The sequence below is a fragment of the Petaurus breviceps genome, unplaced genomic scaffold, assembly GCF_028583685.1.
Source record: "Petaurus breviceps papuanus isolate PSGF00001 unplaced genomic scaffold, PetGlider_PUasm1.0 90847, whole genome shotgun sequence".
Classification (NCBI taxonomy): domain Eukaryota; kingdom Metazoa; phylum Chordata; class Mammalia; order Diprotodontia; family Petauridae; genus Petaurus; species Petaurus breviceps.
The window spans coordinates 23,475,071-23,547,159 of NW_027187360.1; the positions used below are offsets into that span (position 1 = coordinate 23,475,071).

The following is a 72,089-nucleotide window of genomic DNA, read 5'->3' on the forward strand; positions in this document are numbered from 1 at the left end:
CTTGCTGCTACAACACATGTGGCTAATGCAAAACAATAACAGAGTAGATATATTGTAAAAGACTGACTACATTTCCCTCCCACCCGTTCTATTCTCTACTTTGATCCTGTCCCTTTTCAAAAGTGGGTGCTTCCAACTTCCCTCACCCCCAGCCTGCTCTCCCTTCCATCATCCCCCTCTCATCACCTTCCCCCCCCATTCTCCTGGAGGGTGAGATCCCCTATTTAGTGTGTATTTCCCTCCCTCCTCAAGCCAGATTCAATAGGAATAAGGTTGACCCATTCCCTTCTGCCCTCCTATTCTTCCCCTCCATTGCAACCATTTTCCCCTGCCTCTTCTGTATGAGATAGTTTGCCCCAATCTGTCTCTCCCCATCTCCTCTCATTATATTCTTCTCTCACCTCTCAATTTCACCTTTTAAGTATCATCCCTTCCTGTTAAATTGGTCCTGTGCCCTCTATCTATGTACACCTGTAAACGTATATACACACATTCACATATGTATTCATATGCCCGCATACCCTCATATAAAGACATATATATTTCTAATCCCTTCAACTACTGAGAAAAGTTTCATAAGTTACAATTATTGTTTTTCCATGTAGGAATGTTAATAGTTCAACTTTGATAAGTTCCTTATGATTTCTTTTCCCTGTTTACCTTCTCATGCTTCTCTTGCTTCTTGTATCTGAATGTCAAATTTTCTATTCAACTCTGGTTTTTTCAGCAAGAATGCCTGAAAGTCCTGTATTCCACTGAATGACCATATTTTCCCCTGAAACATGATACTCAGTTTTGCTGGGTAGGTGACTCTTGGTCTTAATCCCAGCTCCCTTGACCTCCAGAATATCACATTCCAAGCCCTTCGATCCCTCAGTGTAGAAGCTGCCAGATCCTGGGTTATCCTGATTGTGTTTCCACAATATTCAAATTGTTTCTTCCTGGCTGCTTGTAATATTCTCTCCTTAATCTGGGAATTCTGGAACCTGGCTATAATATTCCTAGGAGTTTTCTTTTTGGGATCTTTTTCAGGAGGTGATTGGTGGATTCTTTCAACCTCTATTTTGCCCTCTTGTTCGAAAATATCAGGGCATTTTCTTTGAGAACTTCCTGGAGGATGCTTTCTAGGTTCTTACTTTGGTCATGGCTTTCAGGTAGCCCAGTAATTTTTAAATTATCTCTCCTGGATCTATTTTCCAGGTCAGTGGTTTTTCCCATGAGATATTTCACATTGCCTTCTATTCTTTCATTTGTTTGGATCTGTTTGACAGCATCTTGATTTCTCATAAAGTCATTAGCTTCCATTTGCTCCAATCTAATTCTGAAGCAATGATTCTCCTCATTGAGCTTTTGAGATTCTTTTTCCATCTGGCAATTCGACTTTTTAAGGCATTCTTCTCCTCGTTGCCTTTTTGAGCCTCCTTTGCGATTTGAGTCAGTCTGTTTTTTAAGGTATTATTTTCTTCAGTCAGGCTGTTGACTCTCATTTCATAATTTTCTTGTATTGTTCTCATTTCTCTTCCCAATTTTTCCTCCACTTCTCTTTATCTGCTTCTTAAGGTCCTCTATGGCCTGTAACCAGCTTGTATTTTCCTTTGAAGCTTTTGGTGCAGGAGTACTGACTTCACTGTTTTCCTCCTGTTTCATGCCTTGCTCCTTCTTATCCCCAAAATAGGAGTGTAATGTTGGAATCTTCTGTCTGATTTGTTTCCTCTGCCTGCTCATTTTGCCACTCAATTATTTGACTTTTGGGCTTTTTGCCACAGTAGGACTCTGCCACCAGACAGGGGAGTTTTCGTCCCAAATGCTGGGGTTTTCTCAGCTGCTGGAGCTATTAGATGGGTGCCCTCTCTGAGGTCTCCACATGCTCTGGCAAGCTGGACACACACCCCAGGACCTCCACCCTAGACTGCAATCCAGATCCAAGCAGGTTAAAGCAAGAGCGATTACCCCTCAGACTGGTGCTTGGTCCCCCTTCACTCTGCAGGCCAAGAGCTGAAGCCGCCATGTGGTGATGGCTGGCTGTGCTGGCATCTCAGAGGCTTCTCGCCCTGGGGGTAAAAGTCATGCACTCCCACTTACTGGTCCCAAAGTCCAGACTGCACTGGGCTCTCACCTTGTCCTTCGCATCTATGTATTGATAAATCTGGAAACGGCCACAGCTGCTGCTGATCTGGAGTCCCTCTGGCTGGCGGCTGGTCAGGCCCGCCCTGGGGCTAAAGCCTCGGCAGGGTGCTGGCCTCGGCTCCCAGAGTGCTGCGCTGGCTGATTCCTGCCGGCCTGCCAGGCTGTCCTCAGCGGGAGGCTAGCTTCTCTGTGTCATTATGTGGGTTCTGCAGCTCCAAAGTTTGTTTAGAGTCCCCTTTTTACATGGATTGGGAAGGGTGGAAGCCGGAGCCGCGGAAGGTCTTGCTTCTACCCGCCATCTTGGCTCCGCCCCCCCTTCCAGAGGTCTCCTTTCATGCTTTTCTACAACTTATTAGCAATTCTATTGCCTCCTTTTTCTGTTTTTCAACCTTATGAGTTAGCATGAATTATTTTCTCTTATTACAGCATTGTTATAGTCATTCACAAAATTTATCCCTTTCATGCCCCCCTTTGAGACTATTAGTAGCCTTATAACTTTCTAACAATTCCCAAAGCAGTATCAGTCTGAGTGGAAATAATATGAAGCTTATGGAAGAGATAACAGGTCCATAACATGCACAGAACTATTTATATAAGCAAAATTATTTGCTTGTTTTATAAATTACAAAATAGAGTGAATAAAGAAATTCCATATAGTAGTAGCTTTAATAGTACCAAGTCCTTTGACAGTATCCATGATCTGTTCCTTCAGGTATTTGATAAATGCTTTCTGTGAATCTCTCAAGCATCTCTGCACATCCTTGTCTGACATTTCCCAGCTGACTGTCCCCAGGAGGGACCCAACTCCTAACAAGATGTCCCTCAGTTTCCCCTTTGACCATAATCTATGTTTCAGGTCACTTGTGGAGATTCTCATAACTCAAAACCTGCTAATGATAAGACTTAATATAATTGAGTAAAAATCTGACAAAATTCAATCAGATTGACCTAAAAATAATTAGTTAATGTGATAAAAGTTCAGTTTGGAACTAACCTTATAAACAACAGAGCTATAAGAAGAACATCAAAGTAGTCTACCTAATTAGGTCCCTTATACTTGTATTCCATCATACTACTTCAAAGGTACTGGAGCATTACAACAACAATATTCATCATATTTTTAAAAAATTATACTTTTACTTGTTATGGTTAGAGAGATTGTCTATGAAAGGAAAGAAGGACATGATGGTAACGTCAAACCTATTCTTTCAGGTCTAAGCCTAAGAGTGACTTAACATAGGTGTAACAGGATAAAGTACACTTAGTTTTGTTTTATTTCAGATTTGTCATAGCTAACTTTTTGGAACAGCCAATCATGTAGCAAAGTTCCACACATTATTCACAGGATATCATAGCCAGGCTCATGATTAACATATGGGAAACATTCCTGTTCAAAAAGGGACTAACATAATGGGGAAATTGAATCACAAGGATCCTTCCATTGCCTAATCTTCCCATGCACAGATATACATCTATAGCAGTGCTTGGATCGAAATCCCTTTGAGTAACTTGAGGCATTTTCCTTGAATGGTAGATTATTGACAATGATAACTCAGACAACCATACCTGAATTCAAAACTCAGCACAACATCAAATTACAATCATAAGAGATTCTACCTCAAATAGCAAGTTATGCTAACCATAATTTCGAACTAGGTACAATTATTATTTCTCATTTTGTTGCAATAACAGTTAATAAAAAATTTTCCCAGCCTTTCCAAAACAACAACATTTTTCTTTTTTCTTGTCTAATTTAAACTTGCCCTGGTGTAAAAATCAGTCATTGGGGGCGGCTAGGTGGCGCAGTGAATAAAGCACTGGCCCCAGAGTCAGGAGGACCCAAGTTCAGTTCTGGCCTCAGACACTTAACACCCACACAAAAAAACTAGCTGTGTAACCTTGGGCAAGTTACTTAACCCCAACTGCCCTCCAAAAAGCAAAAAAAAAAAAAATCAGTCATTAGGTGCGGCTAGGTGGTGCAGTGAATAGAGTACAGGCCCTGGAGTCAAGAGGTCTTGAGTTCAAATTTGGTCTCAGACACTTGATACTTACTAGCCGTTTGACTTTGGGCAAGTCACTTAATCCCAATTGCCCTGCCCTCCCCCTCCAAAAAAAAATCAGCCATTAGAAATTTAGAAAACAGGGCAGCCTGGTAGCACAGTGAGTAAGATCACCGGCCCCAAAGTTGGGATGACCTGGGATGAAATCTGGGCTCAGACACTTAGCACCCACCCAGAAACACCTGGCCATGTAACCTTGAGCAAGTCACTTAACCCCAATTGCTTAAAAAAAAAAAAAGAAAATAAAAAAACAATCACATGCTGGAATTCCACAAAGATAGTGAATACAGAGGTGGGGAGGAACACTGGCTATTTACTAGAAGTCTCCAGATGAACAGATATCCATTTCTTAAGGTATTATATATTAATTTCCTTAGGCAAAAGTAAGTCTTTGGGGCAGCTAGGTGGCAAAGTGAACAGAGCACTGGCCCTGGAGTCAGGAGGACCTGAGTTCAAATCCAGCCTCAGACACTGGGCAAGTCACTTAACCCCAATTGCCCTGCCTTCCCCCCTCCAAAAAAAAAAGTAAGTCTTTAAGACAGGTGTGTTTTGAGACTATGTTGGCTTAAGATATTACTTAAATATATACTATTCTTGGCATTATTCATTTTCGTGATCACAAATCATTGTATAAAGTACTTTTATACTGTTAGCACATTTGCAAGTCCTCCCTTCCTCACCCCTGACTATTAATGTTTGTGATGGAAAGGGGGATCTCCCAGTTTCTCAGTAAACCAATTAATAATTTTAGAATTTCACAACATTTAGCAAGTTCTTTCACAGGAATGATAAGATTTTTATCACCTTGTCCAGGTAGAAGATCCCAAAGAACCTGGCAAATTCACAGATAAAGAGATTTCACAAGATTTTTTTTTACTTTTCTCACACAGTAATTATTATTTATCTTTTTTAAGCAAAATGTATCCAATTAAATAATTGATAGTTACATATGCATATATGTGTGTATATGTATATATATAAAACCTACATACATGTTACATAACAAAAACCTCTAATAACTTGACAATTTCACAACATCCATATCAAAAGAGTAGTTAATTTTCTAATGATATAATCGAATCATCTTCTTAACAGCATTTCTTATACAATGGTTTCCCAAAATTTAAAATACAAGAAAATCTAGAAACATAATAATAAAAAATGAAACAAAACTTATTGCCAATCAAATGATATTAATTCAGATGAATGCATTTTTAAATTATCTTATGTGGAAAATCACTTCATTCATCTTATCCATTTTAGCATTCTGTACTGATTACATTCAAGGTAAGTATAGAGTAATTTTGATCTAATTATACTTTTAACAAAACTTATTTTTGCATTTTACATTGCTTTAATAAGCATATTTGTTTAATAAACAACAAACATTGCCTCAATGCCAAATATCAATAATACTTTCCATTTAGGGCTGATTTACATATAAAGGGTCACACATCACAGTTATCCTAATTGGAGAACACACGTCTCTTAAAATGAGACTAGAATAAATTCAATAACATTTGGATCTATATTTACAAATGGTATCATACTGAATCTCAATTTTCCCAATGACCATTTACTGCTAGCACTTCAAATTATAGGGCCTGCTACTTTCAGTTAGTCTGCTGCCAAAGATTTTAAGTGTCAGTCTCTGTATTCTCTCCACCTTTTAGGGTCCATTGGAATTTTCTGAAACATGGAAATTGTAAAAATAACCTCTATTAGATTCCTCATATAAGGACTAAAATTAAATCAAACCCTTTTGGTGGTCCTTCAAGGACAGAATTTTGCTATCATCAAATAATTCCATTTTCAAATTTATCACTACAATTTCCATTTAGTAAAAATTGTGATAGAATACCATAAATTTCAAATTGCTAACAGGCAATTCAAAAGTTTCTCATATCTTTCTCATCTCAATGAGATAAAAAACCTTCCTCAGGTCTCTCTTTCCAATACTCCAAACCCTTTGCTTTTAAACCCTCTCTCTATCTACACTATCAGTGCAGACTACAACTTTCTATTAATTTTCTTCTCACCCCTACTTGCTTAAACCTTCTCTCTTCCTTTCTTTTTTAAGTTTCCTTCCAGTAGATTTTTATTAAAGCTATTCAAAACAGCACCTTTCTTATTTTCTTTTCATATTCTGATCCTTCACTACCCTCACTTTCTTCTTCTTCTTTTTTGCTTTTTGGAAGGGGGGAAGGCAGGGCAATTGGGGTTAAGTGACTTGCCCAAGGTCACAGGGCTAGTAAGTGTTAAGTGTCTGAGGTCAGATTTAAACTCAGATCCTCCTGACTCCAGGGCTTGTGCTCTATTCACTGTGCCACCTAGCCACCCCTACACTCTTTTTCAAGAACATCCAGAGGTCTCCTGTCATGCAATCCTACAAGTTATTAGCAGTTCTATTGCCTCCTTTTTCTGTTTCGCAACTTTGGGATTTGGTATGGATTATGTTTTCTTATTATGGCATTCTTTTATAATTGTTCACAAAATTTAATCCTTCATTCCTAATTATATTATTAAAGAGTTTTTTTCTTCTTCAGTTTTATTGTTCTTGCCTCATCACTTTTGAGTGGAAGAGTACAGAATCATAGAATCTCAAAACTGGAAGGGACTTCAACAGTCATATAGTTCATCCTATACATGAAGAAAAAAATCCATTCTACAATATACCTGACGACAGAATGAATGAATGAAAAAGAATTAATTAAGTACTTACTATGTGCCAGATGCTCTGCTGTTGGCAATAAAATATTAAAAAGCAAAATAGTCTCTGACTTCAAGGTGATTACATTACAATAAGACAATACAATACACATAGAAGGAAGAGTGTTGTGGTCAGAGGGCAATTGATTGACATGTTCTTTCTAGGAATAGTAGTTTTAATTTGATTACTGTTCTCAGAGTTGGAAAGAGGTGAAGGCAGAGGAAGAGTGTGGCAGGAAGACTGCCATGAAACAATATGGTGGATCTGTGTCTAGGATATATGGGGTGAATAATTACTAACCATGAGACTACGGTTCCAGAGTGAGTACAGGACTACTAGATTGGGGTGGGGGGGGGTGTTTGGGCCTGGGGGAGGCTGTATCACAGGAACAGGATGACATGAAGATTGTCAGGGAGTAAGGTGGTAGAAATCCCAGTCTTTCCAATAGGATGTTTTCAGAAAAACTGGGGAATATTTACATGGAGGGATGCAAAGCAAAATGAGCAGAACCAGAAGAACATTGTAAACATTAACAACAATATTGTATGATGATCAACTGTGAATGACTTAGCTTTTTTCAGCAATGCAATGATCTAAGACATTCTGAAGGACTTAGGATAAAAAAATTGACCTGCAGAGAAAGAACTGATGGAGTCTGAATGCAAAATAAAAACAGACTTTTTAAAAACTTTATTTTTCTAGGAGCTTTTTGTATGTGTTTTATTTTTCCCACGACATGGCTAATAAAGAAATGACTTCATATGTATAATTTATATCAAATTGCTTGCCTTCTCAAGGGGAGAGGGTAGGAGGGAAGGGGAGAATTTGGAACTCAAAACTTTAAAAAATGAATGTTAAGAATTGTTTTTCCATGTAATTGGAAAAAAATAAAAATTTTCCCCCCAAAAAAACAAACAAAAAGACATTCAAGTTTTTGCTTGAAGACCTTCAGTAAGGCTGAATGCCCCATTCCCTGAGGCAGTTCATTCCACTTTTAGATAACTGATTATTTTAAAGAAATATATCTTATTTGTTTCAATCAGCCAAAATCTACCTCTAACCTTCCTATCTCACACCTCAATTGAGATCACAAGAAAAGCTAACATATTAAATCAAAACTTTCCACATTGGCCATGTCCCCCCCAAAAAATGTCTCATTCTGTACTCTGAGTCCTTTTCCTTTAGGAGGTATGTAGCATATTGCATCATCAGACTTCTAGAGTTGCTTTTGGTCATCAAAATTATGTAAGAGTTAAATAAATCATATTCTATCATGTTTATAAACCATAACTCATTAAACAATTCTCCAATTTATAGGCACCTCCTTAGATTCCCATTTTTAACAATTAAAAAAAACCCCGATAAACATTATTATCCATCATTAGGGCTTAGATAACTCTGATTGCTAAGAAGTTTTTCATTATATAGTGTCAAAATTTGTTTCTGCAACTTCCACTCATGGTTCCTTGTTCTGCCCTTTGAGACGAAAGAGAAAAACTGTAATCTATCTTGAGGGTGTGATAGCCTTTCAAATAAAGCTAATTTTCATTTCCCCACTAAGTGATCATTTCTCCAGGCTAAATGTCCCCACTTCTTTCAACTAATCTCTACATAATATAAACTTGAAACTTTTCACTGGCTGCCTTCCTCTCTGGACACTCTCTAGTTTATTGCTGTAGTGTCTAAAATGTCATGTCTAGAACTGAAAACCATACTCCAGATGGAGTCTAACCAAGAATTGAAGAATACAGAAGGACCTCCATAACCCTGTAATTTGTGTCTCACATAATTTGTCCCAAGATAGTTTTAGCTTTTTTGGCTTCCACATCACATCATTGACTCATATTGAGCTTGCAGCCCACTAAGTTTTTCCAAAAGATGCCTCATTTTTCTAAATCTGTAGATCCTTTTTTTGGGCAAAGTGTTATCTAACCCTGCCTCCCCAATCTTGCACTTGTGAAGGTAGTTTTTTTTTTTAACCAAGATTATCAAATAATTAATTTAATTTTATTAAATTTGTTAAATTTTAGCAACACCAGCTATGTCTTCCCATTCTACTCTATGAGCATTAATATACTATTGTAGATTGTGAGTAATGTGAGTGTGTGCATAAACTGCTGAGATCAGGAATCTTCTGGCTAAAAATGCATACACACTAATATTATCAAACTTTTTAGCTTCTTTGTGTAATCTTTCATAATTTCTCCCCATAGCTCTTTGTACCTTCTCTGTTGTTTTGTCTGGACTCTCAAACCATACTCAGAGTGATGGGGATGGAGTCTCAAAACCAATTTCTTATCATTTGTGTTCTAATAGAAATGTAACCAAATGTATATAATGTATGTATAACATATGATGCATATGTATAATATACTAAAAAGCATCACTGAAAGATCTTTACATCAGGCAGCTAGGGGGCACAGTGAGTGGAGCACCTGCTCTGAAGTCAGGAGGACCTGAGTTCAAATCTGATGTCAGACACTTAACACAAAAACTAGCCGTGTGACCTTGGGCAAGTCACTTAACCCCAATTGCCCTCCAAAAAGAAAAAAAAAAAGATCTTTACATCAAAGATACAGTGCTTGCATATGAAGACAATACTAAACACTATCACAAGAGAGCAGACATCTGGAGAAGGGACCAAGAAACACAATTTCAATTTCTCTCTTTCCCCCCTCTTTCCCTCTCTCTCTGTCTACCCCTCTTTTTCTTTCTCCTTCTTCCCCCTCTCCTTTCTTCTTTCCCTTCCCCCTCCTCTCCCTTAAAAGTTTCTCTGAGGGTTAATGCACCAAGGAAAAAGCACAAAGGCACATTCATGTCAGAGAAGCCTCTCTTCACCTGTATCTTTCACCCCAAGAAAAATTTACACTGACAAAAAAAGCCAAATTAACAGTACAGGTCTTGTAGTAACTTTTCTTTCCTCTTCAACCATGATTACCACCAGTAATGCTGTAGTATATTACATAGGGATTGTCTTCCAGTTGAGGAGACCTGGCTTCAAGTTTCACTTCTGACATATACTATGTATGTTTGCAAGGATCACTTAAATTAACAGTGCCCTAGGCCACTTCTTAGGACTATAAATTGTAGAACAATGATATATCTGCATTGATAGAAGAAGTGTCCTCACTGGGAATTCCCTCCGCTATTGACATCAAAGGCCTCAGTGAGGAAAAAAAAATGCTGCCTCAGCACTTACTGTATTAAAACTGCTTACCTATTTGCATCTTTGTGCTGTTCACCACTTAAGTACTAAAACAGTAAACTCCTCTGTTTTGCCACTATTATTGACCACACTGCTGATATTGCTAACACCTACACAACTTATCTTTTTATTTTATTTGCTTGTGACTTTCTCAATCTCTCCACCTAAATTGTGTGCTCTTTTAAAGGAAGACCAATGTATAATGATTTTATTTCTTCTCCTCCACCCCTTCCAGTATAGGGCTGGGAACAGTGGCTGAATAGTTGCTCATTAATTATTTGCTGAATCAAACTGAACATAGGTTTTACTGTACCCATGTAATCAAATGGTTTTGGGGAAAACAGAATGAATAATTATGACTCAAAATTATATAATCTTTTAAGCATTACTATGTGCTATTCTCATACCAACCCTGCAAAGTAGGTAGTATATGTTAACATCACTTTACAGATGGGGAAACTAAGGTTCAAATATGCAAAATGAGTTGTCCAAAGTCACACAAGTCGTTGACATCAGAGCCAGGGTTCAGACCAAGTCTCTCGATGCTCGATATAGTACTCTTTCCACCACACCACATTGCTATTTGTGAAAGATGAAACAATGACATGTTCATTCATTCATGTTTCCCCCCTCTGGTTATAGATGCCAAATGATAGGACAGAAATCTCCTTAGTACTAAGACAAACTCAGGTGAAGCCATTTCTGAAGGTCTGGGGTGGGTTCCACACAGTGGCAGCAGTGTCCTGGCTCTGTTTCTATAAGAAAAAACATGCTGCCCCGTCCATGGGTAGTCAGCAGACAGCTTAGTATAGTGGAAAGAATGTGGGCTTGAAGTCAGGAAACATGGATTTAGATAATGGTCCTACTATCACAACAGCTTTCACATCTCTTCCCTTCTCTCTCCTCACATGGCCACCATGCTGGTTCGGGCCCTCATCATCTCTCATCTCATATATACACACATACATATATTTTATATTTATGACATAAATTATGTATATTATATACACATACACATGTTTGATATCTGTGGGGATTATGGATTAGAAGCTGAGTGACAGAGAAACCAATGAGGAAGCTATTGTAATATTCCAGGTAAGAGATAATAGACTGAACCAGCATAGTTTGTATTTCATATTATCTATTATATATATTATATTACAACAATTCATCTTATATATCACTTTGATGTCTTTTGGAGAATGGTTAGGAGGGATGTGTGTGTGTATGTATTCCTATAATGCAGGTCTGATAATACTCCTTCTTTGTTCAATAAGCTCCAGTGACTCTGTATTACCTATAGGATCAAATATAAAATCCTATAACCCTTTCACAACCTGGCTCCAGCTTGCCTTTCTAGCCTTATTACACATTATTACCCTTCACAGACTATGCAGTCTAAGTTAAACTCTCTTTGCTGCTTCTCACATGAAATATTCAATTATCATTCTCCATACCTTTGAAAAAACTGCAACACAATCTCCCCCATGACTGAAATGCCTTCCCTCCTCATTTATTCTTCTTACGATCTTCTCTCAAGACACAAATCATGTCATCTGGAACACAAGGTTTTTCCCAGCTGCTTGTACGTAATACATGTTTTTCAACTCTTATTAAATGCAAATATTTTGTGGGCAGGGACAATCTCATTTTTGTCTTTAACCCCAGTGCCTAGTTTAGTGCTTGGCACATAGTAATGACTTAATTGTTTTATTGATTGATTGAAATGATATTCAAATAAACATATGAAAATCTTTCTGGACTCCAAATTCCTCATCTGTATAATGGGAAAAATAACCCCTATCCTATCTAAGGCTGATTCCACCTCAAGTTTTCCTGCTTCGGGGTCCTGCGCTTTCTCCACTGCGCCACCTAGTGGCCTCCCCCCACGTACCCTTCCCTTGACCCCGTGACGAGAAATTGACTCAGCTGTCCTCCAATGTCCCTTTGACCTCACGTTCCCTTTAGAGATATCAGGATAAGGAGAAGTGGAAGCGTAAAGGGGCGGGGGTGGAAGAGGAGGGAGGGAAAAGGGAGGGAGAAAGGGTTGGAGAAGCCTCCCTTTTCCATGGCAACTGCGTGGCGTGCGTAGAGGGGCGTGACGGGACCACGTCCTGGGACCCGACTGGGTAAACGCGGAAGTACCCCCGTGCCCGCACCCATCCACCCTTCCTTCTACCCTCTCTCCTCCCCTTCCTCCTCTTCCTCCCCTTCCTCCTCTCCCTTCCCTTCCTCCTCTCCCTTCCCTTCCTCCCCTTCTTCCTCTCCTTTCCCTTCCTTTTCCTCCCCCTCTTCCCCCCTTCCTCTTTTCCCTCCCTCTCTCCCGCCCTCCCGGCCAGAGCCTACCCACAATGCCTTGCAAACTGCAACGTAGCCGGAAGATGGCGGCTGCGGTGTAGATGTGAGGACAGCGGCTACTTAGGCTCTTCCAGCGACTCCTCGCCTCCTAGAATCCCGGCGGCGTTGGAGGCTCCGACCCCCCTGCCCCAGCCCTCAGCGCGGCCGAGCCCTCCTACCGCTTTAGGTATCTCCAGGTAACCTCAGCGCGACCCTGAGCACCCCCTCCCGGGCTCCAGCCCTGGACCCCCTCCCCCGCGCCGTCCGTAAGTCCTCGAGCGCGGGCCTCGCCTCGGATCGGCCGGGCCTGCCCTAGAGGGCCTTCTCGCTCGGTCGGAACCAGCATTTCCGCCCGGAGCTGGGTCTGGTTTTCCCCAGGCCAGGACCCTCCTCACCCTCCATCTCTCCATTCGCTTGTGGTGTCCCTGTGTTTGGGGCATCTTTTCCTTTCCCCTCCTCCCCCACAAGAGGCCAACTCCTTCCTTTTTCCTGAAATCTCTCGCCCCAAGATCCTTCCCCACCCTTGTTGTCCCAGACACCCCTCACCCCGACTTCGGGTGTTCAGGCCACCGACTGTTCCCTTCTTGCACCCGCATCTCTTCCTGCTTCAGTCCTTGGACTCTCCACTCCCAACCTCCCTACCTTCCCCCACTCTCCCACCCCCACATCCACACTCCCGCCTAGTCTAGTTGTAGTGGGCAGAGTGTTAAATTTGGAGTCATTCGACCCCAAGCTAAAATTTCAAAGTAGTCACTTGCTAGCTGTGTAAACCCGGGTCAAGTCACTTAACGATTTTGAGCCTCAGTTTCTTCAGCTGTAAAATGGTAGGGAAGAGTAGCGTTTATCTACCCACCTGTTTTTATAAATGTCAACTGTTAAAATTATTAGGACTCCCTCTAGCTTCTCAGGGTTCCTGCTTCCCCCTTCTGGGCTTTAGCAGTATAGCTAGTTTTGGTTTTTCTTCCAAGCTCTTCTTGTAGGCCAGATTGGACACGTCGCCTCCCCAGCCCTTCTTCCGAAAGGTACTTCTTTTTTTGTTGTTGACTCATGTCTGATGCCTTGTGGCCCATTTGGGGTTTTCTTGGTAAAGATACAGGAGTGGTTTGCCATCTTCTTTTTCGGCTTCTTTTACCGATGAAGAAACCCAGGCAAAGACTTGCCCAGGGTCACACAGTTGGTGAGTGTCTGAGGCCTGATTTGAACTCGGGTTTTCCTGACTTAAGGCCCAGTACTCTATCCCTTTGGGCACCTAGCTTTCCCTACTTCCTTTTCATTCATCCTCTGTCCCATTTTTCTTACACCCTTTCAGGCTCTTGGAACCTTCTTCTGGGCACTGAATTCACTAAGCACCAAAGTCCTTTATTATAGTGGAACAAAAATGGGACTTCTTTGGCTTGATGTTAATGCAAAGACAACTTTTCATTGGTATACTTTGTCCCTTATGAAGAGATTAATATAAGCAGTTTTAGGAATGTCTAATTAAACAATTGAACCGAATCCCAACTTTCCTTTGTGTTTTCTTTTAGATTTTATTTCATTGTTTTCTTTGGTGAAGGGTTAAAACAGAAAACTGTCAAGTAGAGTCTTCCCAGATAACTGCTTTTTGTGCTTTGTTTTCGTGGTGAAACATCTTTCCCTCAAACGTCAATAAACATTTATTAAACATCTATGTGCCATGCTCTTTGCTAAGCACTCTGGATACAAATACTAAAAAAACAACAAGTCTCCCCCTCAAGGAGTTTAATAATCTAATGAGAGTAGACAAAATACAAGACAAGACTGAAAAGAAGAAATAGAAGCTACCTTAGGCATGGGCATGGTGGAAAAGTCAGAAGTGCAACCAGGTAATTAATGACATGTTCTGAGCTGAGCTCTCAACCTTAAATAGAGATTTGTAGTTTATGGTCCCACCCTCTAATCAGAGGCCTAGAGTAATGATGAGGTAGAGTGCAAGCCTGAGTAGATCTTACAAGATGATGAGGAATAAGGAGCTTTCTGGGTCACAGTGGAATAATAGAGAGGTTTGTCTTTCAGAAGCATAAAATAATCTGTCCATTTTGCACAGCCCCCTACCCCTACTCTGTGGGTTATACTAAAACTTCATTTATTTTAACATATCTTTGACCTTAAGAATGTAGACTAGATGATATAGTAAAGCCTTTTAGTTTGCTTTATTCCCAGTTTCTGTAACTGCCACCATCAGAAGTTTATGTCCTAGATGCCTAGACATGACATACTGTTTGTATAAGTGACTCATACTAACCCGGAACATTAAATTTATCTGTTTGGATGCAGGTGTTTTGATTTTTTTCTGTCTATGAACCAAAACATTTCCAAGTTGTACAAAAGTGTTTAATCTACTTAGTAAAAGTACCATAGATTTATATTCCAATGTGGATTAAAAACGAAATTAATTTTGTCTGAAATTTTTTTCATCCTATATTCTCTGGGGGTTTCTACCCCACAATCTAAACATTTACTCTGTAGTAGAAAAGAACTTTGGACTGGGAGACAGGGCTTTTAGTCTCAGCTCTTCGAGTTCACATGGGATTACAGGCTTCAGCTTTCTCAGCAATAAAATGAAGAGATTGTATTAGATGAAGTCTGAGGTCCCTTCCAACTATAAAAAGTCTATGGTTAATAATTTTTTCCTTTGGAAACTCAGAAGTGCTAGTTCTTAGTTTTAGTACATTTCATTCAGGAAGGAGGCTTAGTCATTAAAAAAAAAGTCACATAAAGGGTCACCTTTTAATCACCTTTTTCAGTTTCCTTACTTAAAAGGAATATTATAATTATTTTTACATAGGATTGAAAATGACCAAATCTCTCATTGAGGTTTTGATTTTTTTTCTTCTGTACTTTTATCCAAACTAGGCACTATTTGTTTGGCTTATTGTTACTTTAAGTAGGTACTATAAAGTAATTATATTTAATTTATATATTTAAATAATTTATTTAAATATTTGTATAATTTAATAATTATATAGAATTATAACTTACTGTAAAGTAAGTAATTTTTACTGAATTTTACTTTCTCATTCTGTGCCCTCCACATGAAGGCATTAGATAAATGATAACTAATTGAATGATTCGTGATAATTGATCTGGGTAGTATTGCTCTTTATTAAGGGAAAGACACAAATGGTTCTTGTCTTCATGGAATTGACAGTACAGATGCAAACTATAATCACTCTTTTAGAACTAAGAGGCAAAAAATGAAGAAATTTTTTGGGGTGGGGTTTAAGAGGGAGGGATGGATGGAGAACAGATCTGAACTTGGAAAAAACAGACCTAGTGGCTGAAAATCAAGGGATGGGTATTAATACATGTTAAACTTAATACATTCTCAAATTTGGAAAAATTTTTTGGCATAGTAAATTGTTTTATCTTGAGCAAATAGTCTTATGGTAATCCAGGTGAGCTTAGAAATAAAATTGAATAGTTAAGATTATCTCCAATTTTTAAACTGTTTTACTGTAAAGTTATAGTCAATGTTTATAGGAAAGCTAATTTTTTTTTTAGTAATCTTTTGTCAACCACTGGAGGAGGATTAGTAGTATCATAGTACACATTATGGAATAATGCTCAGTAGTAAGACTTTACATTTGAATGATGCTTTATAGTTCTTGAGCCATTGTATCTAGAGTTAAGTTTGATCTATGAGAAGCTCTCAAGGTGGACTTGGCAGCTGTTGTAAAGATTTTACAGATTAGTAAAGAGGTACTCAGATTAATTGATTTGCCCAAGATTTCACAGCTAACTTTTGGCAAAATTGTAATGACAGCCTAGGTTTTCTGACCCATGCTAGTGCTAGTTCTCCTGAACCATAATCAAAAAGAACATGTGCTGAAACAGAATTATTAATTTTCAAACCATTTCACAAAAAATGAGACACTCTTTATTTAAGCTTTATATTACTTTACATTGATTGGTCTCTTTGGTGCTGAAATAAAAGGAAAAACCAATTTAGATTGCATTCTTTTAAGTCTAGCAGTTCTGTAGAGAAATAAATAACTTTTCCTTTCAGCAGTAGTAATGTTGCTGCAGCTTCCTACCTATTTCTTTATGAATTATGTTGTCAGGGATGTGGTGAGACATCAACACTTGACCTTGCATTGCTTTCCTGCTATAATGCTATCTGTCATAGTTGCAGTTCATAGGGAGGGGGGGAAAAGGTGGCCCCAATGGGAGATGTATGTATAAATTCTTATAGTAACAGCAGTGACAAGATGGGTAAATCCAGTAATTTAGAAAAAATGCCTCTCCCCCCCAAGCAGTACAAATTTTATGTCTACTTTCACCAGAAAGATACAAAAGAGAAAAGTGAGGAAGCTGCTCTCTAGTTAAATTTCTTATGATAGCAAACACCTGATATATGCCAAGCCTCTCTGTATTATTTGTACATGTTAATATGTATTATGTTATACTCCAACGCATCTACAGTTTTTATCAGTGTGGATACTCCTTCCACTGTGCAATGTATTCTTTCTACACTTGTGCAATTTTTGGTGATGCCTTTCTTTAAATACTTCATAGAGTATCTACTCTATGCACTGGAGGCCATCTTCTGGTTCTTTTATATTTTGGGTATGGACTACTAAATTGAGCTGTTCATTGTCTCCAAATCTTGTCACGTGGCCAAATTGCCTCTATTTTATATAAGTCTTTGATATCATGTCTTACTCACAACTTGCCATTAGTAAGATACTATGACATATTTATATCCATCTTTTTAAAAGTTTTTAAGTAAAGAAAGAAATAGTGTGGTTCATTGGAAAAACCACTGAACTTAGGGGTCATGGGACCTGAGTTAAAAGACTGACTTTGCCCTTACTACCTGTTTGACCTTGGGCAAGTCATTTAATCCTGCTGGTCCTACCTGTTTGACCTTGGGCAAGTCATTTGATCCTGCTGGTCCCTAGCTGAGCTTTATTTGTTAAATGATAGGGTTGACCTGATCGGCCTTTAAGTTTCCTTCATTTTTTGAGTTTTGGGAGGGAAGATTGGTGGCAGTAGTAGGTGTTACTTTCTTAGTACATGTAACAGTTTTGTGATTTTTGTAATATCTTACCTTTACTTTGAGGGGAGAAGAAAGAGATATTAACTTCCAGATTTGTAAGAAGCAACAGATTTAAATTTTTCCTTTCATTTAAAAAAGTTAACTGAACTTTAGGGTCCACCCAGGTGGGAAATTTGATTCAATATCATTTTTGTGGGTAACTAAAAAAGACCACAATTTAAGAACTTTTTCTTTAATTATAAAGAATGTGATGTTTTGGAAATAAGGTACAATTCCCAATGGACATAATAAGTCAAAATGGGAAAATGTGTTACAAAAATTAAATTCCATTCATTGGCCATAGGATTCTCCTCTAGTGTGAGACTATTCAAACTGCACCCTCTTTCTCAGACTTAGTTCATTTTACTTAAGAAATGTTTCCAAGGTCCCAGGCTACAGGTTAGTAAAATTGTATTTTAGCAAGGCTGTTGCCTATAGCAATTCTATTCTAATCCTTATTGGAATTGAAGACTTCTAAAATTGTAGTTTACTATTGTTTAGAGCATTTGATATAACCATTTTTTTTCCTGTGTTTCAGTTGAGTTATATTCTTAAAAAATTAAATACACATTCTTCCTTCCTTTTCCCAGAATCATGGCAAGTCCAAGAACAAGAAAAGTTCTTAAAGAAGTCAGAGCACAAGATGAAAACAATGTAAGGATTTATGTCTCATTTGAAGGTTTAATTAGTTGTAATGAATCATTTTAAAGATCCAGTGTAGACAGCTCTTTCTTGTAATACTGTTTTCATTTTCATTAGCATAACTTCTATAAGTTAAGGCATGTAATTATGTGCATAGTAGTTAAAAATGTAACTATAAAGTAGTAATCTCATTTCTGGTGGTCAGTAAATGTTGCTTCATTTGAGAACTTCCAACTTCAAATGAGAAGTCTGTACTCCTACTATCACCATGTTTATTATATAGCATTTATTTAAGGAATATTTTAATTTGAATTCACTTTAGTTTCTATATGTTGCCATTCCTATGCATCCAGATTTCTCAGAAGGGAGATGTACTGTCCTTTACTACCATCTGTCTCTTTCAACTTTGTCTATGACACCTCACATTCTGATTTTCACTGGGATCACTTCATGGAAACCACATTCTCTTTATTTTCCACTGACCTTTTCTTAACCTAACTCAAGGACCTCTTTTCCATACTAATCCTGCTAGTTCTGCCTGCTGTGTTTAAACTAATTGACCCAGTATCCTGACACTGAGTCTTGAGTTGCTTCTTTATTTTGTTCTCATACTTCTTTAGCCATCCTTTCTGGAATCTCTCATGTCATCTCCATCTTTCTTTTACTCATTGGTTCTAAAGGACCTTTATGTGTCCTGTTCTTCCTCTTTGTGCATTGCTTTCTGTTTGCAGAGGCTATTATGAGTTGTTTTTTATACTTTTTTTTGCAGGTCTGTTTTGAGTGTGGTGCATTCAATCCCCAGTGGGTGAGTGTGACATATGGGATTTGGATCTGCCTGGAATGCTCAGGGAAACATCGAGGCCTAGGAGTTCACCTCAGGTCAGTTACCCATTGAAAAATTAAACCAGAGCATTGCACACAGCGTTATGGGGCCGGATAAAATGAATTGAAGGAACTTTTAGATAATGAGTATGTGTTCATTCCTAGCTTTGTGCGCTCTGTTACCATGGACAAATGGAAAGACATAGAGCTTGAGAAGATGAAGGCTGGGGGAAATGCCAGATTTCGAGAATTCCTGGAATCCCAAGAAGATTATGATCCTTGTTGGTCAATGCAGGAGAAATACAACAGCAAAGCTGCAGCTCTCTTTAGGGACAAGGTAAGCTTAAGTGTCAACTTCTATATGGTTAGAGGAGTATAAATTGTAATGTAGTCTTTTTAGGAAATGAGGCTTGTACTTTCTCTAGTACTTATACAGTAAACATTTTGCAAATCAATCATGTTTGTAGAAAAATTGAATTAATTTCTGGCAAAGCCTTCAGAGGCTAACAGCAGGGTACTGTAAATCACTGTGGATGTGGCCATCATTAGGTCAGAGTTTTCCCCATTCAAAAGACTGCCTGATGGTGCTAAAGAGTAATGACTCTGTTGATTTTGATTATAGGGTAAACAAATAACCTTTGATAAACAGAGTGACAGAAGCTGTGCTTTCTTCCCTACCTCTAGTGCAGGGGAGGGAGTTGAAGAAGGAGGGAGCAGAACATTGAGTTTTATACAGTAATTGAACATGAAAGCCTCATGTCCATCTTGAGAAAAATATTCTCCTCAGAGGGGAGTGAGGCACATTGCATGATGGGATAGGTAAGTGGATTCCCAGGAGTTTATGTATAGAACTGAAATGATTAATTTTGAGCTCTCTGAAATTCTATTCAATTGCAATCAAAATTGAGACAGATTTAAAATATGAAAAATGTACATATAAACTTGACTTAAGGTACAACTAGACATTAACTGCCATACGAAGAAGTTGACCATAAAGGGAATTTTGTTGTTGCTTTATTTTGGGGTTTTTTGGGGAGCAAGGTTTTGACTTGGAGTGCTGTGGATTTGTATAGGTATGCCTTGAATAAAACAAGTAAATCAAGAATCCATGATCTCTAAGTTTTTATTTGACTTCATGTTTTCTTATTCTGTCATTTACTTCTCTCTAGGTAGCTACATTAGCTGAAGGAAAAGAATGGTCACTCGAAACATCTTCTGCTCAAAATTGGACTCCACCTCAGCCTAAAATGGCTCTATCCTCAGCTCACCGGTATACAACTTTTAAATGCAGACTCATTTGTTTTAGTACTGAAATTCTGCTGTAGGTCTCATTTGCCATTTTCTTTCTGTTACAGTTTCAGCTCCAGTATAGAATTCTGTTAATACTTAAATTTTAATACTAGTTTTGATAAACATAAATGGTTTTTTAAAATCATTGATTTGTTTTAAAAGTTGTTGTTCTCATGCTTAAAACTCTCTGCATTTATACTTTCTTGCCAGGATTAAACTTTTTTACTTTTGAGTTGTTTCTATCTGAAGGTTTTCTGATGGACTATTTTTTAAAAAAAAATTTGTCCCCCTTTATTCCCTCCATTTTCCAGCTAATTGCTATTACTTGGCCCTGCTGTGTAACTGGTGGTCCCAGTAGCAGTTGCTATTTTGTTTACATTGTGTTGGAATGGGTCACTTTACTTGCTTTCATCTTTTCCTCAAACTTTATTCCAAACAATTTAAATTATTTTGGCCTTACTCTCCAGAGCAAATCATACCTGAAGTGACAGGCATGATACAAAGCCACTTCTATTATATTAGCTAACATTTTGGTCTTCCTAGTTGGACCTGTTTTTTTCTCTGTTGTATTCTTTGTATCTCCATTTAAGTGCTTCTCTAATGTCATTTCATAATATGGAGGTGATCCTGAGTTCTGAAAGGCTATTTGAGTGGAGCATAACTTCTGACAGGCTCTTCCTAACTATAGAGCTTTGAATACAGGCATAATTCCAGATTGTATATTTCTTGTCCAAGGGCTTGCCCCGTTTAGCATGGGGAGGCTCGGTATCAGAAGGTTGATTCTGATAATTCTAAAAATTGAAAGCATTGAATTTTTCCAGCATAGCCTTTCATGGAGACAATTTGCTAAGGCTTAGGGAAGGTTGTGATCTATGGAAGTGGAGGGAGTATCTACACTAGTTTTATCACAGATCCTTGAAGTGTTCAAAGAGAACTAAGTATGGGTTTTTTTTGTTTTGTTTTGCTTTTTGGAGAGGGCTTGGTAGGGCAATTGGGGTTAAGTGATTTGCCCAAGATCACACGGCTAGTAAGTGTTAAGTGTCTGAGGGTGGATTTGATCTCGGGTCCTCCTGACTCCACAGTCATTGCTCTATTCACTATGCCACCTAGCTGCCCCTAAGTATGTTTTTTCTACTAAGATTTGATTCTGTTAACCTTTAATCCTTGATTTTCAGTACTTCTGGCCAGTCCCAAAATACAGCTGCATCTTCAGACAAAGCTTTTGAAGATTGGTTGAATGATGATATCAACTCATATCAAGGGTGAGGCCTTATGAATAATACATAGTTATCTAATTATCACCCTAGAGCTTTCTTCATATGAGTGTTAGAAATATACTGCTTTTTGTATATTTTGAACAGAGATACTTTATCCTTTGTAGAGTTCAAAAAATTTAAGCCTGTTACGCTGGTTTTGGTTATGAACAGAATACTGTTTTGATATATTTTGAAATTAGTTTCCAACGTAGTGGTTGCTTTGTTCAGATGGCTTTAATTCTTCTTCTAGCGGACTTAGTGGCTTGCAAGTGGATTTTAGTAGACCATATCCTATTAAGTTAAATTAGTATTTAGAACTTTGGTTCTTTCAATTCTTGCACATAGAGGGTTCTGAAGGCTAGTAGAAATCTTTCATAAAGTTCTTTTCATAATAAATAACCAAGAAAAAAAGAAGTTATTCTTTGTATCCTACTAGAGAAGTAGTGTTCTCCATTTGACACCGGATAGCAAGAGATTGAGTACTAGTTTCTTTGGTGGTGGTAATATACAGGCCAGGGTGCATTGACTGAAAAATGTTTGGAAAACTCAAACAGTGTTTTTTGTTCACCCTTCTGTTTCTAATAAAATAGTTTTTTCGGCACTACCAGATTCTTTTTTTAAGACATGTAATTATGTGATGGACTGAGAGGTGATAGTATTTGCTTCTTGTAGAAAAGATTTGTTCTATTAATTTGTTTATGTTTAATGGTTTTTAGAGGCCAAGAGAATCGCTATGTTGGGTTTGGTAACACAGTACCCCCTCAGAAAAAAGAGGATGATTTCCTTAATAATGCCATGTCATCACTGTATTCGGTAAGGAAATTTTCTACTAGAGCTTATGTTCTGACTTGTTTTGGAGACTTGTAATAATGATTCTTTCCATATGTAGAATAAAATAAAGGAGCTCAAGCACCAAGAATTTCAAGGTAGAAAAGGTCTGTTTCAGTGCTGTACTGAATCAATCAAAAGTCATTGTACCAAGAGTAATTCTTGTATTTAGATTCATTCATCTTTACCATCAAAGGAATTTGACTGGGGCAGCTATGTGACACAGTGAATAGAGCACTGGCCTGAGGCAGGAGGCCCTGAGTTCAACTCTGGCCTCAGACACTTGATACTTACTAGCTATGTGATGTTGGGCAAGTTACTTAACCTCAGTTGCCTTGCCTTCCTCCTTCAAAAAAAAAAATTGACTTAATGAAACTTAAAATATATAGTTCAACAAAAAGAAGATTTTTGTGGTTGGCACTTCAAAACATTGCTTTTTTACAAAAATAAATGTTTTAAAATTTATATGGTACCTTTTTTCTAAAACTACAAGGTGCCTCTGAAATGAAAATGTTGACATTTTTATTTTTCTATATTGAGAATATCTAATAAAGACCTCATAGAAAGCTATACTTGAACTGTAAGACTGAAAACAGACTGCATTGTTTCCCCGATATTGACACGTTTACTGATTGTAGAAGAGATAGAAATTTCATTTCTGTGGAGAAGTGTGCTAATGGAAGGTTGTAGTTATTCTGAGATTAATCATTATATGTTATCCTGCACAAAAGTTTTATTCTAGTGTCTAATTATAAGGTCAAGGCATTGCCAATAGCACATAAACTTTGATTGGCTCCACCAAGCAGCATGTTGCCAGTAGATGAGCCATTAGGCATTGAAGTTTTTTGACCATGGCTACCTATGAGAAGCAGCTATGTGGAGAGTTAAGTATGTAGTGGATAGAGAACTGGCGTTCATATCCCACCACTGAAATATCTATATCTCTATTCCTATATATCTGTCTGTCTGTTTGTCTATCTGTCTGTCTGTCTGTCTGTCTGTCTATGTATCTATCTATCTGTCTGTCTGTCTATCATCTATCCATCATAGCTGTGTGACCCTGGGGAAGTCACTTCATCTCTCAGTGGCCTAGGCAACTCAAAGACTATAAGTTGTAGAACAATTGCTGATCTACTTTGATAAACGTTTTCTTTACTGGGAAGCTCCCTATCCTGATACAATCATAGGCAGCAAAAATGTGAGTGAATTATTGAAAACTCCTGAAATAATGTATATTCTGTAAATACAGACTTATCAATATAAGTTCTTACTGCTATTACCATTCAGTATTATTTAGTAATAATTTAGTAACCATATAACTCAGAAATGCAGAGTAAATCTTGCAGTACTTAAAAATGCACATTGACAAGACTCTCCCCATCAACTCCAAAATGGAAATGTTTTCTAAGATTCTTGTTCTCCAAGTAAATTTTTATTGTTTAAATGCCTCATCTCATATCTGCTTAACTTTAGCTTTACCTTAAATTTGGAACCATAGAGAGAAATGAAGAAAGGAGATAATTACAGTTGTTCCCATTTGGTTGTTTCTGGACCTTCTCTAAGGAAGTAGAGAAATAAGATTTCTGACAAAAGCATGTTTGTGTGGTCATTAAAGAAACTGTCCTCTAGATTGTATTTTTTTTTTTACTGTCTGGATTTTTTTAATAACAGTGTTTAATACTGCTTTTCATATTTAAAGAACCTTGATTCTCTATCCCTTTGGAATGGAATAAGATGTCTTAGGGCCAGGACATTTTAAGATTTTAAACAGCTCAAACATATATTGGCTTAAAATTCTTACCAACAAAAGTCTTACAACTTTGAAGAAAGGGTAATAGTCTACTTACCCCTATGATTTTCTGTTTGTTTTTTGTTGTTGTTTTCTCTTTGGAAAGTTGTACATACTGCAAACTACAAAAACTACATTGAATCATAAAGTCTCAGAGTTGGAAGGAACTTCAAAGATCCTCTAATCTAATCTATACCCAAACAGGAATGCTGTCTATCTTTCTGGCAAGTGGATATCCAGCTTTTGCATGGGTACATCAAGTGTTAAGAAACTTTCCCTCCCAAAGCTGCCCATTCCACCTTGAGAATTCATCTTTACCATTTTTACCACTTCATGCTAGGATGTTTTTTTTTTTTCTCATTTTCAGTCAAGATCTGCCATTATTCGGTTTCCACCCACTGCTCCTTTCTTTAACCTCTGGTGCCAAGCACATCAAATCCAAACCTTTTCATGCTGTCATTCCCACCCTAGGGTCTTGTCTTCTTCAGGCTAATCATCTCTAGCTTTATTTAGTGATCTTCAAATAACATGAATTTTTCCTTATCATGTCACCATCCTAATATCACTGCTACTTGTCAGTATGCTTCCCAAAATATGGTATATAGAACTGAAGATAGTCTTACCTGGGCAGCATACAACAGGATCATCACTTTCCCCTTCCTTCCTTCCTTCCTTTTTCTGGAAGTGCAGCCACTACTGATTGGCCAGTCCTGATTTAGAACACCATGGGACCTTTAACCTGGTCCACCCATCCTTAAGCAATTTTGCTCCCCAAGCCTCACCATATTACTATAGAACTTAGTAGAAATATCTGATTGGCTTGACTGACTGTGGTGCAGAACTTAATTTGATCTACCAGAATCTTTAATAGCAGGGACAGCAGTACAAATGTGTACTACAATACTTGGGCACTTCCTTCATTCTGAATACTGTTTTGCTTTATTTATTTATTCTTAATAGTATTTTTTTCCAATTACATGTAAAGATAGTTTTAAACATTCATTTTTGTAAGATTTTGAATTCCAAATTTTTCTTCCTTCCCTCCCCAAGACAGCAAGCAATCTGATATATAGGTTATACATGTACAATCATGTTAAACATATTTCCACATTAGTCATGTTGTGAAGGAAGAATCAGAACAAAAAGGAAAAAGGGGAAAAATAGTATACTTTGCTCTGCATTTAGACTTCATAGTTCTTTCTGTGGGTGTTGGTTGCATAGAATTGTCTTGAATCATGTTACTGAGAAGAGCTAAGTCTATCATAGTTGGTCATTGCACATTGTTGCTATTAGTGTGTACAGTGTTCTGGTTCTGCTCACTTCACTCATCAGTTCATGTAAGCCTTTCCAAGTTTTTTGGAAATCTGCCTGTTCATCATTTCTTATGGAACAATAGTATTCCATTACATTCATATACCACAACTTGTTCAGCCATTCCCCAGTTGATGGGCATCCCCTCAATTTATAATTCTTTGCTACCACAAAAAAAAAGCTGCTATAAATATTTTTGTACAAATAGGTCCTTGTTCCTTTTTTATGATCTTTCTGGGATATAGACCTAGTAGTGTTACTGCTGGATATGGGTATGCAGTTTTATAGCCCTTTGGTCATAGTTCCAAATTGCTCTTCAGAATGGTTAGATCAATTCACAACTCCACCAGCAATGCATTAGTGTTCCAATTTTCCCACATGTTCTCCAACATTTATCATTTTCCTTTTCTGTCATATTAGCCAATCTGATAGGTGTGAGATGATACTTCTGAGTTTGAACACTGTTTTGTTAAGGTAACCTAAGATTAAATATTCTTTTTTTGGTTGAATGTCATATTGTTGACTCTTTTTTGCTATTTTTTTGGAGGGGGGAAAGCAGGGCAATTGGGGTTAAGTGACTGGCCCAAGGTCACAAGGCTAGTAAGTGTTAAGTGTCTGAGGCCAGATTTGAACTCAGGTCGTCCTGACTCCAGGGCAAGTGCTCTATTCACTGCGAAACCTGGCCACCCCAATTGTTGACTCTTTAACAAAAAAAAAAAAAAGCCCAAAGCTTTACATTTTGTTTCACTAAGATGTTTCTAAACACCCCACCAACATATGTGGTACATTTCTCCAAAACAGTTACGCAAAACCACCAATAGTATAGTTGTATTTGAAAGTAGAACTTCACTGTTTTCCTGTTAGCAGAAAGTAAAGGCATGTATATATATATGCCTTCACTTTGATTTTATGGTATCATCATTATGTATTATATTTGACTGAATTTTCATAGTCTTGCCTATGAGGTGAGTAGAGTAAAATGCCTAAGTCTTTTTCACATTGTGGTTTTTCTAATTATTCATCCTTTATCCTATTATTTGATTTTTTTTTAGGTACCCAAGCGTAGGACTTCAAATTAATCTTAATAGGTTCATTGTCTTAGGTTCAGCACATTATGTTAGTTTATCAGGATCTTTCTTTGTATCAATAAACATATTTTGTCAGTGATCTCTTATTGATTTAGTAAACTGACACCTTTCATGTAAATAAAGTTCTTTACCTAGATTCACAGGACAGATTCTGTAAGCATTTATCTAATTTGTCAGGATGTGCCCATTTTGTAGAAGAGAGGGGCATCATCTCCATTGTTATTGTATAAGATAGGAAGTTTTATAAAATTATTCAAAGTTGCCTATTTCCTCATGCCTTTTAACTGTAGGCTCAGGCTCTGTTGAAGTGATTGTGATAACCTCGTTGAGAGATTGTGAAAAAGTTGACCAGACTCAGAATGCTAATTTTTTTCTACTTTTTATGAGCTTTCTCTAGGCCAGAGACTTATTTTCCTTTCTAAGTCTAAAACTTGGTTTATCCCTACTCTTTGTTAGAAATTATGTTTACTTCTTAGATCCTTCTAATTCTTGTCCTGACCCAGTGAATCATGCAGTTATACTTCACTGTGATCACCTAATGAACACATTTTTTAGTTCCTACTGTGTACAAGATACTATAATACATGCAGCAAGGCATGTGAAGGTCTCAAAGATTCATCACCACTCTTAAGAACCTTGAATTCAGTTCAACTTTTTTTTTTTTAAGTAACTTGCTCAAGTTTACACGGCCAGTTATTTCTGGGTGTGGTGCTGAGTGTCTGAACCCAGATTTGATCCCAGGTCATTCTGACACTGGGGTGGTGCTCTTACTCTATGAGCCACCTGGCCGCCCCCTCAGTTCAACTTTTTACAGAGAACTCCATAACAAAATAGTACGTAGTCACAAATAATTGGCTTGGATAATAAGTTTTATAGGACTTCAGAGGAGGAAGAATTCTTTTGCTGCTGTACTTTTGAAAAGTTGTCATTTTGAAACTGAAAGCAAAAGCAGATGGTAAAAATACATTGTAACCAATGAAATAATCAAATTTTATCATGTGGGGTATATAATTGAATACTGTAAACATGCAATGCTAATGTTACAGTTCTGTTTAGTTGCTTTTACAATTTTTTAACAGTTCTGTTTAGTTGCTTTTACAATTTTTTAAAAATATGAGTAAAAGGAGATTCTTGGTATATTTGAGTAATTGCAATAGTAATTTTCTGTTATTTCTTTCAGGGCTGGAGTAGTTTTACAACTGGAGCAAGCAAGTTTGCTTCAGCAGCTAAAGAAGGTGTAAGTAAACAACCACCAAACTATTTTAAAGCTAGTTTATGTAGAGCTCATTTAACTCCTTTTAGAACAAGGGTGAAAAGAATAGCTTGAGTCCATGTCCTGAGATGGCGTTGTGAGTTGTTTTTTACTTAATCACAGATACTCAAAACTTTTATTATCAAATGAGGATTTTATTTCCTTCAGTAAAGAGAATAAAAAACATTTAAGATTAACTGTGCTTATACAGTAGAATATACTGAGAACTTGGTATAATTCTCAAAGTTTGACTTGTAGTACATCAGCTCCAACTCTTGCTGTGCATTAAAACTAAAATTAATAAGAATATGATTTGCAAAAAAACATTTTTCTCACACCCCTGTAAGGTAGGTATGAAAGTTAATACAGTTTGTGAAATAACTAATTTTCCCTCAAGTTCTTTTTTATCAGATGTTATATTGGGGATTCCTTTTGGGTATAGGGTGGACTAGATGGTTCCTTCCAAATCTCAAGATTCTCTGATTTTGTGATGATAGGTTTATATTTGAAAGGAGCCTTTGAGATCATCTGTTCCAGCCCAGTTAGGCAGCTAGTTAGCTTTGTAGTTAGAGTGCTCAGCCTGGGGGCAGGAAGGCGTGAGTTCAAATCCAGTCTCAGACACTTAATAGCTGTATAAGTCACTTAACCTGTCTGCCTCAGTTTCCTCAACTGTAAAATGGGAAAATATCAGGACCCAGCTCCCAGGATTGTTATGAAGTTCAAACAAAAAAAAATTGGGGGGGGAGAGGGGGCGGGGTGTCAAGGAATTGGGGTTAAGTGACTTACCCAAAGTCACAGTTAGTAAGTATGTCACGTTGTCTGAGGCTGGATTTGACCTCAGGTCCTCCTGACTCCAGGGCCAGTGCTGTATTCACTGTGCCACCTAGCTGTCCCCAAAATCATATTTCTAAAGCTTTCATCATAGTTATCTGGCACATAGTAGGTGCGGTATACACATGCTGATTCCCTTTCCTTTTCCTTCCAATCCCCTCATTTTATAGTTGATAAAACTAAGTCCTAAGAAAAGGCTAAATGATTTTCCCAAGGTCACACAGATAGTAAATGTTTAGCTTCAGTCTAATTTATTACTTATATAAATGGCCTGTAAGGGAACATAATAGTATTCACATACCTAAGATGTTCAAAATTTTTTTTAAAAGATGGTATAGGTATGAGACATAGTAGTCTAAACTGCAATGTGTGTATAACCTGAAATTGTAGGATTTTGTTATTGCAGTATATAGAAGTTATTAAAAGAATGAGACAAGCCTGAATGGTTGTTTTGATTGAAAAACAATGTAATAGGATTAAAAAAATAGGATTAAAAATATGACTGTATTTATTCCAGTTTCAACTTTTATCCTATTCCATGTAATAAAGTAAATATTAATGTTTGTTTTGGTATAAATGTGGGGAAGAAAAAGTCAAATCCTAAAACCTCAAAAATGAAAAAGGACTGAAAAAGACTTCTCCAAACTGTACTGTAGTAGTAATTGTCTCTAAATTGGCTCAGCAAGTGGCCTATCCATCTTCTAACTGCCTGCCAAAGCAACCCATTATATTATTGGATAGTTTTCATAGTTATGAAGTTTTCTTTTATATCAACCTCTACAGTTTCTTAAATCTACCTCTATAATTTCTTCCCATTTCTTCTATTTTTTTCCTTTGAGGCCAAGCAGAATAATTTAAATTCTTCTTCTTTATCATAGCCCTTAAAATAGTTGGGAGTTCAAATACTTCTTAAGTCTTTCTTCTCCATGCTAAATATCCTTCCTTGGAGGTCCCCCTCTACAGGCATTGCAGTTCATCAGTATCCTTTTTATAATGTGGTCAGTAGAACTGGACACAATATTCCAGTCATAGTCCAAGATAAATCCTTACTAATTGATTGAGTAGTCCTTTGACACCGGAAAAACAAATCTCTTGACACCTATCTACATAGTCTGTTGAAAGAAATTTCCGTATTGATTATATTAAAACATGCATGTCTCTGCATTTTTAAGTTCATCACTTCTCTCTGAGGAGATTAACGGCATGTTTCATCTTCATTCTTTTGGTGTTATAGTGGTCTTTCAAAATTGTTTAGTCTTTCAAATTTGTTTTTCCCTATACTACTGTTAGCATTTTAGAAATTGTTGTAGTTTTGCTCATTTTATTCTACATTAGTTCATGAAAGTCTTCCTAGTTTTCTCTGAAACTGTCTTCTTCAGCATCTCTTTTTTTTTTTTAACAAGTATCAAATGACTTTAATGGTTACTGCTTTGTAGTACAGATTGATATCTGGTACTAGAAGACTGCCTTCCCACATTTTCTCATGTGATCATTTTTCAGTATTTTCTTTTAAATTCTTTACCTTTTGTTCCTTTATGAATTTGATTTTTTTTCCTAGTTTTTCGGGAGTTTGGTACCAAATAAGTTAATTGATTTAGCTAGTTTTGTCATTTTTGTTATATTGGCTTGACCACCCAGGAACAGTTAATGTTTCTAGAGTTATTTAGGTCTGTTTTCATTTCTTCAAAGAGTGTTTTGTAGTTGGATTCACATAATCCATGGGTGAATCTTAGAAGCTATACTCACAAGTATTTTTTTTTTTTTTTGCTTTTTGGAGGGGGGAAGGTAGGGCAGTTGGGGTTAAATGACTTGCCCAAGGTCACTTCGCTAGTTTTTGTGTTAAGTGTCTGAGGTCGGATTTGAACTCAGGTCCTCCTGACTCCAGGACCAGTGCTCTATTCACTTTGCCACCTAGCCGCCCCCACTCACAAGTATTTTTTTTTTTATCTTCTGTAGTTATTTTGAATGGAATTTCTCTTTCTAGCTCTTCTTGCTGGGTTTTGTTGGTTATAGCTGGGGATGTTTGTTATTCATGTGGATTTATCCCATACCTTGCAACTTTGTTTAGTTGGCTATCTAGCTTCTCTAAATATACTATCATATCTTCTGTAAAAAAGTGACTAATTTTGTTTTTTCTCTGCCAGTGCTTATTCTCTCAGTTATTCTTATTTCCTCAAATTCCTTTTCTAGTCTATTTCTTTGGTTAGCATTTATCTCTTTAAAAAAAATTTATTTTTAGTTCTCAACATTAATTTCCACAAGATTTTGAGTTACAAATTTTTCTCCCCATCTTTCCCTTACCCCCCACCCCAAAATAGCAAGCTTACTGAATAGCCCTTCTCCCAATCTCTTCTCTCTTATAGATCCTCCCCCATCACCCCCTTAATTTTCTAATATTTCTATACCACAGTGCCTGTATATCTTATTTCCCAGTTGCATGTAAAAAGCAAATTTTTTTTAACATTTGTTTTTAAAACTTTTGAATTCCAGATTTTTTCCTTCTTCCCTCCTCACCTGCTCTCACTTAGCAGATAAGGCATTCAATATAGGTGGTACGTGTAGTTACCCAAATCATTTCCATAGCAGTTATATTGTGAAAGACTAATTATATTTCCCTCCATCCTATCCTGCCCCCCACTTTATTCTATTTTCTTCTTTGACCCTGTCCTTTTTCAAAAATGTTTGCTTCTAATTACCCTCTCCCCCAATCTGTCCTCCCTTCTATCTTACCCCCTCTTATCCCTTACTCCGTCCGCTATTTTCTTGTAGGGTAAGATAGCCAATTGAGTGTGTGTGTTATTCCCTCCTTAAGTCAGATTCAATGAGAATCAGATTGTCCCATTCCCTTTCACCTTCCTGCTCTTCCCCTCCTTTGTGACAGTTTTCTCTTGCCTGTTTTATATGAGATAATTTACCCTAATCTGTTTCTCCCTTTCTCCTCCCAATAAATTCATCTCTCACCTCTTAATTTTATTTTTTAGATATCATCCCTTCATATTCAACTCATCTTGTGCCCTCTATGTATACATGAACATACATATGCCCACACTCACATACATATTTATATACACATACACTCTCCTATACATACATATATGTATGTATACATATATACATACACATATGTATGTATACATATATATACATACACATATATATTCCCTTCAACTATCCTCATACTGAGTAAAGTCTTGTGAGTTACAATTATTGTTTTTCCATGTAGGAATGTGAATAGTTGAATTTTAGTAAGTTCCTTATGATTTCTTTTCCCTGTTTACCTTCTCATGCTTCTCTTGCTTCTAGTATTTGAAAGTCAAATTTTCTGTTCAGCTCTGGTTTTTTCTCAAGAATGCTTGAAAATTATCTATTTCATTGAATGACCATATTTTCCCCTGTAGCATTATACTCAGTTTTGCTGGGTAGGTGATTCTTGGTTTTGGTCCTAGCTCCTTTGACCTCCAGAATATCGTATTCCAAGCCCTTCAATTCCTCACTGTAGAAGCTGCTTGATCATGATTGTGTTTCCACAATATTCAAATTCTTTCTTCCTGACTGCTTGCAGTATTTTCTCCTTGACCTGGGAACTCTGGAATTTGACTATAATATTCCTAGGAGTTTTCTTTTTGGGATCTTTTTCAAGGGGTGATGAGTGAATTCTTTCAATTTCTATTTTGCTCTCTGGTTCTAGAATAGTAGGGCAATTTTGCTTGATAATTTCTTGAAAGATAGTGTCTAGGCTCTTTTTTTGATCATGGCTTTCAGGTAGTCCAATAATTTTTAAATTCTCTCTCCTGGATCTATTTTCCAGGTCAGTGGTTTTTCCAATGAGATATTTAACATTAACCTTATGTTTTTTCATTTGTTTGGATCTGTTTTATAGTATCTTGATTTCTCATAAAGTCATTAGCTTCCAATTGCTCTAGTCTAATTTTGAAGGGACTTATTCTCTCAGTGAGTTTTAAAAATTCCTTTTCCATCTGGCAAATTTGGCTTTTTAAGGCATTCTTCTCCTCATTGCCTTTTTGGGGCCTCTTTTGCCATTTGAGTTAGTCTGTTTTTTAAGGTGTTAAGGTTTCTTCAGTGTATTTTTGGGTCTCCTTTGGTAGGTTGTTGACTCTCTTTTCATGATTTTTTTGCATCATTCTAATTTCTCTTCCCAATTTTTCCTCTACTTACTTGATTTTCAAAATTCTACTTGAGCTCCTCCATGGCCTGTAAGCAGTTCATATTTTTCTTGGAAGCTTTTGGTTTAGGAGTTCTGACTTCGTTGTCTTCCTCCTATTTCATGCTTTGATCCTTTTTGTCCCCCCAAAAGGATTCTATGGTCTGTTTGTGCTTCCTCTGCTTGCTCATATTTGGAGAGAGCTTTCTCCCAAGTCACTGGGGTTTTTGCAGCTGCTGGAGCTATTAGGAGGGCGCCCTCTCTACAGCTCCCACAATCTCTGGCTCACTGGCCACACACCCCAGTACACCCAAGATAGCGATCCAAATCCAAGTAGGTTAAAGCAAAAGAGATAACCCTCTGAATGGTCGCTTGGTCCCCCTATGTCTGCAGGCTAGAAGCTCCTGAGGCAGCCATGCTGAGGCAGCTTCAGAGCTGGCGGGCCTCCACTGCTTCACGCCCTGGGGCATGGCCCAGACTGTACTCTTCTGTTCCCCCCTCCCCCCCGCACCTTCCAATAGAGTTCTGCATTGACCTTTTACTTTGTCTTTGGCATTTATGGGTTGAGAAGTCTGGAAGCTGCCACAGCTGCTGTTGATTCACTTTCCTGAAGTCTGCTCTGGCCTCTGCATTTTGGGGCCGCCCTGGGGCTGGAACCACACAGCTCAAGCTGGGCTCCCAGCTCAGTATGATAGACCCTTCTTGTCTACCTGTTGGGCTGCCTTCAGCAGGAGATTTGTTTCTCTCTGTCTCTTTGTGGGTTTTGTAGCTCTAAAGTTTGTTTAGAGTAATTTTTTTACACGTATTGGAAGTGATTAGAGCGGGAGCTCATGCCAAGTTTGTGCCTTTACTCTGCCATCTTGGCTCTGCCCCTTTGGTTAGCATTTCTAATATATTAGTAGTGATACTTGGTTTTATTGAAAAAGGTTTGTAACTTTTCTCAATTATACATAATATCTGTTCTTGATCTATTTAGATAAAAACTACTATGTAAGGAAGGTCCATTCTTCTAATTTCTAGAATTTTTAATAGGATTAAATGTTGGATTTTGTCAAAAACCGTTTTCAGCATCTATTGCTATCATATGGTTTTTATCATTTATATTATCAACATGGTTTATGTATTTATTGTCTTCATTATGCTGAACCAATCCTACATTTCTGGTCAAGTCAGCACTTATTTATTAAGTGCCTGTTAGCTAGGTACTGTGCTAAACACTTGTTTTTTGTCCTTCTTTGTGGAAGAGGACCAATGACATCAGGAGAGTGATGTCTTGACTTACATGTGAATTGGATTTAAATGAGGCAGGACTGTATCAAGGCCTCAGCCTTACTCTCTCCTTCAGAGCCATCTGTCCTGTGGCAAGATATAGATAAGGACAGCTGGAGATAACCCCTGGCCTTTTTAAGCTAAGGCCTTTTCCTTGGTGTCAGTTTGTCTGCGGCAACACCCATTCAGTGATTGAACGCTAGGTAAGAATTGAGACAAAAAATAGCCAAAAGATTTTGTTTGGGAGGGGTAGACACTTGGTTTTTGGCCAGAATTGAAACAATTGCTATTAACATTCACTCTGAGCCATCAAACTCAAACTGTGAATAAGGGAGGCTTGCACAGGGCCCTGTTATTGGCCCATTAGTGAGAGCCAGAGTGATTTGGGTTTAAAGGCCAGGTACTGTGCTAAGTAGAGGAAATACTAAAAAAACTGTCCTTGCTATCAATGGGCTCACAGTCTAATTGTATAAATTCAACTTGGTCGTAATATATAATATTTTTAATATGTTGTTGCCTCCTTACTAACATTTTGTTTAAAACTTTTGCCTCAGTGGTCTACATACAGTGGTCTATAGTTTCTTTCTCTACTTTGTCTTTCTAGCTTAGGTATCAAGGCCATATTTGTATCATAGAAAAAGTTTGGAAGGGTGCTTTCTTCCCTTATTAATGCCAAGAGTATGTGTAGTATTGGAATTTATTGTTCTTTGTTTGAAATTATGAATCTATTTGGTACTGGAATTTTGTTTAAGATTAAATTATAATTTTCTAAGGTGAGTTCTGATGTATCTGTTCATTTGGGGAATATGCCAATTTTCAAAACAATTCAAAGGAGTCTGAAATGTCCCTTTCAGGATGAACAGTTAAGGAATGATTATGCCAGATCTGATCATCTTTTGTCAGTCATTCTTCTTGACCTCTCAACTGCATTTGGCACTGTTTACCACTCTCTCATCTCTGGGTTTTTGTCATACTACTCTTTCTTGGTTTTCTGACTACTAGTCTCATTGATTGCTTCTTTTCACTCATCTTTATTAGTTCATTTTCCATATCATGATCCTTAATTTATTGGTTTTCTCTATAGCTTTGTCCTGAGAAACTTGCTCTCTGGAGCTCTCATTCCCGTGTGTGTGTGTGTCTGTCTGTCTGTGTGTGTCTGTGTGTTTGTGTGTGTGTGTGTGTACACACATATATGAGATATAAAATATATGTACACAATTATCATTTATGCATATGACTGTCAAATCCACAGATCCAGCCATAGTCTCTCCCTCAGTCCTGCAGTACCATCAAACATTACAAACTAGATTTCCCAGAGACATTTCAATTCAACATGTCCAACACATAACTCATTCCACTGAACCCATTCTTCTTCTCACAGTCACCACCATTCTTCCAATCTCCTAAATTTGTCACTTTGGCATTTTCCTTGACTTCTCATTCTCCCTAATCCTACCTATGTAGTTATTTCCAAGTCTTGCCTTCTGCCTCCTCAGCTTCTCTAGTAATTCCTCCCTAGTGAGTCCTCTCTGTTTACTCAGTTCTGATCTTACGTTAGGCCCTCATCATCTCTTGCCTAGAATTTCAGTGTGACTCTTAATTGGTCTCCCTGCCTTAGGTCTTAATCCAGTCACCCTTCACACAGTTGCCAAAATAATTTTCCTTAAATACCGATCAGATCATGTCATTCTCTTACTTAGTAAATATCATTGTCTCATTATTGCTTCTGGAATAAAATGCAAGCTTCACTGTTTAACTGTTTAAACTCTTCATAACCTGATCTCAACCTGTCTTTCTAATCCCATTGTATAGTAATCCCCCTCCTACTCTCTGCAATCCAGTCAGGTCTGCATTATCTGTGCTTCTCAAACTATATTTACTGTTTATGGGACAAGTAAGCCAAACCACCTGAAGCAGGCAGGCACCTAAGAAGAAAGAGACAGGAGAAAGCATGTTCTAGTCAGGTCATTCTAAACATAGTTCAGGATCCAGAACTGAAGAGCCTTGGAAATAATAATGCTAGCAAGACTACCAGCCCTGCTGTCAGTCTGGCCCCAGTAATCATATCTGCACAGTGCCTGGAAGATAGTATGTACATAATGTTTGTTGTTTGATTAGTTGATGAGGTAGCTTTGCTACAAACAAAGGAACTCCCCTTACTTTTCACTCTTTCTTCTGCTGATTCTATTGTTTCACGTGTGGGATGTTGTCAGGTGTTAAGGTTGGTACTGATACCCGGATACCCTATTTATAATTCTGGCTATTCAATAATAGGAATTTTTAAAACCTCTGAAAATAGAATTCCCCATTTCCCTCTTTGTTATTATCTCAGTGGTTGCTAGATGTTATGTCTGTTCTGTAAGGGAAGGATGGCAACTCCGGTTTCTTTAGTGTATCCATTAACACCTAAATGAGTCTTCTGCATATAGGTCCTTGGCATATGTTCCTTGACTAACTGCTGAATCAAATGTATTACAGAAATAGTAATTTCCTGTTAAATTTTTATTGTTAAATGTCAGTTTTCTAATAGCCTTTCAGTAGACTTGTTCAGAGAGCAGCTCTAGGAAGTAGTATCAAAATGACTTGGAGCAATGCTTCTGAAACTAATTTGGCTCCAGAACAATTTGGGGAGTTGATGGAACATAGATTTTTACAGGGGACCTTGAGGTACAGAATACTTCTAGGATGAAATAACATCTGGAAAAAGCAGTGAACAGAATAATGAAAGTGTATCAATTTCATACTGAAAAGAACCTGCCAGATATATTTTGATGAGTAATTGCATATTTGAATCGAGTTTTTTGTTGAAAATTTACTCTTTGTTGAATTTTCTCATGGAACTTCCATTCATATCACACAGAACAAAGTTTTGTAGACTAATGTATGGGAAATGTTGATTTAGAGATCCCTAAAATAGGACTGCTGCTGGAGTTGGCAGATCTTAATTTTAGGTTGTGACACTATTTCGAAACTGAAATTTTAATAGCTAAACTTTAAAATGAAATCCTTTTGATATATGTGTTGCTTGATTAATGAAAGTCTTGTATTTTTTTTTTACAGGCTACAAAATTTGGATCCCAAGCAAGTCAAAAGGTAGTGAAATAATAGATTTTGCATCTTAATTATACAATTTGTATAATTTTCTGGTGCTTTCCTAATTCTTTTAAAGTAACATTCAGTGGATTAAAATGGGTATGTCAGACCCCATCGTTATTTATAATAGCTGTTGCCACTCTCTTTTCAGACTTAGTTTGTTCACAACCTCACTAGTCCTACTTCAGAGTTTAGTTTAATAAATCTCATTTTGGAGACCATTCTCCAGAATAGGTGATTACACCTCCCTTTTGCTCCCTAGTAAACACAGTAATTGATAGACTGAAATTTCAGTGTAAAACTGAATAATTAATAAACCTTATTCACAAGTGATTGAAATAAAATTATCTTAAGAGATAAATATTTATAGCTATTTAAAAATCTTTTTCAAAATAAAAGGCACATCATAGTTTACAAGGATATAGAACATCAGAAAGTCTGCTCTTTAAATATCCTATAATTTTATGAAGTTGTTCTAGAAGCAAGTATGTTTAAAAAAAAAAACTGCATGTGCTTAGGGCATTGCATGAACTAAATTAACCCTCCATGGAGCAAAATGGAAGAATTTTAGGACGACTCTTATAGAATTCAACTTTGTCTGTAAAGGTGCAACAGTGCACACTCTTATAGTTTAGTTAAAACATATGGACAGTCAAGCTAATTATGCCTGGTTCTGATTGAGATACTGCACAGAGCACTTAAAAATTCAAACACAAAAAAACCAGTCTCAAGTTATACAGTTGAAGTGTTTCCAGGAATAAAACTGCCTCTTTTTGTAAGGAAAACAGATTTTAAGGGAGAAATTGTGCCCTAACACAGATTTAGGTTTACCATGGATTTTTAATCTCAGAGTCAGTTCTGTCCCATTTATTTTCATTGAATGATCTCAAATTCTTGAGATCAAAAAATTAAAGAGTTTGATTAAGACAATTTGCATTCATCACCAGTAGTATTGTTTTACATTAAAACTTCAGAATGGGCCATCAAAAATGACAAAATTCTGTTCTGCTTGAGTGTGTGGCAGGTATGGGACCCAAAATTTGGTCAGATATTTGCCTCCTAGTTTGAATGAGGTAAATACTGCCTTCATAGACCAGAACTCCCCTTATACTTATGGAAAAATGCCACAAGTTAAGATTTCCCATTTACGAAACACATTTTATAAAGTGTTCTATTAGCAAGAGTGTATATATAGAGAATATTGTTTCCTTACAACACTCTCAATCTGAATTTTGGCATACCTGGCAGTTGAATTTCACTTATTAACCATAACTAGAAGTGTTTAGTTTCAACAGCCATATTTAATTGCTGGTAAAAATATATCTTTCACAATTTCATATCCATTGAAGGAAGTTTACCTTGTCAATAGATGGTGTAAATAGAAATGAATTTTAACACTTAACCTAACCTGCTTGTGAAGTGCTTCCAGTTTTTGCTAAATGCTGCTTCTACTTTCCTTGCTCTTTCTCTTTTTCTTCTCTGCCCCCTTTCTTGGGTCAAGTTTTGGGGCTACAAGCAGCAACCAGAACCGGTAAAGCCCTCACATACATTCTTGTGCATGGGCCCTCACCAGTATTTGTACTGAATATATGCTTATTGCTGTTGGGCTGTGGACTGCCTTTCATTAGCTTTTTTTTTTTTTTTTTTTACAATTTTTGTTCATTGTCTTTAATGCTGTTGTGTGCATAATTTTGTGTGTCTTAGCCCAAGTAAAGTAATTTTGAACTATCATGCTGCTTGTACAAGTAACCTGCCCTCATGAGTGAATGATAAATCTGAATTTGTGGCAGTGGTAGCTGTGTGATCTGTGGAGTGACAGCTCACAGCTGTGCCATTTGGTGGTAAAACTTTTACTTGGGACATTTTCGAGATACATACTTTCACTAGTACCTAGGTGACCTGTTGTAAACAAGCTAACCTCAGTTTTTTTGTGTGACAAGACTTTTTCAGAACTTAGTTACTGAGTTATGGTTTAATTAAATAGTTTGATTGGTGCTTATGTCATAGAATCAGAAGATTTGGAAACTCAGATTAGAAAGATGAAATTACTTACCCAAGATTACACAGGTATTAAACAGCAGAGCTAGAATTTGAACCTAGGTTCTCTAACCTCAAATCCAGTGCTTTTTCCATTAGATTTGGATTGATGGACTCAGTGTTTTTAAAGCTCCCATATTTTGAATTTAATCCCCAAATAATTATTAAAAAAAAAAACTACGTATCAACTTGTATAGCCGTTGAATAAAAGACAAGACTTTTTTTATACAAATACTTTCTAAGAGGCCTTTTTATAATGATTGAATAATTCCTGGCTACTATCATTTATCAGTTCTGCCTTTTGTAGTACTAGACTCCTGGTGAGCATCTCTTCCCTTCTTCGGTGGTTTCTTAGTTTATACTAAAAGGTGTATACTATATGTGTATGTATACATATATATATATAAACAAAATGTATATATACATTTTGTTTCTCTCTCATTACTGGTGATGTTTAGTTCTAAAGTTTGCTTTGTTTGAACTGCCTAAAATTAGTCTATCTTAAATCATCTTTGTTCTGAAGGCCAATTTGAGGGCCTTACAAGCAGTTCAGTTGAGAAGAAAAATTAAGGGCAGGATGGAGAATTCAGATACTTAAGTTGTTGCTTTTTATAGGCATGAGTAAGTCTGTACTTTTCATAAGACTTACCTTTTGCTCCTTTTTTATCTGTTTTATTTCAAGCCAACTGTATTTAAGTGATAACACTATTTGTATGGGGCATACAATTTATGTGGCTTTTGGTTTTCTTACCCAGTGAAAGGCACAAAATAGAAAGTATAATATTTGGGGTGGCTAGGTGGCGCAGTGAATAGAACATCGGCCCTGGAGTCAGGAGCACCTGAGTTCAAATCTGGCCTCAGACACATAACACAAAAAAACTAGCCATTTGACCTTGGGCAAGTCACTTAACCCCAATTGCCCTACCTTTTCCCTTCCAAAAAGTAAAAAAAAAACAGAAAAAAAAGTACAAAATTTATTTCCTCCCACAGTATTTTCATATTCTTACAGAAAAAAAGAATTAAGTTATAAAACATTATTGATGTCCTTCTACATGGGTATAGTTTCTGTTATTGCCTAGTAACAAGGAATTTGAAACTGTTATTAGATGCTCTTGTCTGCATCAGGAAGCCATGCTGCCATGTTGAAGAAGGACTGTATTTCTTGGATGGGAAGTAAGACCTGTGGGTGATGATAATCAAGATAATTGACAGGAAAGGTTAGCAGCGGAATATAGTTCAGAATTACAAGATTGCCTTGAATGGGTGCAGATGTTAAATGTCTGTGTAAGTCTTTGCGTATCTGTGCATGTATATATCTCTTTAGCTTGAATGTTTAGCCAGAAAGGCTGTCTTTATATAAGGGCTTAGGGGTGGAGGTTATGCTTGCTTCCCAGTTAATTCATATGTACCTTTTTTAAGCTTTTGAAGGCAAGAGAACTAATTGGGGTTTTTGCCTTACAATATTTTTTCAGAGTGTTTTGGCATACTCTTAGCTGCTTAGCTACCCATCCATTGCTTTTGTAATGCTGTGCTTGAGTCTTTTCTATGTTGTTGATTTCCTGCATACCAGCTTCTTGAAGGCAGTGAATGTTGGCTGTATTTATATAAATGAAAATATAACTGACTTCTTTTCATTTGTTTGCTTTATTTTAAATAGGCGTCAGAGTTAGGTCACAGTTTAAATGAAAATGTTCTCAAACCTGCACAGGAAAAGGTAACTTTGGCAACCAGTAAATGACGTAGACAATCATTGTTCTATAGGAAAATAATTTTTTTGATCCTGCTTTCACAAGTAGCTAGTTACATACTAGCTAGATATATTTAAATGTATCATTTCTGCTTTGGACCAGTTAAGTGTTCATTTCCATTAAATGCTTGTAAGCATCAAAGAAGGTTTGTGTGGCAAAAATGTCTGTGGCAACGGTGTTTCCATTTTCATTTTGTATTGGCTTTAAATCTTCTGATGCAAGCTTTCATTTCCCTTTACTTATACCTGATAATATCAGGATTACTATTGCAGTCAAAGATAAATGAAAATGCAGAATTTAACCTATGAATAGCATTTCTTTAAGTAATTGTACAAATCAGTAGTATTTCCTGCCAGCTCTGTGTTGGAGATTGTTAATTGAGACAACAAAGCAAGCTGTAGTGATGGGTTTTGCAGATCGTTTAAATCAGGAGTCAGCAATCATTATTCTAGCCTTGAGTACCTACCACCAGTAAGACTCAGCAGTGTTTAGAGACTGAATACTTTCTATATACCTACTGGGAAAGCAAGGGAGAATAGGAAAGGGAAAAGAAAAAATAAAAGAAAATGAAGAGAAAAAGATAGGTACATAGTATGATGGTGATGGAGAGAAAGCTGTGGGCAATTGCTGGCATTCCTTTGTTCATAAGAGCCTAGATTTAAAGACAGAAGGTTCCTTAGGATCCATCCAATCCAATGCCATCATTTTATAGATTAGTGCTTCTTAAACTTTTTCCACTCAAAACGTCTTTTCACCTAAGACATTTTTACTCGACACTGGGTACACAGGCATATAAAATAGGTATACAAATCACACATTTACTAATGATAAATCATAAAGAAATTTATTTTATTTTTGGAGGTGGGGAAAGGCAAGGTAATTTGGGGTTAAATGACTTGCCCAAGGTCACACAGCTAGTAAGTGTGTCAAGTATCTGAGGCCAAATTTGAACTTAGGCCCTCCTGACTCCAGGGCCAGTGCTGTATTCACTGTGCCACCTAGCTGCCCCAAGAAATTTATCTTAAAACAGTTCTTTGGTATACATAAAATTTTACCATTTATTAAAGACGAAAGCAAATTTATTTGCACACTAATGTAAAAACAGTTCATAAGATACAATAGTCTTGAATTTGAGCTGAGGTGTTTCTGGCAGCATTTATTGGTGTGGTATGACAACATGTGCAGTGCAAGGTGTGCATGTTATGTATTCAGAACCAAAGCTACAGTAAAGTCACACAATGCTACATGTGCAAATGCTACCAGAAACACCTCAAATTCTTTACGCATTTGATTTTGAATTAATTTTTGGTCACTATGTGTTCAGAAGCCTTTTATTGTTGCCAGATATTTTGTGATCCCCACATTCAGTTACATGACCCCACATGGAGATCACAATTCACAGTTTAAGAAGCACCGTTAAATATAGATGACAAACTTGGTTCAGAGCAATTAAAATGACTTGCCTTTGATCCTGTAGGTGGTATCAGTCAAGAAGCAAGATTGGAATCTAATTCTTCCTGATTCCACATTCAGTACCTTATCCATGATACTAGTTACTCTATTGTGATTCTGTCCTCATCATAGGTGACTTCTGCCTTAAAAAAATAGTTTAAAATTGAGACAGTACCCTGCACAGAGATGAATTATTTCTCATATACCAATGAAAGTAAGAACAAAATAACCCAGGCAGAGATCAAACCATTCATCTGTAGACTACCCTTTTTCTTGGGGAGGGAACAGTTACAAAAAACATTTGAGGGAACAAAAACTCCCTTAAAGATCACCAAGTTCTCTTCTCAGTTAGTTCTTTTCCTCTGTGACAGGAACTATATGTGACTTTCTGCAAGAAAGAATAGATTTAAAGAATTAGGAACAAGATTTTCATGCCAAAATTGAAAAATTTAGCTGTGGTATATTTCATTAATGCAAAAATCAGATTTCTTAGTGCAATACTGAATAAGAAAATTGAAAGGTAATTAAGAGGTGTTTCCTTCTTCCCCCTTTCAGCTTATGAAGCAATCTTCTAAAATAACAGTAATAAAATTTGGGGAGTTTGTCCATACTTTTTAATTGTTTTTTAATTTGGTCTCTTCCTTTTTCAAGGTTAGAGGGAAGCATTTTTTGCCATTGTGTTTCATAACTAATTGCTGACATTTTGATTTACATAGGTGAAAGAGGGAAAGATTTTTGATGATGTTTCCAGTGGGGTATCTCATTTGGCCACCAAGGTAGGGAGTGGTCTTGCCTGTCAATAGACAGGCACAAATGTTAAGCCAGTCTCCATATCCTGTTTTGTACTGTTAAAGACTTAAAGCAATTTAAGCATTTTTTTTCTCCTGAAAGAAAGCAATAATGTCACTTTTTGCTACTCATTTTGACTATTTAATTCCTCCTCTGCTAATTCAGGAGGGGCAACATTGATGCCGTGACATCTGCTTCATGCCAGTAAGGTGTTATTTGTCAAGGCACAAGGTGGGCTATCCAGTGTACTTGAGGAATATGGAGACAGCTTAAACTAAATATGTAGACTTTTAAAGGTTATTAACATCTATTGCCTCTTTTCTTCCTGTTCTTATCTTGCTGCCATTGATTGGTTATGTGGTAAGTGTTCTAACTATCCATTTGGGATGTATCTTGCAGGGTTTTACTAAAGTACCTGTCACTTTGGATAACTTTAAGTTCAAAAGAGTAAATTATTAACTTAAAATCAATATTGAGGATGTGTGTACATTGTCCTGTTTCCCAGCAAAAGATCTTCTCTCTCCTGGGGAATATCCTGGTTTTTGAACAGTTTGCTGTTTTAAAGGAAGCACATGGCATTTGCAAATGTTTATTAGCAAAGGCTAACCATTGAATGATTGATATCAAATATTGCCATAATTATTTGGAAGTTTTGACTGTTTTCATTTTACTAAAGTAAACTTTAGTGAATAGACTTTCAAGTTACAAATAAATTCTTAATGTTAGTAGCTAAAATCAACTACCATTTTATTTTCTTTCTTTTTTCTTTTTTTTTTTTTTTTTTGCTTTTTGGAGGGGGGAAGGTAGGGTAGTTGGGGTTAAGTGACTTGCCCAAGGTCACACAGTTTTGTGTTAAGTGTCTGAGGCCAGATTTGAATTCAGGTGCTCCTGACTCCAGGGCTGGTGCTCTATTCACCAGGCCACCTAGCTGCCCCATTCTTTTTTTTTTTTAATTAAATTTTATGTTTATTTTTTAGTTTGCATCATTCATTTCCACAAGATTTTGAGTTACAAATTTTCTCCCTGTCTTTCCCCTCCCTACCCACCACCCCAAAACAGCAATCCCACTGTGTACCCCTTCCCCCAGTCTGCTTTCTCCTATATCCTTCTCCATCCCCCCTCTGACTTTCTAGTAGGGCAGGATGGTTCTCTGTACCCCAGTGCCTGTAGATCTTATTTCCCAGTTGCATGTAAAATATATATATTTTAAACATTTGATTTTAAAACTTTGAATTCCAGATTCTTTCCCTTCATCTCTTGTCACCCACCCTTACTGGGAAGATAGGCAGTTCAATATAGGTTGTACATGTGTAGCTACACAAAACATTTCCATAGTGGATATTTGAAAGATTAACTGTATTTCCCTCCATCCTATCCCACCCCCCACTTGTTCTATTCTCTACTTTGACCCTGTCCCTTGTCAAAAATGTGTGCTTCTAACTTCCCTCCCTCCCCAACCTGTCCTCCCCTCTATCATCCCTCCTCTCATCCCCTTCCTCCCTCCTCTCCTGTAGGGTGAGATACCCTATTTAGTGTGTATGTAATTCCCTCCCTAAGCCAAATTCATTGAGAATAAGGTTGACCCATTCCCTTTTGACTCCCTGTTCTTCCCTTCCATTGTAACAGTTTTCCCTTACCTCTTCTATATGAGATAATTAACCCCATTCTGTCTCTCCCCATCTCCTCTCATATTTTCCCTCACCTCTCGATTTCACCTTTTAAGTGTCATCCCTTCCTATTCAGTTGGTCCTGTGTCCTCTGTCTATGTATACCTGTACACATATATATACACACTCACATATGTATTCATATACCCATATACCCTCCTATGTAGACATATATATGTGTGTATACATATATATACATTTATATTCCCTTCAACTTTCCTCATACTGAGAAAAGTTTTATAAGTTACAGTTATCGTTTTTCCATGTAGGAATGTAAACAGTTCGACTTTGATAAGTTCCTTATGATTTCTTTTTCCTGTTTACCTTCTCCTCTTGTATCTGAATGTCAGATTTTCTATTCAACTATGTTTTTTTTCATCAAGAATGCTTGAAAGTCCTCTATTTCATTGAATGACCATATTTTCCCCTGAAATATGATACTCAGTTTTGCTGGGTAGGTGATTCTTGGTTTTAATCCCAGTTCCCTTGACCTCTGGAATATCATATTCCAAGCCCTTCAGTCCCTCAATGTAGAAGCTGCCAGGTCCTGTGTTATCCTGATGTTTTTCCACAATATTCAAATTGTTTCTTCTTGGCTGATTATAATATTTTCTCCTTGATCTGGGAACTACAGAACCTGGCTATAATATTCCTAGGAGTTTTCTTTTTAGGATCTTTTTCAGGAGGCAGTCTGTGGATTCTTTCAACCTCTATTTAGCCCTTTAGTTCTAAAACATCAGGGCAATTTTCCTTGAGAATTTCTTGAAGGATGATTTCTGGGTTCTTCTTTTGATCATGGCTTTCAGGTAGTCCAGTAATTTTAAAATTATCTCTCCTAGATCTACTTTCCAGGTCAGTGGTTTTTCCAGTGAGATATTTCACATTGCCTTCTATTTTTTCATTTGTTTGGATCTGTTTAATAGTATCTTGATTTCTCATAAAGTCACTAGCTTCCAATTGCTCCAATCTAATTCTGAAGGAATGATTCTCTTCATTGAGCTTTTGAGATTCTTTTTCCATCTGGCAAATTCGGCTTTTTAAGGCATTCTTCTCCTCATTGGCTTTTTGAGCCTCTTTTGCCATTTCAGTTAGTCTATTTTCTAAGGTGTTATTTTCTTCAGTCAGGTTGTTGACTCTCTTTTCATGATTTTCTTGCATCATTCTCTTTCTCTTCCCAATTTTTCCTCCACTTCTCTTATTTGGTCTTCAAAATCCTTCTTAAGCTCCTCTATGGCCTGTAATCAGTTCATATTTTTCTTGGAAGCTTTTGGTGCAGGAGTTCTGACTTTGTTGTCTTTCTCCTGTTCCATGCTTTGATCCTTTTTGTCTCCAAAAAAGGAATCCAGAGTTGGATTGCTGTGCTTGCTTTGCGTCCTTTGTTTGTTCATATTGCCATTCATTTACTTGACTTTTGAGCTTTTTGCCACAGTAGAACTCTGCTTCCAGAGAGGAGAGCTTTGTCCCAAATTGCTAGGGTTTTCACAGCTGCCAGAGCTATTAGTTGGCTGTCCTTTCCGAAGCCTCCACATGCTCTGGCTCACTGGTCACCCACCCCAGGACCTCTATCCTATACAGCAATCCAAATCCAAGCAGGTTAAAGCAAGAATGATTACCCCTCAGAATGGTTGCTTGGATCTGTAGGCCAGGAGCTCTTAAGCAGCCATGTGGTGGCAGCTGCCGTGCCTCAGCTGCTTCTCCCTCTGAGGCCAGACCACACTCCTAGACTCCCTTTTCCCAAAGTCTCCATTGACTTCTTTCTTTGTCTTTGGCATTTATGGGTTGATAATTCTGGAAACCACCAGAGCTGCTGGTGATCCACTCTCCAAGTCCCTGTAGCCAAGGCTGGTTGGGTTGCCCTGAGGCTAAAACTGCGGGCTCATGTGGGTCTGTGGTGGACCCTATCTGTCCACCTGCTGAGCTGTCTTCAGCAGATTTGTTTCTCTCTGTCACTTTGTGGATTCTGTAGCCCTAAAGTTTGTTTAGAGTCATTTTTTATAGATATTTGAGGTGGTTATGGGGGGAGCTCACAGAGTTTTCCTGCTTCTATACTGCCATCTTGGCTCTACCCTCCCTCCCCCCCCATTTATTTTCATTCTTAAGCTAGTAACTCTGACTTCCTAATAGACTAATTTTTAATTATTTTTCCTTTGCATCCTCTATTGTATTTTGCTTTACAATTTACCTGTTCTGTTTTTTGTAGTGGTTAGTGGTGCAATGCATATAGTATTGACCCTGGAATCAGGGAGACCTGAGTTCAAATGTGACCTCAGATGTTTCCTAGCTGTGAGACTCTGGGCAGATCATCTGCCTGCCAGGGTTATCATGAGGTTCAAATTAGATGATAATGGTAACAATTGTAAAGCACTTAGCCAGACACATAGTAGCTGCTATGTAAATACTTAGTTCCTTTCTTGGAATTGAATTAGTTGCCAGCTTTCTCCTACATTTCACTACTGTGGAATTAAAAGAGTGATTTTTAAGAAAGATTTTTGCAGTAAGGTATTGCAGTTTATCTAGAATAATTGTGAGCTACTTTGCTTAATTCAGTAAAACCCCTTCACAGTTAGGGGCCATTTCTCATATATCTTTTTCAACCTTTGTAGTGCCCAGCATAGGACCTTGCACATGGTAGGCACCCAATAAAAGTTCCTTAAATATAACTGAATTTATTTAGCTGGGAATTGCCCTACATGCCTTTTATGAGTTATCAGTTTCCAGAGAAGGAGAACACAAAATATGCTTATCACTAAAACTGATACCACAAAATATGTTCTTCATGTGATTCAAAAGACATCAGGACATAAAATGAGCAACATTTTCATTGTACTATAGTACAAAAGAAATATTGGTTTTTCGAACTTTTGATCATCTCAAATTCTAGATAAAAGGGAGTTTACTTTGTAGGTGTGCTACTTTTAAAGAGAATTTGTATTGTGCCTGTATCTTTTAAAACAGCTGAGTAAATTTCACATTAAGTTAGTGTTACAGATTATTTGACTAAATTTCAAACTTTGGAAGATTTTTGGTTTTAGTGTGTCATCTGTATGTGAAATTTCAAGGGTAGAATCTACCCTTAATCCCCAGTACAATTCTCTAACAACCATAGTAAATCCTAGGTAATGATATTGATTAATGTTAGGGACAATGTAAAAAGTGTTCAAAAGTAAAAAATATGTATCTGAAATATATTTTGTACATTATTCTATTTGCTGTTTTTTGTTTAGAGTTTGATTTTTTCCTGATTATTAAACATTATTGCATTAACTGAAATCTGAATTCATTTGGGAGGAGTTGAGGCATGACAAAGTCTGTCGTTTCTTCCAGGTTCAGGGGGTTGGCAGTAAAGGATGGAGAGATGTCACTACCTTCTTTTCAGGAAAAACAGATGAACCCTCAGAGAGGTATGCCTCTCTTCTGCCTTTTTATTTTCCTTGTTAATTTTGTCCTTCACAGAGGTAATTTCTGGAGAATAATAAGACTGTCTCCTCTTTTAAAGGCCTCTAATATTTCTCTAGCACAAAGGTGACTCTGGATTCTTGAAAGGCAGTATCAGTGGAGTATAAGCTCTGGCAGTTCCTAGTAAACTGGGAAGGCTTCAAGCAGGATGTGTCTATTGTCTGAAGATCATTCTAGCTAAGTGCAGAGAGGCTTCTCACCAGGAGATTGGCTCCCAGGTGGTGATTTTTTGTTTTTAGCCACAGAAGCTCATGAGGATCAAATATCTACTAAGGTGTGGAAGGGCTAAGATTTATTTCAGTTACAGTGACACCTATAATGAGGTTACGAATGTTTAATAATTTAACGTATAGTCCACAAATATATTTTACAGAATCTCAGATTTAGATTTGGAAAAGACTTCAGTGACCATCTAATTTAAGCCAAACACAAAAGGAAGCCTCATTAATATACCCAATAAGTAGTCATTCAGCCTCTGCTTGAAGATGTACAAGGAGAGGAATATGTTTACTATTTGATTTCTAGTGTTCTTTATGTTTTGTTTTGTTTTGCCTTTTAGAGGGCAGTTGGGGTTAAGTAATTTGTCCAAGGTTACACGGCTAGTTTTTTGTATGTGGGTGTTAAGTGTCTGAGGCTGGAACCAAACTCAGGTCCTCCTGACTCCAGGGCCGGCGCTTTACTCGCTGCGCCACCTAGCCGCCCCAGTTCTTTGTGTTTTGCCTCTTTCTCTTTTATGTAGTCAGTCAATCAATAAGCAGTGCCAGACTGGCACCCACACAGGGATGGCTAGGTGGAGCAGTGAATAGAGTACCAGCCCTGGAGTCAGGAGGACCTGAGTTCAAATGCAGCCTCAGACACTTAACACAAAAACTAACCTTGTGACCTTGGGCAAGTCACTTAACCCCAATTGCCCTACCTTCCCCCCTCCAAAAAAAAAATAATAGGGACAGCTAGGTGGCGCCTGGAGTCAGGAGGACCTGAGTTCAAAACTGACCTCAGACACTTAACACTTAATAGCTGTGTGACCTTGGGCAAGTCATTTAACCCCAATTGCCCTGTCTTCCCCCCTCCAAAAAAAATAAAAAAACAAAACAAAAAAAAAGTGTGCCAGGCACTAGGGATACAAAGAAAGGTAAAAGACAATCTGTAAACAACAGAGTGGTCAAGACAGATTCCAAAGTTAAAAAAAAAGTTTCAGGGCATAGAATAACCGAGGGCCTCTGCGTCTTGATTGAGTACCTTCACAAGAATTCAGAGAACTGTTTATGCACATGTACTAGAATTTTTTTAGGCCTTGTAGCTGGAATACCCAGCTTTTTCCTTTTTTTTTTTTTTTTGTCTTTTGCCTTTAACATTTCAAAAACATACTGAAATAAGTCAGAAATTTCAAATGTAGAAGTATGATCCAGACTGATGATTGCTGAGAATCCAAAGCAGGAGGTAATACTAATGGTCAGATTGCTGTTGTCTGAACAAGATTTCCCTTTGTAAATTGTATGGAATGTTAAGTTCACTTTCTTCAAAAATTTTTTGTGTACATTTTTTAAAAACAGTTTATCTGTAGCAGAAATGGGCAAACAAATGATCAACTTCAGAGCACCTCACACTACATAAGAATTTGATTCAAACTTTTTCTCTGTTTGTTTTGGACAGAAGAAAGGCATCCATACAAAATTGAACAACTTTGCCTATGTATTCTAACCTGAGTTTGTTCTCTTTATACAGAATTCAAGACTTGATGGAAGAGATCTCTCAAGTCATTTCTAGTTCTTTTCTTCTAAAATGACAACATTGAAGGTTGAAGGTCTTGATTTTAGTTTCAACCCAATATGTATTTTTTAATTTTTCTTTCAAAATATGAACTGTCACTTAACCATAATTTTTTTAACTAAAAGACTTAATACAGCCAGAATATTTGTTTGTAGAGGTATTCAATAGTAAATGAAGTTTAGAACAGTGACCACAGTACTGAAAGATCTTGAAATGGCTTCTAAATTTTTTTTAAAGATTGAAAAATATATTTAGTGTTATAGCCTGTTCTTTGAAAATTGATGATCACCATATGGCATACATAATTTTCAATTAACTAGAGCATTCTTTTTCCCAACCATTCTGGATAAACAGGAATTTAACATGCCCTCTCTTAGTGAAGGTATTTTCTTTGCAGGTCATAATAATTAGGTAACACCTAATAATTATGTGAAATGCTGATGTGTTTAAGTTGCTAATTTTCAAAAAATGGTATTTAGGCTTTTTTCCCTCCCTCTTTCTCTTTAAAAGACCACCTGAGGGAGATAGTTACCAGAACAGTGGAGGAGGACACTACCAGAACAGTGCTATAGATCAGAATTTCTGGGAAACTTTTGGAAACTCGGATCTCCCCAAGACCCATAAATCACCTAGCAGTGACAGCTGGACATATGCAGACAATTCCACAGAGAAGAAGAGCTCAGATAGCTGGGATATCTGGGGCTCAGGAACTGTCTCCAACAACAAAAACAGTAATAACAGCGACAGCTGGGAGAACTGGGAAACCAGTTGGGAAAGTGCTGGCGGAGAGGGCAAAACTACCAAGGCCCTGAAGAAGGCAACCAAAGCAGCAGCATCCTCCGACGAAGGGTGGGACAACCAGAACTGGTAGACACAGCCTTGGCCGCTGGTGGAGAGAAGTCCCCCAATGGTTATAGATCATCTTGTGCTTAGTCTTCATTTCTCCCAATGTCTCTTTTACCTGAGACAAAATAACCCAAGAAGCAAAGTGAGATTCTCTTAGGTGATTCGGCATGGCCATTGCTCTCCAGTCATCAAAGCTCATTGTGGGCACCTGAGCTTTCCTGGGCCACCATTTGAAGCCAGATGACTTCCTTCAGGTGTCCTGCCCCAGAAACTTCCAGTCCAAGTGCAAGCACTTTCTTGTGGCCCCGTACTGCATGTGCAATTTTTCTAGAACTTCTTGTGCAGCCTTCATTCTAATGACGTGTTAGAGTCCAGGACAGGATGATGTCATCAAGGGGCAACAGAAAGAACTGCAGTTCTTTGAATGCAGAATGAAAGACATTCATTGGAATGACACTGATAAAACATCTTCCTGAATTGTTAGTACTGAATGAAATCATGTGAAATGTTTTTGATCTTCTATGAAATGTCTTTTTAAATTGAAATGCCTTTTAAGTTTAAAGGGTTTTGAATTTTTTCATTGTTCTCTAGAAAGAAATACTAGAGTTGGAAAACTGAAAAACATAGAAAGCAATATGACAACACTGACGTTTGGCCATCCTGCCCCTATTTGGATGTCCACGTAGTCACTGTTGCCTTTTCTCTGTCTCTTACCATTTCAGATCTGTATGCCCATTGTTCAAATCCCTCAGGTTGATAATATTTATAATGCAAAGTTCAACTTAAAATATCATTACAAAACTCTTCTGCCATTCCTTTTTATCTTTCTACTCTAACTTGCCAACATGAACACTCTGATAACTTTTTCCCTTAAGCTTTTCTCACAGTGTACCTATTTTGAGGTTTTTTACCACAGTGACATCCCTAGATTTGAACTTTAAATCAATATTAATACCATAAGAGAATGCAACTGGGACAATATCAAAATGAAAGGAAAAATAAGTAAAAATAAGATACTGTTAAATAAAATGGCAAACCACTTTGGATCCAGATATAAATGTTATTTTTAATCTGGCTCTCCAAAATCTAGTTTTACTTTATTTGTTGTTTAGCTAATCATTAGAATAACCTCTCCTTTGTTTTGCTTCCTGCTGCTTTCTCTGGGTTATACTGAGAAAAGGATTCAGTTTTTATTTTTTCTTGCTAGCACTGTAGTTCATTTATCAATGCAATGAGCATTAAAATTTAATTCTAACTATTGATTGTAACAAAATTGCCCCAAAGAATAAGTTTATAGGGAAATGTACCAGAGAATCCAATCTTTATTATTCCAAATACATCACTGTACTTGTCTCTAGGCATCCTACAAATTTTCTTTGCTGTTTCAGTGTTAATATAGCTTTTTTTAAAATCAGTTTTGGAACTCACTTAAACTTCCAATCATGGTGCCATGGATGAAAATCCTCCTCAGAAAATGTGACACTCTTTTAAACCTTTAACTGACTTTCATAGAACTTTTACACTCCCAAGAGGGGTGATATTTATTATCTATACAAGTTTGTTCATGTTAACTATTTGGTATTGAAAAATTTGGTCAAAAATCACAAAGAAGGATTCTTTTTGGGGCAGGGGGGTGGGCGTGCATTCCTTTCAAATCATAATCATACTAGATCTTGGTCACCTAGGCAGCGTCAGGATTTGAAGATGGAAAAATCATACTTTGCATATTTGAAGTTGACACCATTGCTGTCATTGTACCATTTTTCCCTGTTTCAATTTAACATTTGATGTTTTTATTTTGACTTTTTATTTTACTGTCTTTTATAAATGTCTTCTCTATGTCTGCAATTATCGAATCTTCTAGTGAGCTATTTTACTTGTCCATATGGGAATTTTATTTGGTCTAAATGTACAAGTTTAACTGAAACCTTACTTCCTTCCACCACCTCTCTGTTCTTCTACATGGCAAGGAACAAAATAGGTCTTAACAAAACAGATCTGTATTTTGGTGATAGGAGTTTCTGTCATGATGGCCAAGATTCTCTGCTCTTTTAGGAATGCCTAGACTTTTTTCATCCATCCTGTCATTTTGTTCTGAAGATTCCACAGTTTAAATGCATGTTAACATGAAATAATTTGATTGATTGTCCGTTAATCTTTTTGCATCAACTTTTACCTCTTTATCACTTGTCATCTGCGGATTTTTGAACCAGTAGTGCATGTAACCTGAAAGCCTTGTTGTCTAACTTAATTATGAAATGTTTTCCCCCCTTTCTTGACTAGCAGTATATATATTGTATGATGGTAGCAGTATTTATGTCAACAGAAGTCACTCAGTGGATTGGGTCATCTAATTGTTGAAATTATCACCTCAAATGATCCATAGACATTTTGGCTTTCTGTATGCTTTCTTATTATTGTTGGATTTTATCAATCACCTTCCCATATCAAGATAGACTTTTAGATGAGCAAAAATCTCTTGCATGTTCTTTTTGTTTTAACATTCCATTTCTTTTATCCTTTTGTGCTTATGTTAATATTTAGGCCCATCATTAACTATTTCATATTTCTAGGATTTGTGTAAGTCTAATTCAGTTCATGAAGTGGAATATTTTTAGCCCATACCTCAGTGAAGCACAACTTGATGAAAGTGAAATTTTTCTAGAAGAAAAATATACCTGAAGCTCACAGCTCCAGGAGGTATGATTGGCAGTCACCAAGTACTGCTATAAGTATTTGTTCAAATAGCATTTCAAAGGAGTGTATGAATAGGCTGGTAATAAAAACAAGTCAACTTTCAGTTTAGGAATTTGTGTGTTTTTAAAACAGGGTGAAACTTAAATTTTTTTTCTCCAACAGTTTGGGTGAAGAATAAAACCTCTTGGTGTGAGAAGCCTTTGCCATTGGAAGTCTTTTTAATGACCAGGGTGAAATAGATTGTAATTCTATTCCAGTGCCTAGTAGGGATGTTACATTCTTCAGGGGAATTGTTTGCTCTGATTAGTACTTCTTGTCCTTTTGGATTAGGTGGTTAGGGGGGGTCCATGGTCTATTTTGATACCAATCCAGTGGTAATATGAAGGCACCTCTACTTGTTTGGCATCTGTTTTCCACAAAATTATAATTGGTATATTAAGCTGAGATGACAAATTACAGTTTAAAGGAAGTCAAGGAGAATTTTACATAGGTGAATGTTAGTCTGCAGGGACTAAACTGTACACTTCAAAGTTGTAGGTAACTGCTGTCTGTTGGCATTTTGGAGAAAGAACAAACTCTGGAGAAGCTAAGTGATTGAGCCACCAGATGTAGCACATCTGTCTCCCCGTGTTTCCAAATGAGAATAATGTAGAAGAGCCTAGCTTTTTAAAATTGGCCTTAGCTTTTTGTTACTGTTGTTTTTTTGCCCTTGAATTTTACAAAGTTGTTTTTTGGTTTTTACTTTTATTTCCCCCCCCATCTTTTGGTCTTAAGGATAACACTACTTTTTTTTTTTTCCAGTCCAGACTTTGTGACATTCCTCTGGTAGGTGAAGAATTTATGTTATGATTGTAATAATTGTGCAATATCTTAATAAGTGTGAATGAATTTGCCTTTCTTCTTAACTAATACAGGAAGTAAAATTTTAAGGTTCAGTCTCCCTTTTTGAGATTAGGGTAGTGGACATCCCACTTTCAAACTTGTGTTGTTCCTCTAAGTGTACTAATCAAAAAGTGGCTCCCAAAACGCTATAATAGACTGGTCAGATGGGACCTTCATGGTATTTTAAAGAAAACAGTTCTTTCTCTGTGTTAGTTGCAGATAATTTTATAACATGCTATCCAGGAGAAGGGGAGACTGTATCTTTAATTTTCTTGGCCTGTTTTTGTGGTGTTTTAAGGATTTGGAAATTTCAAGTGACTGGTTATTCTGTTCTATAAAAATGGTATTGGACTTAAACTGCCATGTCATCCTTTAAATGAGCATTACAATAAAGCGAAGAGAAATAGATGCAGTTGTTTGAATGAATATCCCTACCTCATCAGTAGTAGGATGTGTATAGGTGTATGTATGTAGGACATATAGATTTCTGTGAAATGTAAGAGGATTTCTTAAACTCCCCTTCTGTGATTAATAAGAGTATGGCTCAGAATAGAGATCTGGCCTTGAAGCCAGGAAAGCTTGGGTTCTGTTCCCTTTGTTAACATCCTGGCTCTGTGACCCTGAGCTAATCACTTAACTTCTCAGTAGTCTAGGCAACTTTCTAAGAAAATAAGTAGCAGAGAAGGTGCCAACCTGCACTGGTAGAGGGAATTTTGCATACCAATCAAATCAGAGGGCCCAGTGCTATTATCTCTCACACCCCATTCCTGCCATATATATCTATAGCCAAGACCTGTCAGTTTCACCTTTGTAATGTCTCAAAAATGCCCCCTTTTCTCCTCTGTCACCATTATGGTGCAGGTACTCCATTGCCTCACACCTGGACTATTGCAGTAGTGTGCTGGTGGGTTTCCCTACCTCAAATCTCTCCCCACTTCATTCTGTCCTTCATTTAGCTGCTAAAGTGATTTTTCTAAATCAAAGGTCTGACCTTGTCTCTCTCACCGCCCCCCTCCCCCATTGGCCTCCAGGAACAAATATAAAATCCTGACATTGAGAATCCTTCAAAACTTACTTTCTCTTACCATTTTAGTCTTCTTACACTTTACACCCTCTACCTTTCCACATATACTTTAATTCAATGACACTGGCTTTGAAAAGTGACACCAAACTTTAATAAATACTGACTATCGACATTTTGTAAATTACAAGTAGTGATCTGAACACTTTGTTCAGGAGAGAACTGTTTGGGAAGAGTGCTGAATGAGGAGGAACAGCCCCTCAGAGTTGTACATTCTGGAGCTGGAATGACTGATGCTTGGGAAGTAGCAAAAAAAATTTATGAGGATGCCTTTTGTTTGAAACTACCCTGGGCATCTAAGAAGCATATATTTTAATCTTTAAGTACCAATACTGATGTTTGGTGGTTAAATCTCAGTTTACAATTGTTCTGCTTCCTCACCAGCATCTAAAGGTAAATATTCCCTTTTGTTTTGGGTTCACTAAATACAGCCTGAAAGCACCACTAGCCAGAGTTCTGATCTTAGCTTTGCCATGGTGGGACTTGACCTCTGTCTTATTCTTTCTTTGGCTCTGTTCTTTCACTTGTAAAATAAAGGACTTTGGGTATCCAAAATCATCTTCTGGGGGCAGCTAAGTGGTATGGTGAGTAGAGCACCAGCCCTGGAGTCAGGAAGACCTGAGTTCAAACCCTGCCTCAGACACTTGGCTCTAACTGTGTGACCTTGGGCAAGTCACTTAACCCCAATTGCCTTGCCTTCCTCCCTCCAAAAAACCCACACAAAAACAAAGTTATCTTCTGAATCAGATTCTATACTTAAATGCAATTTGGAAACCATCAAGCATGTACTATGTCCCATGCTAAGTCCCATGCTTGGCAGTGGGAATACAGAGATCTCAGGGAGTCTAGTGAATACAATGAGGAGAAAGTCACACAGGACTATTTCAGGGAACTCAGCAACATTCAGTGATGTATGGGATGAAGGAAGAAATTTGAGAGGGATAAGGTGTTTCAAGGGAAGACAATAAGTTGGGTTCTAATTTAAGTTACCTATTGCTATAGAAAACACATTGTAGGAAAAAGTCATTGTGGGATTTAAATGGTTCCCAGTATTTCTCAAATTTCACAGTGTGTATTTTAAAAGGACTATTTTTTTCAAGGTGTTAAAAGATATATGTTGTGGCAGTCAGTAACATTTATTAACCATTTACTATGCACCAGTCTACTGGTGATTTGTAGAAAGGTAAGTTTCTGCCCTTGAGTTTACAGTCTAATGGGGAAGACAATATGCAAACAAATAGAAACAAATAAGCTACATACTGGATAGATTGGAAATAACCATCAGAGGGAAGCCAGTAGGATTGAGGGATTGAGAAAGATGACTTGTAGAAAGTAGAATTTTAGCCAAGACATGAAGGAAGCCAGGGAAACAAAAAGACAGATGAGGAAGAACATTCTAGGCATAGGAGACAGCTAGTGAAAATGCCTGGAATCTCAAAATGGAGAGTCTTGTTCAAAGAATAGTGAGAGATCAATGTTACTAGATAAAAGAGTTTGTGGAGAGTATGAGGAAGGGATGGGGAACTGCAGCCTCAAGGGCACATGTGGCCCTCTAGGTCTTCAAGTGTGGTCCTTTGAATCCAAACTTAACACAGAACAAATCCTCTTAATAAAAGGATTTGTTCTGTACTCAGTCAAAAGGATGCACCCAAGGACCTAGAAGGCCACATGTGGCCTTGAGGCTGCAGGTTCCCAACCCCTAGTGTGCAGTGTGAGAAGACTGGAAAGATAAGTGTTATAAAGGGGATATATACTAGAGAGATTACAAAAATAAATAAACAGTCCTTGGCAACAGATTGGATATGGGGGGGGGGGGTGAGAGTGAAAGATTAAAGATAACACCTAAGTTGCGAGCTTTAATGACAGGATGTTGGTACCCTAGACAGTCATAGGGGACTTTGGAAGAGTGAAGGGTTTCAGAGGAAAGATAAGGAGTTCAGTTTTAGGCATGTTTAATTAATGATGTTGACAGGACATCCATCTAATAGGCATTTGGAGATGTGAAACTGAAGATTAACAGAAAGGTTAGAGTTGGATAAGTAGATTTGGGAGTCATCAGCATAGAGGTGATAATTGAATCTATGGGAGTTGATTTATTTTCACCAAGTGAAATAGTAGAGAGGAAGAAGAGGCCCAGCAGAGCCCTGTGGGACTCTCAGTGTGTGTGACCTGGATCAAGCTCCAACAAAGAACTGAGGAGGGGTCAGGTAGGCAGGAGAACAGGAGAATCATCACAAAAAAACCTGGGAAAGGTGTGTCAAAGGCTGCATCAAGGTAAAAAAGTCCCTTACGTTTGGCAATTAAAAGATGTTTGTTAATTTTGAAGAGAGTGATTTTCTTTGAATGATGAGTTTGGACACCAAGCTGTCTAGAGTTGGGAGGAAAGGAATTCCTGCCTGCCCTGACAGAATCAGTTACTTCTGTATATTTCCAAATGGTTTTATGCATAACCTAGGACAGGTAATGTAAGTTCCTTCATACATATAAAAAAAACTGAGTCAGAAAAGTTTAACCACTCACCCAGGGTTCCATCACTTGTAAATGAAAAGAATTAAGAACTCTTACGAGTGTTTTTATCTACTGTACCAATACCCTTTTTGTGCATTGTGTTCCATTAGAACAGAAAAATGATGACTGTAGAGAATGTTTCCATCCCATTTAATATTTCTGTAGATAAAGTACTGAAGCCCTAGTCTAATAATTCATTGTGGTGTAAAGGTGACCACAGATCCTATCAAACTAGAAAGACTTCAAATAGGGGCCTAGCTCTGTTTCCTGCGGAGCAACCTACGTAAGTTTGGAGAGGCTTATTACTAGGTTAGCTACAGGGCAATGATTTTGGTTGTTTTTGGCCATAGCACTTCTCAGACTACTCAATTGTAGAGGGTCTGTTACCTAGTTTGCATTGATTGTAGAGAATATCCACACACAAAATCACGAGTATTTGGAAGTACATGAGAAAACTCAGTCCCAGAGAAGTTGTGATTGGCTACTTATTCACGGATCTGACTTTTAAAAAATTGAATTATGTTGTATGGCAGGTGAAAGATGAAATGACTTAGGAAACAAAGGTTTGAACTTCTGAGCATATTGATTTATTAAGCAATGCACTTGGCACTGGACTGTGAATATGAGAGGAAACAGATTTTTATGCATTAAAAACAAGAATCTGATTTCTAATTGGAGGAAATATTAGTGAACAGGTGCAATTACTTGGAATCAGAAAAAGGTGGTCCACTCCCTGCTAAGTGTCTATTCAATCAAAGGAACATGGAAAAAAGCAACTAATTACTATGGGGCCAGTTTTCAGATAAGACATATGAGTTGCTTGAGATGTATAGTTTTAAGAAAACTCCTTGCATCAGTCTTCAGATCTGACTGGGTTTCTGATCAGCATTCCCTAGGTCCTTAGTTAAAGGTCATTAAGCAATAGGTAGAGATGGTCCCACATCTCAGTCACACCAGGCTAGGTTCAAACAGTGCAATAAAGTTTTCTCACAATTTCCATAACTGAATAAAACTTTTCTCACAAGACAGCAATTGGACTGTGCCCATAATTGAATAGAAAGAGAACTGAGCTAACTCCAGAATGGAGTCACAAGATGGGATCAGTGTGGTTCACTCAATTTCGACTACCACTTGCTGTTCTGCTTCCCTCAGATAAACCCTTAGATTTTTACTGTTCCTATTTAAAGGAATCTAACGGTAGCTCACTCCTTTAGCTTTAACAAACATTTGCATGTTTATTAACGTGCAGAGCATCATGGTAGGCCGTGAGGGAGATACCAGGATAAAGTATGACGTTCCCTGTCCTCATGGAGCTTAATATCTAGTTAAGGGACATAATACACACACAACTGAAATACACGCTATGCCATGCATACATAAGCCAAATGTTATTGATTTCAGGGGAAGAAGAAGGATACTTGCAGAGAATGGGAGAGGGAGGTGTTCCAGATACAGAGAACAACAAAGGGAAATAAAAATATAATAGTGGGTAAGCACAAATGTATATAGGGTAGAGGGAGGGGAATGAAATTAGTCCTGTTTTGATAGTTTTTGCTGTGGAGGGGCATAGATGGTACATGACATAATCTGGAAAGTTAAGGTAATAGCCAATGGTGAACTTTGAATGCCAAGCAAAGAGCTTTGAACTTTATTTGAAAACAATGGAAAGCTATTTTTTTTCCCATATGAATTATTTGGCTGACCTTTTTGATTAATTATAGATTTTCTTGGTACCCTGTAATGTTCTGGGTATTGGGATTAGAACAGTGTCACTTTATAAGCAGGAATATCTAGAGAGTCTCACCACGTATGAGGAAATTCATCTTCCACTCAAGTCTGTGCAGGAGATCCTCCATGACAGACAGTGGCAAACATCTTTGGCCAGCATTTGACTCCCTTGATCCTTTGATCCTGCCTTGCCTAATAATAATCAGAGGATCATGGGTCAGGTAAGCCATTATATCTGGTAGCATTTATCAAAGAATCTTAACATGTAAATCAAAGTCTCTTTGTTGCTAATGAGCCTTTAAATTGTTTTTCTGTACTGCATCAAATAATGTTTGTAATTTTGTTTGTAATCAGCAAACAGCAGAATCTTGTATTCTCTGCATCTTTCTGTGGTTACCCATGAGGTAATCCTAGTAATTCATACAGGAAAAATAAATGAATGAAATATGCTTATTGTTCATACTATTGAGTTAATACATATATCTAGGATAGGCATTGTTGATGGACATTGCACAGGGTGTAGAATTGAGTAGAAGAAAAAAAAGTGGACTGGATTGCTTTTGGGAAATTTTGAGTGTTTTTAATGATCACCACTAGCTATTCTAACACAAAATCAACTTTTTAACACCAATATTCTCCCAGGGATGCTATGTAATTGTGAACCTTGAAACTTCACAGTCTCTGAGGAATTAGCATTTCAGATGACCCAAGGAGCAGCCAAGAAGTGCATGGTGGGCTTAAAAATAGGCTATAGTATATTTCCGTTGATGACCTACCCACAGAAAAGGACATAAATCAGGAAACATATGACCAGAAAGAGGGTTGGGCCAGAAACTTAGCACTCAAAAGTGAGAGATAACAGATGGACAATCTGAAATCCAGCACTGGTACCTACAAAATGTAAAAGGACTTAGAGAAGGCCTCCAGGATGTTGGTCATTTCTTCTGTGAATGATACACGATGCAACATGGACAAGAATTGTATTGGATAAGAAGGTATGAATAGGCATCAATCTGTATCTGTAGATGAAATATTCTAATCAATGTGATCATAGAATCATTAAATGGTGTTACTGAAGGGAATAAGCATACATTAGGTACCTACTATGTACTGGACACGCTATTAAGTACTTTACAAATATCTCATTTGATCCTCACAACCCTGTGAGATAGGTAGTATTACTCCCATTTTACATTGAGGAAACTGAGGCAGAAAGGTTAAATGACTTGCCCATGGTCACATAGCTAGTGAGTATCTGAGGCTAGATATAGACTCGTGTCTTCTTGACTTTGTGCCCTGTGCTCTATCCATTGTGCCAGCTAGCTAGCTGTTTCTAGGGCTGAGAGTGCTGTGATCAGAACTTGCAAAAGAATATTTGTTTGGCAGCTTTGTTGAAGAATAAATTGGAGTGGGGAGAGATTGAGGTGGAAAGACATGTTAGGAAGCTAATGTTATTATGCAGCTAGGTAATATTGAGGGCCTATACTAGGGTAGTTAAGAGTGGAGGAGCTGAATTTGAGAGCATTTGGGGAGTAGACTTGACAAGACTTGACAACTAATTGAATGTAGGTGGCAATGGAAGAGTAAAAATGAACAGTGAAGATTTTATCGTAACTAATTGGGTTAATGGTGATGTCATTAGGCAGAAATAGGGACATTAGAAGAGGAAAATGAGATTTGGAGCAGAGACAGTTGGTTTTAAACCCAAATTTGAAATACCAGTGGGCCATTAATCGAGAAAGTCTTTCTAGCAGTTTGAGAAGTGAGATTGGAGATAAAATTTCAATGTCATTCGTCTGTGCAAAAGTAATCCTTGAAGTGCTCATTAGCAGCAATGAAATACTTGAAAAAATATGAAGACTAAGAATACCATTATTTTAGTGTTGGACAAAAGAAGAATAGGCAGTAAAAGAAAAAAGAAAGTGTTAAAAGAGGAAAGAACGAATACGGTGTGATTTCATGGAAGCCTTAGATTCTTGGTTTTAGAATTAGAAGAAAGTGTCTTAAAGTTAATTTAGTCCAAACCTCTCAACTTACGGATAAAGGAGCTAAGGGCCATAGAGGTAAGTGACATGCCTGAGACTGCATAGTAATAGAATTAGGATTTAAATTCAGGTTCTTTTACTACAAATCTCATTCTTTCTGGGAGAAGAATGTATCCAAAAGGAGGACCTGGTCATCAGTGTCAAAAGTAAAAGGCTTTTCATAATTTATAGGAAATTATAAAAGACAAACACAATTTTTTTTGTTTTTGTTTTTTGCTTTTTGGAGAGGGGAAGGCAGGGCAGTTGGGGTTAAGTGACTTGCCCAAGGTCACACAGCTAGTAAGTGTTAAGTATCTGAGGCCAAATTGAAACTCAGGTCCTCCTGACTCCAGGGCACATTCTCTGTTCACTGAACCACCTACCTGCCCCTACTATTTCAGTTATATAAAAAATAAATTTGTACAAAGAAAAGCAATTCATTCTGGATACTAAGAAAATGTATGTTGGGAGGAAATCTTTTTATTAAACATTAAGGAAAAAAAATTAACCATCTCTGGTAAAAGTTTGACATCCCAAATCTTAAAGAAGTTGACACAAATTTATAATGTTAAGATTCATCCTCCTAAGTGGTTTCCTTTTGGTCAAAGAATATGAAGAGTGTTCTCCACACAAACTATCAAGAACTCTCAAAGGGCATTAAAAATCACTAATAGAGAAATGCACATTAAAGCATCTTCTAGGTGTAGCACCTTATACATCTGTAAAAGATGAAGTAATGTTAATACTGCTGGGGATGTGGAAAAATCGGCATGCTAGTTCATTGCCAATGGAGCTAGGGATTGATTTGTTTTGGAAATGAATTTTGGAAACAACATAGAATAATACAAGACATGAAAATGTTTAATACACTTTGACCCAGCAATTTCATATTTAGTTTTAAGCCTAAAGAGATTAGTGAAAGGAAGAAAAGATCTATCTGTAAAAATATATTTGCATCACAATATTCAGTAGGGAAAAAAGCAAACTGTTCAGTGATTAGGAATGAAAAGGTAAATTGTGATATGAGTGGGACATTAACTTTGTAAAAAGTGACAAATATAAAGGAAAAAAATAAGGGGGAAAGTAAAGTGATGCAAAGGGGGGAAAGCTGGAACAAAAGAACAACATATACAGAGGTTACAGCTATGTAAATGACACCAAACCATAGAACTTATGGCAAAATACAAGGAAATATGTCTTCATTGTTTAAGTTAATGCACAAGGTCTTCATTTCTTTTTAACAACTGACTGCAGTAGGGTATGTTTGTACAGTCTTTGAGGCCATTTTATTTTTGTTTCTCCTCTTTGTTAGTGATTGTCATTCTTATAGTCCTGCTTATATTTTGTTTCTTTGATTCTTATTTCTATACCTGAACCTTTGTACGTGTCAGTGGAAGTTAAAATGTATCCATGAAAAAAAAAATCGGATACAGAAATTCGATTTAGGCTGAAAAAACAGAAAAGTTTTTAAACCTCGTGATAAGTAAGTCCTGGTGACTCTTCTCACACCAGCTCTACTGAAACCAATCAGTCAGTCAATATTTATAAAGTGTCTGTTATGTTCCAGTCACTGAGGGATGTAAATAAGAAAAAGAAACATAGAAGCTGCAAAGAATAGAGGTGGGGTAGGGTTGGGAAAGGGAAGGGAAAGGCACAGCTAAACTCTTCAGAAAGGTCCCAGGAACAGAGGGTACTAATGAGGTGTGGGTACCACACCCATTGTGTTTTTCCAGTGTGATGAGGTTACTGGAGGCATGATAAAAAGGTCCAGAGGAGGTGTAGCCATTCTTATAGATTTATATCAGTTCCCTTTTTATCTTGGATATCAGATCTTTATCAGAGATATTTGTTGTAGATTGCATTGATTTTGCTTGTGCAAAAGTGTTTCAATTTGATACAATAAAAATTATCCATTTTGTCTTTTCTGATCTCTAGCCTCCATTCAGTGTTGTCTGGTCAAGTATGTGGAGATGAGGGTGCAATTGGAAGCTTGAAGGAAAGGTTTGAAATATTTAATTTGGGAAATAGAATAAAGATCTTGTAATGCAAAAATTCACTACCACTCTCTCATTTACCTGTTTGTAAATGAAGGTTTTTGCATATGTATTGTTTTCTTAAAGAGGAATGTTGACTGTGGTATCTTACTAGAGACAGTCCCTTCTCCCCAGAAGCTTTTGGGTTACATGCAATCCAGAAAAGCATTTGCTTCAAACCAGAGGAAGGGGGTAATTGAGAAGGAAACAGTGCCAAACTAAAAGTGAAACTCAAGAAGGGCATAATCCTAATCCTAAATGGAATAAACATGTAAATGACATCTCTCAGTTGAAAACGCTTTCCTCTCTACACCCCTATGTCTAGACAGTTCAAACACTATTGTCCTCTTCGTATAGATAAGGAAAAGAGGTTTATAGGGGTTCAAACAGCTATTAAATGTTATAGCCAGGACTGCAACCCCGATCCTCTGAGTTCAAACCCAGCGCTCATTTCACTACACCATCCTGGCATATGAGTTTAGGCACCTTGTTCCAAAGGTCACTTTGGCCAGGCTGAAGGAGAGGGTACTCAGACTTCCAAATCATAGGACTAGAATGCCCAGATTATAGGAGGCAGATTTAGTTGTCAGGGAAGCCCTAGTTCAGGTTTCCATCTAGTTTATCCTACAAGCACATATGATGTATCCTGGGAGCACATAGACCACAATTGGGATTTGTACTAAGTTTAGGGGCAGATGTGGTTTCTAAACTGAGTGTGAGTCCTCTAGACTGCATCACAGACTAAACTTCCCCCTGAAGGAAGCACCAAACCCTGGGATCCTTCTGTAGCCATAAAGCATTGTGTGTTCATTTCCTGGAATTAAAACGGCATAATTGAGTTGATCTGAAATGAAATGTTCTGGCAAAGGTTAGCCACTAAATAATTAGAAATTAGTGAAATAACACAATTAGTTCCTGCTGATTGTCCAGAGCCACTGTTAATTAAATCCTCTACTTTGGGTTCAGATAAATTCATTTAGGCCAGTACTGTTCTAAGGTTGCAATTATTTATTGGTTTCTCTGGTGCTGGGGTTGAGGCTCTCTCCCTCTTTGTGATCAGGTTCAGTCCTCTCGTCCTCCAGTTACTATTTATTAAGAGCCTACTATGTGCTCAGCTTTGCACTGGATGCTGTGAAAGAGATGATATAGTAGAAAGACACTCATAGTCCTTGGCCTTAAGGAGCTTTTTATAATCCAACTGGGAAAACAAAAGACTTGTTTGAAGCAGTGAATAAAAGGATAGACTCAGTGGAGGCTGAGGGATAACTTTAGAATCAGAAAAACCAGGGTTCAAATCTCACCTCTGCCATTCCTTGGTTATGCCAGGATGGCATAGTCCACAGATCTTTTAGGGCTCCAGGTAATCCTCTAAGACTCTCTAAGTTACTGATTTGCGTTCATAGAAGCAACTTCCTTTGTTGTCACAGAAGAAAGAAAAGAAGGAAGGAAGACAGAAAGACACATTATATTGTATAGACTGCTGAGGGAACTCTCTAGAGTGGAAAATTTTTGTGGACTGAAGCACTCGAACTAGGAAGATGAAAGCCTGCTTGAAGAAGTGAGACTTAGGGGCATGGTATGATAAGGTGCATGTAAAGGTTTCTCAGGATCATAGATTTACAGTTGGGAGGAATTTTAGCAATCATCTATTTCAACTCTCATTTTACAAATAAGAATATTGAGGCCAAGAAAACTTAAGTAGTTTGCCTAAGGTTACCCAAGTGGTGTCAGAAGTAATATTCAAATCCAGGTCCTGTAGGCTCCAGGAGAGTGACTCTCTCTGGTACTTTTCTACTATACCACACTACAGGGAGCTAATTTCAATTTGGATCAATAAATCAATATTAATATTAAGTGCCTACTTTGTGTCAGGTACTATTCAGTAGTATGCTATCATGCTAGATTTGGGGGATACAAAGACAAAAATGAAATAGTCCCTACCATTAAGGAGTTATCGGGGTAAACAAAATGAGCATGGAGAGTGTGTGTGTGTGTGTGTGTGAGAGAGAGAGAGAGAGAGAGAGAGAGAGAGAGAGACTCTTGTGTGTATGTAGATGTTAAGCAGATTCACCAGTATGCTTGCCCTGCTCCTTGCTGCCTGTGCCTCTGTAACCTTAACTTCTGTGGAGTTGTTTCTTTGTGAAAAGTGGATTAGGGAATGGGAAATAAGTTTTGGATTCCATGATTTCTAAGATACCCTCCATCTCTATGTTTCTGATCCTGTCATAAAGGGCCAAATTAAATATAGTCTCACAAGCTAAGCAGAAAAAAAATTTATACTTGTTGCCTTCAAAGGATAAGTAATATGGCATAGAGAAAATAACATTAGAATCAGTATGGAGAGTATTTAAATTGGTTAACTCATCTAGGGTAAGTTAATTCCTCATCATGTGCCCCATTTTCTCTTTTAAAAATGTTTGGGTTGGGCCAAGCATAGCATTGTATGGTTTTATGACCCTTCCCTCTCACTTCATAGGAGAGAAAAAGAGGCACTTTCCTGAGCCAGTTTCCCTTTGAAAGTTCATGAATCTGATTCTTTCTCTGACCAATTAGTAACTAATTACAGGCTCTCCAAACAATGGCTTTGGCCAATGTCATCTGTTCCTATTCAGAGTTTTCCTGGTGCCAACTTTAACCCCAGGTCATATGTTCCTTTAATGCCCTACAGTGAATAGACTCTTGAGGACTGGGCAAGAGAGACTTGTCCTCTAGCACACACACTTCCAAGCAATATGTTAATAAGAGAACAGCAAGGTGCGTGTGTGTGTGTGTGTGTGTGTGTGTTTGAGGCTGAGCACTTTACTCTAAACATTTATTAAGCTTTGACAAAGTTGTATTTTCCTCAGTATAGACCTCCCCCTTTACACTTCCCTCCATTCCTTTATCTACCCTCAGGTGTCAATGAATGAGAATAGCTTTGAGTGATTTTTTTTCCTGGGAGCTGAACATCTCAATAGGTTTTGTGGTCTCTAAATTAAAGAGACAATCTGTAATCCTGAGCCTCAAGAAGAGATGATTTTAGAATCTGATCTGCACCTTCCTAGTCTGGTCTGTACATATGCACATCCATATGGGTAATTGTGGATTAGTCATGGAATCTGACATTAAAGTGGGAAAGGACCCTTGAAACCAAGTAGTGGTAACCCCTCATTTTATAAATGAGGAAACTGAAGTCCAGAGAGTGACTTTCCCAAAGTCACAGTAGTAAGTGGCAGAGCTGGAACTCGATTGAACCCTCTTTGAGGGCTCAGGCTGTGAAGTCACAGGACCTAGGTTCAAATCCTGACTGCTATTATCGGTGGGACCTTCGGCATTATGAACTACAATCGCTCAGCCCCTGTTTCCGTATCCTTAAAAGGAGGTGGTTGGATTTGAATTCTCCTTAGACTCACTTCCAGCTCCTTAAAAATTGCTAAGCTCTCACTGCTCTTTCCATTGTGCCATGGCCTATGTGTTTTGGGGGCGGAAGACTGCAGCAGAAGGCAGTGTGTGAAACAGCAGCAGAAAAGGCTCTGGGTGAGCTCTCGGGGCGGAGTCCAGGTAGAAGTGGGGACCGGGCGGGGCCCCAGCTCTGGAGCTAGCAAATCAACGGGCGGAGGCCCCGGGGGCCCCTCCTCAGTCCTGCCCCCTGGAGGAAAAACTTGAGCGGCCACTAGTCCCGGCACCTGTCCTTGAAGAGTAGGTTGGCGGAACTGTATTTGTCTGGTCCGGTCTGGGGCTAGGTGGCTAGTAGCCCCGGACCACCCAGATTCAGGAGAGTCTCGGGGCAGGACGGTGTGGGAGTGAGGAGGGGAGAAGGAAGGGTGCTGTGCTCCTTAAAGGTGGCCGCACCGGAGGTGGTATAGAAGGAGTCCAGCCCTAGGGTCCAAGTGGAGCCGGGGGTATGGAGGGCGGGCCCAGTAGTCTTCGGAAAAAGGCAGCGGAGAGGCAGCACCGAGCGGAGGTGATGCTGGCGGGGGAGCAGCTAAGGTAGGTACCATACCCGGACGGAGAAGGAAGACACCCCGGACTGAAGGGCATGGAACTCATCCTTTCCTTACAGATAGATTCATAGAACTTGGAGCTGTAAGGGACCTTATAAATCCTCTAGTTTAACTCTTCTTTTTTCTATCCCTGACTGCTGTTTTACATATGAGGGAACTGAGGCTCAGTTTGGTGCCATGACTTGCTGCGGTTGGTTGCAAAACTGGTTAAGTGGTCAAGCTGAAATTCAATCCCTTATCTTCTGACTCCAGCTCCTTTCTCAACAACACTTCGTGAAGGGAAAAGTAAAACTGGATGAAAGAAAAGCGCCTAATAAATGTGTCGGTAAAACCCTGGTCTTCAAGCCTGGAAACGTACAGGGAAGAAAGGACTCCGCGGTTGAACCGAGTTGGAGAAAGGGGGTCGAAGAGAGTTGGATGGGGGGGAGGGGGAGATGAAGGAGGTGAGGGGGAGGCTGGGCGAGAGTAGGAGAGTAGAGTTTGGAACCAGAGCCAAACGACAACAATCTTTTTCTCTTAGTGTGGTGTTTCTGGTCGTCTGTGTCCTGTGTTTCAAAGCTTAGAGTATTGTAGTGGTTGTCTAGGAAAAAGGCAAGTGACAGCGTCGCTGTCTGTTTCTACATCTCTATCTCCCTTCCTCCCCTTTTTTTCTCTGCTTCTCCTTCTCTCTCCCCTCCTCCTCTCTTTCTTCCCTTCCTCTCTCTCCCCTCCTTCCTTCTCCCTCTTGCTATATCTTCCTCTCTTCCCCTCCACCTCCCCTTCTCCTTCTCTGCTCCCCCTCTTTCCCTTTCTCCCTCTCCCCAGGTCTCTTGCACCCTACTGAGCCAGACTCTGTTCCATTTCCCTTCCTCCATTACAATGCTGTATATTGCAACTCCTTTTCCAGACTGAATTCAAACTTCTTTCCTCCTAAGGGCTTGTGAAACTCTCTGATTGGAGAAATAGACCTGTTGGTAAATGTTTAACAATTCTCACACTTTGAAATTTAATTTGCATTATTAACATCCATTGTTTTCTTAAATATAAACAATCAACAAAACAATAAATCAACCCCTGATGTGTAAGTTTTGCTGATTTTCTTGGTGTAAATATATACAACTGAAAATTTTAACAACTGGATTGGAGCCAGCACATCCCTGAAAATCCTAAAGCAGGCTTGGTTGGGAGAGCTTAAAAACCTGAATTTGAATGTTGAGAGTAGACAGTTTTTCTTCTTTTTCTGTCCCTTGGACTTGGAATTGGTAGGATGTCCCTCCTCTTCCTTTGCTTACTAATCGTGCAGAGTCCAGTGCTGTAAAGAGAACTAATCTGTTCCCCCTCCCTAGAGAATTTTCACTCCTATGAGCTTTTTAACTTTTTACCCTTGAGTCTGTCCTTGCCTTTTCCCATAACATTGGCTTTGTGCCTACACCACAGGCTCTAAGCATTCTCTCTCTCTCTCTCTCTCTCTCTCTCTCTCTCTCTCTCTCTCTCTCTCTCTCTCTCTCTCTCTCTTTCTCTCCCCCCTTCCCTTGCTCTCCCCCCCCCCTCACCCTTTCACAACATATACATGAAGAATGAGAAATTCTGTGGTTAGAAGTCAGTCGATAAACATTTATTAAGTGGCTACTATGTGCTGGGCACTGTGCTAAGCTAGAACACAATGTTAAGGTAAGATGACAAAATGGGTCTGGTGGGAGACATAAAGGGAAAATCTACTCTGTAGTCTCCATGGCACCCAGAGTATGGTCAGGTTAGAGAGAAAACTACAGAGCTGTATTGGCTCAGAGGAAAAGATAAACTATCTGTAGTAGGAAAGTTCTGAAGAGGAGGAGAGACCTGATGGAGATCTGAAGTCATGGGGGGCATTAAGAGAAGGAACTTGTCCACTTAGGGGCATAGGAGAGACTCTCTGTTGGGAAGAGTTCTAGCACAAGTCAAGAAGCCAAACTTGCTTCACTCAGCAGAGTAAACTTGGAGGAGTCATTAGGAGAGAGATGCAGGCTAGGAATATAAACATTTAAAGAAAGTTCTGAAAGACAGATTAGTAACCAGTTATTGGGGAGGTTTGAAGGGCTTTGAGAGGTGGTAAAATAACAGTTTGTTTTTATTTAAAGAAAAGAATTGGGAGTTTTAGAGGACAGCAAGTTTAATACGAGTCAACTACAACAAGGCAGCCAAGGAAGTTGATTTGTGACTGCATTAAGAGAGGAATAGTGTTCAGAACAAAGAAAATAAGACTCTCCATGTGCTTTACTTGAGTCAGACCACATCTGAACTATTGAGTTCAGTTTTGGATGCCACATTTTAAGAAAGACATTGGTAAAGTGGAATGGTTCCAAAGAAGGATGACCAGGATGGCAAGGGGACTCCAGACCAGACCACATATAGATTTATGAAAGGTCTGGGGTGTTTAGCCTGCAGAAGTAACTTATGGGATGAGGGAGAGGTAATCTGATAGTTGTTTTCAATTAATGGGAGGGCTATAATGTGAAAGAAGCATTAGACTTGTTCTACTTGGCCCCAGAGGATAAAATTGAGAACAATGGGTAGGCATCGTAGAGAGGTAGATTTCAGCTCCATATAGAGCTTCAGTACTCGGTTTCAGTAAATCTATTCAATTTGAAAGGAAATATATTCTTGAGTTCACTGTGCATGTTCATGTAAGAGATAAAAATAGATAAATTTTTCACAAAGAAAAGTAAGATTGGATATGCTTCTCAAGGTTATACCCTCCAAAATTGTGAATTCATTGATTAGAAATCAGTTCCCCAAATCAAATAAAAATATTCTTGATATTCCCTTAACAGGCCTCTCATAATGCAAATTGGGAATCCCTGAACTAATAAAGTATAAGATCTCTTCCAACTTTGGTATTCTATTTGTGGAGTGATGCAGAAGACCTGTAGTTATATCTTACCTCTGCCATTTACTACACAATGCCTTGGGAAAGTCACTTTATCTCCCTGATACAGTGGATTTGGGCTTAGAAGACCAGGGTTCAGATCTCAGTCCTGCTCATTGCTACCTGTGTGACCTTCTGAAAATCACTTAAATTTTCTGCACCTTTATCCGTGAAATGAGGAAAGGATATTATATGTGCCCTACAGGCCCCTTCTAAATCTAATTCCAGCATCCTCAGATCTGGGCTCTGTCTAGAGGACTGTCATTCCCTCTTCCAATCAATCCCCTGATGTCATGTCTGCAGGGACTCAGGGTCTGACCCTAGTGTCATTTCTGAGATTGTTTTGCTTGGCTATGACCCAATGATACTTGCTTTCTGTCTTCAAATATTTGAATAACTGTCACATGAAAGAATGTGTGACCTGTCTAGCCCCAGAAAACATAAGCAAGAGCAAATAAGTAGAATTTTCAAAAAAGTAAGTTTAAGTTTAAGGTTAGGAAAGACTTCCTAGAAATTAGAGCTATCCAGAATAGAATGGATTATCTAGAGAGCTAGTACGTTGTCCCTCCTTAGAGATCTTCATCTGAAGTCTGGGTGAACACTTGCCAGATTTATTATATTGAAGATTCCTTTTGAGTATGGGTTGGAGTAGATGAGAGCTAAAAGGTTCCTTCCAATTCTCAAATACTGAGATTTCTCATAGGTTTAGATGGTATTTGGGGGATATGTTAAGATGGCTAAATTAGTGTCTCAAAGGAAAGAATTTCTTGGGAAGGAGAGGAGCAATCTGTGTAGGTGTCTGTAGCTCCAATGCAATATTTATAATACCCACAATCATTATAAAGACCGTGACTCTAAGTATCACATGACATTAGATCACAAAACATACCAAACGCTCCAGATAGAGGATAGAAGTGAAGCATTTATTTAGACAACAGAAAACGAAATCCAAAAACCAGTAAGCTGATTCCATCATAGTACCAAAGATATTCAGAAACCATAATCCATAATAACACTGAGAGCCACAGCAACCTTCAGCCTTCCCACAAACCAATACAAGATCAATATTTACTTGCACAGCTCTCTATCTCCTTGTCTGAGCGTCCTCTCTCCTCCACCATCTTGCTAGCTCTGACTACCAGCTTCCTGTGGGCTCTGCTTCCCTTCAGCAAATTCCCTCCATCACAGGCTCCATGTGATGACATTCAGCCTATTAGGGGGCAGAGTTTACTTTCAAAGCAGGGGAGGTATTTAAACTCCCCCCAGGTCTATTAAGCAGCAGGGAAGATCTTCAAATTCCCGTCACCATTACAGCGTCTAAGGAGACCCAGTCCACTGGGGCACATACAGACAGCTAGCTCTGGAAATGTATG

At 37.9% G+C, this 72,089-nt stretch overlaps 2 protein-coding genes across 6 annotated transcripts in view; both read left to right on the plus strand.

Annotated features, from left to right (window-relative positions):
* Window positions 1-12,212: 12,212 nt before the first annotated feature.
* On the plus strand, window positions 12,213-54,883 carry ARFGAP1 (ARF GTPase activating protein 1). Of its 5 annotated transcripts, XM_069072593.1 has the most exons (14): window positions 12,213-12,636; window positions 13,408-13,461; window positions 18,089-18,152; window positions 18,910-19,019; window positions 19,128-19,299; window positions 20,132-20,232; window positions 21,428-21,514; window positions 22,225-22,321; window positions 27,705-27,761; window positions 37,099-37,131; window positions 40,826-40,882; window positions 43,085-43,144; window positions 48,149-48,225; window positions 50,561-54,883. In XM_069072593.1, the coding sequence occupies exons 3-14, from the start codon at window positions 18,093-18,095 to the stop codon at window positions 50,919-50,921; spliced, it is 1,272 nt and encodes a 423-aa protein (XP_068928694.1). In that variant the 5' UTR covers window positions 12,213-12,636; window positions 13,408-13,461; window positions 18,089-18,092; the 3' UTR covers window positions 50,922-54,883. The 5 variants fall into 5 exon arrangements, with proteins under 5 accessions (XP_068928694.1, XP_068928693.1, XP_068928696.1 ...); XM_069072592.1 differs by lacking the exon at window positions 13,408-13,461 and having other exon boundaries at window positions 12,214-12,626; XM_069072591.1 differs by lacking the exon at window positions 13,408-13,461 and having other exon boundaries at window positions 12,215-12,636.
* Window positions 54,884-67,469: 12,586 nt separating this feature from the next.
* Window positions 67,470-72,089, plus strand: part of COL20A1 (collagen type XX alpha 1 chain) — a 114,169-nt gene continuing 109,549 nt past the window's right edge. The window contains exon 1 of the mRNA XM_069072596.1: window positions 67,470-67,818. Within this exon, the coding sequence (XP_068928697.1) occupies window positions 67,733-67,818 (86 nt within the window). The 5' untranslated portion in view covers window positions 67,470-67,732. The remainder of the gene's footprint in view (window positions 67,819-72,089) is intronic.

Bases quoted from the DNA above. Each gene is read 5' to 3' on its own strand.
- ARFGAP1 (XM_069072593.1), top strand. From the start codon at position 18,093: ATGGCAAGTCCAAGAACAAGAAAAGTTCTTAAAGAAGTCAGAGCACAA. The intron at 22,322-27,704 runs GTAAGGAAATTT...TATTTCTTTCAG, and splicing joins CCATGTCATCACTGTATTCG to GGCTGGAGTAGTTTTACAAC. The intron at 43,145-48,148 runs GTAGGGAGTGGT...CGTTTCTTCCAG, and splicing joins TATCTCATTTGGCCACCAAG to GTTCAGGGGGTTGGCAGTAA.